This window comes from Pseudophryne corroboree, chromosome 4, assembly GCF_028390025.1.
Source record: "Pseudophryne corroboree isolate aPseCor3 chromosome 4, aPseCor3.hap2, whole genome shotgun sequence".
Lineage (NCBI taxonomy): Eukaryota > Metazoa > Chordata > Amphibia > Anura > Myobatrachidae > Pseudophryne > Pseudophryne corroboree.
In genome coordinates this window covers 292,577,847-292,649,935 of record NC_086447.1, presented here as the reverse complement: position 1 = coordinate 292,649,935, position 72,089 = coordinate 292,577,847, and positions in this window count along the sequence as shown.

The following is a 72,089-nucleotide window of genomic DNA, read 5'->3' as shown; positions in this document are numbered from 1 at the left end:
CTCCTCCATCCTCTGAAGCATATAGAGGGTTGAATTCCACCTCGTTACCACCTCTTACTTCAGATGATGGCAGGGCAGGTTCAGGACTGTTTGCTGGTGCACCAGTCTTCGGCACGCGGTGGCTGAATGCCGAAAGTGGCCCGCAATTCTTCGGGCCACCGACAGTATCTCTTACACGCCCCTGTCGGTTTTTAAATAATTCTGCACCACCAAATTCAATGTATGTGCAAAACATGGGACGTGCTGGAATTTGCCCAGATGTAATGCACGCACAATATTGCTGGCGTTGTCCGATGTCACAAATCCCCAGGAGAGTCCAATTGGGGTAAGCCATTCTGCGATGATGTTCCTCAGTTTCCGTAAGAGGTTGTCAGCTGTGTGCCTCTTATGGAAAGCGGTGATACAAAGCGTAGCCTGCCTAGGAACGAGTTGGCATTTGCGAGATGCTGCTACTGGTGCCGCCTCTGCTGTTCTTGCTGCGGGAGGCAATACATCTACCCAGTGGGCTGTCACAGTCATATAGTCCTGAGTCTGCCCTGCTCCACTTGTCCACATGTCCGTGGTTAAGTGGACATTGGGTACAACTGCATTTTTTAGGACACTGGTGAGTCTTTTTCTGAGGTCTGTGTACATTTTCGGTATCGCCTGCCTAGAGAAATGGAACCTAGATGGTATTTGGTACCGGGGACACAGTACCTCAATCAAGTCTGTAGTTGCCTGTGAATTAACGGTGGATACCGGAAACACGTTTCTCACCACCCAGGCTACCAAGGCCTGAGTTATCCGCTTTGCAGCAGGATGACTGCTGTGATATTTCATCTTCCCCTCAAAGGACTGTTGGACAGTCAATTGCTTACTGGAAGTAGTACAAGCGGTCTTCCGACTTCCCCTCTGGGATGACTATCGACTCCCAGCAGCAACAACAGCAGCGCCAGCAGCAGTAGGCGTTACACTCAAGGATGCATCAGAGGAATCCCAGGCAGGAGAGGACTCGTCAGACTTGACAGTGACATGGCCTGCAGGACTATTGGCTTTCCTGTGTAGGGAGGAAATTGACACTGAGGGAGTTGGTGGTGTGGTTTGCAGGAGCTTGGTTACAAGAGGAAGGGATTTAGTGGTCAGTGGACTGCTTCCGCTATCATCCAAAGTTTTTGAACTTGTCCCTGACTTTTGATGAATGCGGTCCAGGTGACGTATAAGGGAGGATGTTCCTAGGTGGTTAACGTCCTTACCCCTACTTATTACAGCTTGACAAAGGCAGCACATGGCTTGACACCAGTTGTCCGCATTTCTGTTGAAATAATTCCACACCGAAGAGGTGATTTTTTTTGTATTTTGACCAGGCATGTCAATGGCCATATTCGTCCCACGGACAACAGGTGTCTCCCCGGGTGCCTGACTTAAACAAACCACCTCACCATCAGAATCCTCCTAGTCAATTTCCTCCCCAGCGCCAGCAACACCCATATCCTCATCCTGGTGTACTTCAACAGTGACATCTTCAATTTGACTATCAGGAACTTGACTGTGGGTGCTCCTTCCAGCACTTGCAGGGGGCGTGCAAATGGTGGAAGGCGCAACCTCTTCCTGTCCAGTGTTGGGAAGGTCAGGCATCGCAACCGACACAATTGGACTCTCCTTGGGGATTTGTGATTTAGAAGAATGCACAGTTCTTTGCTGTGCTTTTGCCATCTTAACTCTTTTAAGTTTTCTAGCAGAAGGTAGAGTGCTTCCATCCTCCGGTGAAGCAGAAACACTAGCCTTGAACATAGGCCAGGTCCTCAGCCGTTCCTTGCCACTCCGTGTCGTAAATGGCACATTGGCAAGTTTACGCTTCTCCTCAGACGATTTTGATTTAGATTTTTGGGTCATTTTACTGAGCTTTATTTTTTTGGATTTTACATGCTCTCTACTATGACATTGGGCATCGGCCTTGGCAGACGACGTTGATGGCATTTCATCGTCTCTGCCATGACTAGTGGCAGCAGCTTCAGCACGAGGTGGAAGTGGATCTTGATCTTTCCCTATTTTACCCTCCACATTTTTGTTCTCCATTTTTTAATGTGTGGAATTATATGCCAGTATCAATAGCAATGGCCTACTACTATATATACTGCGCACAAGTGAAATGCACCACAGGTATGGATGGATAGTATACTTGACGACACAGAGGTAGGTAGAGCAGTGGCCTTCTGTACCGTACTGCTATATATTATATACTGGTGGTCAGCAAACTGTGCAAAACTGAAATGCACCACAGGTATGGATGGATAGTACTTGCACACCTTGACTTCATCTTATCACACAGGTAGCAAGCTGCTGTCCATAGCCTGTGACAACTCGGCCTTCGCCCCGGCTTCCTCCTCCACCGCTGGTAATTTCCATCTGCTTGCTGAGTTTGTCACACTCGGATTCCCGTCCCGGCTTATCCACCTGCTGCCGGTGATTTCCATCCTCTGGGTGAATTACAGAGAGACCTCGGCTCCGGTCACGGCTTTGCTAACTGCCTCCGTCAGCACGCTGCTGATTAACTGCTTCCATCCATTCAGGGATAAACACACTCTCTCCTTCTGCTGCATTATTCAGCGTTGGGCACTGCAGGAACATACGACCGAGGACGCTCGGTCGGGACCAGCCCACGGAGAGGTATTTATTCATACAGCAGTTCTGTTTGTTGCCACACTCAGACTTCCTATTACGGCCTCCGTTTATTAACATCTGTTGTTCAGCTGCTTACCTGATTGTGGATCCGTATATGGACATTCAATTTGATCTACCTCCTCATTAAAACCGGAGGACATTATACAATTTTAAGTTCAAGGTGTTTCTGTTTTATATTTTACTATATTGCACTATAATATTGTTTTTACGTGCTTAATCAATGCTATCCATATAATAAAACATTTATACATTCTTACATGTCAGCTCCTAATTAGCATATATATGCTCTTACACATTGCGCAGCCACTCTCTTTTTCTTATCCCATGGATGGATAGTATACTTGACGACACAGAGGTAGGTAGAGCAGTGACCTACTTTACCGTACTGCTATATATTATATACTGGTGGTCAGCAAAATTATGCACTGTACTCCTGCTATATACTACAATGCAGCACAGATATGGAGCGTTTTTCAGGCAGAGAACGTATAATACTGGTGGTGACTGGTCAGCATAACTCTGCACTGTACTCCTCCTATATAATACTGGTGGTCCCCAGTCTCCACAATAAAGCAGTGTGAGCACAGATATATGCAGCACACTGAGCACAGATATGGAGCATTTTTCAGGCAGAGAACATATAATACTGGTGGTCACTGGTCAGCAAAACTCTGCACTGTACTCCTCCTATATAATACTGGTGGTCCCCAGTCCCCACAATAAAGCAGTGTGAGCACAGATATATGCAGCACACTGAGCACAGATATGGAGCGTTTTTCAGGCAGAGAAAGTATAATACTGGTGGTTACTGGTCAGCAAAACTCTGCACTGTACTCCTCCTATATAATACTGGTGGTCCCCAATCCCCACAGTAAAGCAGTGTGAGCACAGATATATGCAGCACACTGAGCACAGATATGGAGCGTTTTTCAGGCAGAGAACGTATAATACTGGTGGTCACTGGTCAGCAAAACTCTGCACTGTACTCCTCCTGTATAATACTGGTGGTCCCCAGTCCCCACAATAAAGCAGTGTGAGCACAGATATATGCAGCACACTGAGCACAGATATGGAGCATTTTTCAGGCAGAGAACGTATAATACTGGTGGTCACTGGTCAGCAAAACTCTGCACTGTACTCCTCCTATATAATACTGGTGGTCCCCAGTCCCCACAATAAAGCAGTGTGAGCACAGATATATGCAGCACACTGAGCACAGATATGGAGCGTTTTTCAGGCAGAGAACGTATAATACTGGTGGTCACTGGTCAGCAAAACTCTGCACTGTACTCCTCCTATATAATACTGGTGGTTCCCAGTCCCCACAATAAAGCAGTGTGAGCACAGATATATGCAGCACACTGAGCACAGATATGGAGCGTTTTTCAGGCAGAGAACGTATAATACTGGTGGTCACTGGTCAACAAAACTCTGCACTGTACTCCTCCTATATAATACTGGTGGTCCCCAGTCCCCACAATAAAACAGTGTGAGCACAGATATATGCAGCACACTGAGCACAGATATGGAGCGTTTTTCAGGCAGAGAACGTATAATACTGGTGGTCACTGGTCAGCAAAACTCTGCACTGTACTCCTCCTATATAATACTGCTGGTCCCCAGTCCCCACAATAAAGCAGTGAGCACAGATATTTGTAGCCACCTGAATAAAACTGAGAGGACGTCAGCTACGTCCTCTCACTATCATTTACAATGCACGAGTGAAAAATGGCGGCGACGCGCGGCTCCTTATATAGAAAATGAATCTCGCGAGAATCCGACCGCGGGATGATGACGTTCGGGCGTGCTCTGGTTAACCGAGCAAGGCGGGAAGGTTCGATTCTGCCTCGGACCCGTGTAAAAAGGGTGAAGTTCGGGGGGATTCGGATTCCGAGGATCCGAACCCGCTCATCACTACCCTTAACCCTCCTTCCCGCTGCCTAACCCAAATGTTGACATTCTGACAATATCAACATTTCACCTGTCAACATTGTTTGCAATGGTTTTATGAAAGATAACATTGTTATTGTCAACATTTATACAGCATTATACACATCTTGTTCATCCACTATCCATACGCTTGCTACCAGTGAGCATTATCAGTATGCACATATACAATCCTATACTTTATGCAAAATATACATCTGCAAACTAGTAAATTTACACTTAGCCCTCGGTCGGTCCCATGGACATGCCTTCATTTAACTTTGCCTACAGAATGTGAAACCCCTCCCTGCCAACCTTCCTTATTCACTAAAACAAGGCTTGGCAGCCAGGCCTGCTGTTAATCTTTTTTTAGTTAGTTGAAACAAAGTTGCTGTACTGTACAATACAGTTAATCCTTGCTTCAAGTAAGCTTAGGCATTTCAATATTGTTTTCCCAACCAGTAGTGAGATGATAAGGTGTTAATGGTATTTGCAGATAGCCTTATTGGTAACTGGAATCTATGAATTTAAAATGCAATCTTAGAGAACATCTCCGTCAATGCAAACTGAAGTTTCACATAGGTCCGTATACTGAACATTAAATGGAATGTGTCCTACCCTCTTCTATAAACATTTTCCAGGAAAACGTCTTCTTTCTTTTTGCTATTTTAAACAAAGCTGTATATATATTACACATTTTCCATACACATTAAGATAATTATCTGCAACAATGCAGTCACACCTATTCATAATTAGCTCAAAGTGTTGAGTGTTTTGATTAAAAGCGAATGAACATATGTGCAATTATATCCTGGGTGCAATAGGCTCTGCCACTGCACTTGGCATGTGCCTTTATTAGCTACAAACACACATATGGTTGGCATGTGTCCAGTCTGATCCTCAAGACAAAACAGCTGAAGAATGTAGCACCCCCATTCTCACTTGCCTTACAAAACATGAAGAATCTTGGAACATATCTTAACAATATCCTGTTGTAGCGGAGGTTTTCCAAAACTGGTTCCCAGTCACTAAGTGGGTTTGCATGATCAATCATAAAACAGGACATCCCACAGTAGGCTTAAAGGGAAGCTTTCATACTCGTACATGCCCACCTACCATGAACCAACTAAGGAAGCAGCCTGAGAGGCCAAATGTTTATTTTGCTAACAAAAATGTATTATAAAAACAGTGTCTCAGTATTGCAAATCCTTTTTTAGCTTCCCTACAAAGAGGAGACTTCTATTGCTGGTAGCCAAAAGTTCAAAATGTCTTCAGTTACCTTAGAACAGTTAGTGGTGAGTCTTAATGAAGGCATTTAGAGTCAGGGGTGTACAAGGCATTCATAGCACTGCAGGTCAGGGAATAAATGCTCACAAAGGACCCTTTAAAAGGAGCTTACAGAATGCAAATGTTCATTATATACATATGAAGAACACACACACACTCACATTAATATAGCCTTATATAGAAGGATGTAAATGTTTGATTACAACCAGGCATTGCGTAGCCAACAAATGATTAGAGCGCTGAATGCCACAGGCTAAGACTGGTAACAGGCACTGACAACTAGCCAGAAGAGACTGTAACGTGTAGGTTTTTAGTGAAGGCATATTTCCATATATAAGTAAAGAGAAAACACTCTCTGCAGTGTAATTCATTGTGACATGACAACAATCTGTCACTGTCTGTGAAGCCTATATGTACAGCTGAGGCTAATAAGGCATTTACAGTCACCTTGCTGGCTGCTGGAGTGAGTCTTTCCAGGAAGGCAGGAAAAGAAAGCCCAGCATTGTTACACAGCCATCCCAGTGGGAGAGGAAACTTCCAATAATAACATTACAATACCTGTGAATCAGCATTATAGTGTCGGCCAAACCTGAGCTTTGAGATAAACGAGACAATGGTATAGAATGTGTTCCATGAGATATGAATAGATGCTCATTTTACTGTTTTATATTAAATGTGCACCTGAAATCTTTAATACATTGTAAAATATGTAGTGCGGGCCTCATCTGTGCTTATAAGTATCTCCATGTTTCATATTGTTAGACACATGTATACACCAGGGGTACATTATCTGCCATGCCATAAGACTGAGCTCCTGAGCAAGTTACAGTAATTATTGGAACCTGAGAAGATATTTCTCCATTGCTGTGATATCGTATTCAATAGAAGATGGAACAAGCATCTAAACAAAATATTTCCAGCCTTGTTGCATGATGTTAGTGTGGGACTTGCAGGGGTTTGCAGACCTGAGATGAGGGCTTGCAGCCTTAAATGTTTTGATCTACAGTAAATATGAACTATACCCAGAGGTGGCACAGTGGTAGGCAAGTGTAGCACCCAGTTCCTTGTCATTGTGGAGGAGCTGGCATTTTAGTGTCACCCCCTGGAAGGGTAACACCCGTGTGTGGTCCGCTCCCTCCTTTTGACATCACTGACTATATGCCATACTCTAAAATTGCTGAACATATACAGATGTACCCACCTTTATCTTGAGTGGCTGAGGCGTTTGTCCCGATCGAGCATATGCAGCATACTGGGGCATAGGGAGGCGCGCCTAGTCACAGAGAGGCTATCTAATCGCACGGAGACAGACGTGTGGCGTTACCTTTATGTGTAATACCTGCGTTCATCCACCAGATGTCGCTTTTTACAATCACCACTGCGCATGCGTGTGGGCTCCCGTAAAATACAATACTGAAATACTGTATACTGTATAATAAGGGCTACTTTACTAGTGCGTCTCGTTATGCTGAATCCTGCAGACAAAGCAACATAAAACCAGTAGTGTACACTGACGCAAATGGACGTGTTAGAAGTTCATTATTGCCTAATGATATTAGGAATATTGTAAAGTATGTTAGCATCCTAATCCCGTAGCCATTATGGCTTAATCACAACTAATGGATTTATTCATCTGTCTGCGGCGAAGTGGTGAAGTGTTCCGCTTCCTATACTCAGAGTCCCGTGTTCGATTCCTAAAGTACTGTACAGTACAAATGCATGTTAGTTTTTCCAGATACTTTTTTATTTTTTTAATTCACATATACCAGGGCAAAGCTGCAGGAGCAGATGTACTGTTAAGGTTCTATGCACCGTACGGTACACATACAATTCTGTAGCAGGGCAGACTCAATCAAAATGGCTACCGCCTGTGACTCCTTGCCCCATGGAGTCCTTGCTCCAGCCATGGAGCGAGTGACAACATAGATTTTGTGGACAACGGGGCAGTGCTGAAGGTGCGTCACAATCCCCTCGCCAACACACAGGGGCGTCAAAGGCTACGGAGCAATGCTGAAGGAGCGTCACAAACCCCTCGCTAAAATACATAGGGGCGATAGGGATAAGCGAGGTCTATGTACATTAAGGTACTCGATCGCATAGCACACTGTCAAAATGGCCGTCGCCCCTGAACCCCCACCACGTGGCAGGCAGCGCTCAGAGATGGAGTGAGAGATAGCAGAAGTCTTGAAGGCTACGGGGCAATGCTGAAGAAGCGTCACAAACCCCTCGCTAAAATACATAGGGGCGATAGGGATAAGCGAGGTCTATGCACATTAAGGTACTCGATCGCATAGCACACTGTCAAAATGGCTGTCGCCCCTGAACCCCCACCACGTGGCAGGCAGCGCTAGGAGATGGAATGAGAGATAGCAGAAGTCTTGAAGGCTACGGGGCAATGCTGAAGGAGCGTCACAATCCCCTCGCTAAAATAACAGTACACAGAGGCAATGAGGTCCTGTAGAATGATCAAATAATAAATGCTGTATAATGTACAGTATACAGACCCAAAACAAGGAGCTTAAGCAACAGTGTGGTTCATTAAAGTCAGGGATGTGGTACAGTACAGTAAGTCAGCGGCCAAGTCCCCTAGCCATTGCAATTGCGGTCGAATTGCCGCAAAAGTCGAAAAACGGGGCATTTTCAACAAAAAAACATGTCGAATTGGATTCGACAATGCAATACAGTACTTTTTGACAAAAAAACTGACGTTTTCCGGGTATGCGGTTTGTTTTTTTGCCAAGTACGTGGATTACAAAAAATGCTACACTGGATTTTGGGGAGTATAATTTTATTTTCAGGTACACCGTGGATTCTACTTGGAGAAGTGGACCGAACATCGTGTCAACATAGGTAAGTATGTGGGTGTCGGCATGTATGTAATAAAGTTTTACTATCACGGTGTGCTTGTCCTGTTTTTATTTGGGTATTTTTTTGCAGTAGAACTACAGGTACCATCGGGCCCGTTTTCCCCTTGCATGCTGGTACTTTTGGTCCTCCAAGTACCAGCTTGCCGGGAGGCTTGCTGGGACTTGTAGTTGTGCTGCAAAAAACAATATTCTTTTTTTTACACAAGGCTATCAGCCCCCCATCCGCAGCCCATGGATGGGGGGGGACAGCCTCAGGCTTCACCCCTGGCCCTTGGGTGGATGGAGGGGGGGACCCCTTGATTTAAGGGGTCCCCACTCTTCCAGGGTACCCCGGCCAGGGGTGACTAGTTGGGGATTTAATGCCACGGCCGCAGGGACCAGTATAAAAGTGTCCCCCGGCTGTGGCATTATCTCTCCAGCTAGTGGAGCCCGATGCTGGTGTTAAAAATACGGGGGACCCCTACGTCTTTTGTCCCCCGTATTTTTTGCACCAGGACCGGACGCGGAGCCCGGTGCGGGTTCTAAAAATACGGGGGATACCCTGTCAATTTCCCCCCGTATTTGTACAACCAGGACCGGCTCAAAGAGCCTGAGGCTGGTTATGCTTAGGAGGGGGGACCCCACACATTTTTTTTAGGGTTTTTTTAAACACTTTTGTGCCATCCAAAAAGTCGAATACAGGACGCACATATCCGTCAATTGGTCAGTTTTTCGACAGCGGGACTGTCGAATCCGTTTTTTATTGAATATGTCGAATTCCGGCCCCGGCGGCCGGAATTTGACTGTCGAATTTAAAAATGGTCGAATTCCAGCCGGAATTCGACCGCAATTGCATATACCATATTTAGACATGAGCTTGTGTACAGTATCTGTCATGAGGCGTTTTTTTCACTGACACTATTATTTTTTTCTATTGTAATATACAGAGGCGGCAAACTAGCCAAACGGGAATAATCAGCTTCAGCTGAATAAATTGAGATGCTACAGTACATGCCTATATTCTGTGTGTGACTGCAGCGCTATGAAATGAAATCTGAAAATTTAAATATGAAATGCATTACTGATGTGCGGCATTATGTGTATAAGGTGTACTACAATAAAATAATACAGAAGGTGGGAGCCTTCATCGCTAGCCCACGACGCCTCATGAGAGATTCACAATTTCACGTGTAAAAGTACAGCAAACAGAGCCCGGCCCCCTCCCCATTGATGTTGGTTTATGCCTTAGGGAATCGGACGCTCGCATTTGTAAAGCACTGTATTTTCCACCGCCTCCCGCTAGCCCATCGCCCTTCCCCCCTGGGAGCCTGCACAGGTCATGCAGTAGTCAGGGAGGGATTTCACGTCATGTGAAATACACAAACGCCGAAGATCTACAGTACTGTTTTGCTCAGTTAGTTGTGTCAGAATACACTCATTTCTACTCATTGCCGCTGTGTAGTTGCATTTAGCGTAAAGAATCGCTCCTGCAGATCTACTCTGATTTATATGTAACTTGTGTGCACCTTTCCATTGACTGTCTTACAATGAAAATAAAATAATACAGTATATTATTACAATAAAGAAAAATAAAAATAATGGCACATCAGGACTTGAACCCTGGACCCCCTGCGTGGGAAGTGGGAGCCTTCATCGCTAGCCCACGACGCCTCATGAGAGATTCACAATTTCATGTGTAAAAGTACAGCAAACAGCACCCAGCCCCCTCCCCATTGGTGTTGGTTTATGCCTTAGGGGACTCGGACACTCGCATTTGTAAAGCACGGTATTTTCCACCGCCTCCCGCTAGCCCACCATTCCCATTATGCCTTAGGGAACTCAGACGCTCATGTACTGTACATGTATTTTAAAAGCACGGTGTTTATACATTGTACTATACATTCTTCCTTTTCCCTAATTAGTTGCGTCTCCATACACATACAGTACTCTACAGTAGGTCACCATCTTTTTCCACCGCCTCCCGTTATGCCTACAGTATTAACATTACAGTCGTCACTGACCAATTGCCAGAGCTGTAGATCAATCCACCGCTATACTGTACGATCGAAAGTACTGGATTAGTGGAGCATTAGCCACCCAGTGGTGGAGATGTGTAATGCATGCTGAGTATCTAGAATCGCCTCAACTCGCCTGCCTGTGATTAAACTCAGCTATCGCCTTAGCGTGACTAAACGTCCGTCTAGGCGGAGAATCGGTCAAGATAAAGGTGGCTACATCTGTATAGATTTGAAAAAGTGAGGAAAAGAGCTACAACGTTCTTTTTATTTTGTTTATTTATGGTTATGCAGCTGATACCATATATAATATGGGATTTACAGAAAACAGGCTCATTTCTTTTTTGTGATTGTTTCAAAGTACTGTATAATGTTCAATCGGCTGCTGCCTATCAAGCCTGTAGAAGGCCTTTTGTGTGTAGCTTACAAGCCAGACTTTCTGCATAGGCTCCACTATTAAGGATGTACAGTACACTTGATTTTAAGTGCAGTTCATTGTAATATTAAGTAATATGTGAGTACACCAGGAGTTGTGGGTATTGGATGACCTGTTATGTGGGCACCAAACTTAAATATTTTCATCAAAATATGCACCATCCTCATACTTTCTTTTCGCTAGAAATAGAGCACAAATACTGTCAACAACTGCATTTGTAAAATGTATAAATATAATCACAATGTAATTTAAATATACAGTATGTGTAATGTATATTATGCATATTACATTGTGAATATCTATCTATCTATCTATCTATCTATCTATATCTATCTAATATATATAATTGGTGACATTGCAGATGGTATTGAAGGGAAGGTATGCCTTTTTGCAGATGATACAAAGATATGCAACAGGGTAGACACACCGGGAGGGGTAAAACAAATGATTGATGACCTAGGTAGGCTTGAGAAATGGTCAAGAACGTGGCAACTACAGTTTAATGCTAAAAAATGCAAAATCATGCACTTGGGTCTCAAAAACCCAAAGGCTAAATATAGTATCAAGGGTACTATAATGGAAACTACTGAGGAGGAAAGGGATTTAGGAGTCACGATTTCAAGTGACTTGAAGGCAGCAAAGCAATGCAACAAAGCAATGAGAAAGGCAAGTCAGATGCTTGGTTGTATAGGGAGAGGAATCAGTAGCAGGAAAAAAGAAGTGATAATGCCACTGTATAGGTCATTGGTTCGGCCCCATCTGGAATACTGTGTCCAGTTCTGGAGACCATATCTCCAGAAGGATATAAATACATTAGAGAGTTTACAAAGAAGGGCAACTAAAATGGTGCATGGCCTACATCACAAAACTTACCCGGAAAGGCTAAAAGATCTTAACATGTATAGTTTGGAGGAGAGAAGGGAAAGGGGGGACATGATAGAAACTTTCAAATATATCAAGGGTCTTAACAAAGTTCAGGAGGGAAATATTCTTCAAAGGAACAGAAGTATTAGAACTCGAGGACATACACTGAGACTGGAGGGAGGCAGGTTCAGGGGAAATTTAAGGAAAAATTACTTCACAGAAAGGGTAGTGGATAAGTGGAATAGCCTCCCATCAGAGGCGGTAGAGGCTAAGACTGTAGAGCAATTTAAACATGCTTGGGATAGGCATATGAATATCCTTACAAAGAATTAAGGTTCAAAAAGGGTTGAGATTGCCTAAAGGATAAAAAAAAGGGGCAGACTAGATGGGCCAAGTGGTTCTTATCTGCCGTCAAATTCTATGTTTCTATGTTTCTATGTTATCTATCTCAGGGACGTGCGGTGAGGTAAATGGCTCAGGAGGCATTGGTTAGTACCAGAGCCAGATTTACACACAATATATGAGCCAAGGGTTCATGTGGACATTATACACAGGTGCAGCAGTATAAACTCCAGGAAAGTTGGTGAGTTTTGATCAGAGATGTGCAGAAAAGATTGGCAGGGAAGGCACTGTGTCACCTGCCATAGACTTTTTACTCCAGAGTTTTGACTATAAAAATTATGCATCTTTCCCCTCTTATAACCTAATCTTTGGATACATTGACATACTCATCTGCATAGTCCTATATGGTGTAGTAATGAAAGAATCACCACCAAAAAATTAGATTGGAAGAAGTATCTAGTAGCACCTCAATGTGTTTTGCCTAACAGAGACTTCAGCCAGCAGAGGGATGAAGACCATATAATACAGATAAAGGGGGACATTTACTAAGCAGTGATAAAAGTGGAGAAGTGAGCCAGTGGAGAAGTTGCCCATGGCAACCAATCAGCATTGACGTAACATTTATCATTTGCATACTATAAAAATATACAGAGCAGCTGATTGGTTGCCCTGGGCAACTTCTCCACTGGCTCACTTTTCCACTTTTATCACTGCTTAGTAAAAGTCCCCTAAAGTCCCTTTTTTAGTTTGTTTATTGTACGCACAAGACAATATGCAACAGTGAATTCAAATAACAGCGGCAATCAGAGCAAAATCAGACAAAGACAATGCAATAATCAGTAACACTGACAGAAAGTAATAGCGCATGAGAACAAATCCCAACTTGTACAGCGCAGGTGGCCAGTGATGGAAAAACAATCTGCAAATACGAGACTCTATGACAGCCTACATAAAGCCCATATGGCAAAAAAGCGATAGCACCCAAGTAAGACCCTGAAAATAGTAAAAGAGGTATTAGAGCATATATATATATATATATATATGTGTGCATTTGTATTACCCTGTGATTCTGGTTTAATAAAATTGTCAACACTAATGGCCTTGTCCTCACTCCTCAGGGCTAGTTTAAGGGTCACATGCCAATTTTCAAGGCAGAGGAAGTGTGACTAGTGCTGTGTATGTGTGGCCAGCACAATGGGGGTGTACAAACCTACACTATCAGCTCTAAATTTGCATAATTTTGTGAGGAAAATAGAAATATAATACTAATACTTTTGATTTACGGCTGGTCATAATCTTGCTGTCATGGTGATGGGCCTATTTTTATGTGGAGGCCTGGAGTTGTAGCTCCATCCGCCCATTGTTAAGATGGCATGCTTGTCGTGAATTATTATTTAATAACTTTACTTAAAAATTACTTTTTGTTTATCAATATTTATTAATTATGAATAATATGATTAGTTAATATCTTTTTCTTAAGCAGAGATTGGTGGTTTTAGCTTGATATGCACCCTGAGTTCGGCTGCATATAACTCTTTAGGCTGTTTGTCATCTTAATGTAATCTAGACACAAGGCATTTGTTAAAAGGGCAAAATCAAACACAAAGCATAACGTCACTGAAAGTTCTCTATTGCACAGAACATATATTACTGTTGCTTACATAAGACATTTTGTACTTCATAACTGTATGAGCTCACTTTTTGTACCATGCAACCCTATCACACATTATTCATGGATAGATTCAGTTGTGTATGCCTTTGAAGGGAACATGTGGCTCTTTAGCTTTTGCTGTACTGCAACTCATAGTATGCCCTGCCATTAATTGCATAGGAGTTCCAGTCCTGCAACAGCTGGTAAACAGCAAACTTTCATTTTAGCTGAAACATAAACGTACCATAAATGCCAATTACAAACTAAACAGAATCTGCTTTAATCTAAAGCCAGGGTGCTACCTAATTTATCACATATCGGCCAATTTTAACACACTTAATACACTTTCTCTTGTTGGTCCCATTGGACTATTTTTGTCTAATGGAAAAATAGTTCTCTTGAATAGCAGGTTTTAATGAAATCAGAGTCAAGAGAAGAAATATTCAATCACTGGACATGTTGAATTAGTGGTTCCAAACCCTGTTCCTAATCTAGCTAACAAATGTCATAGTGCAATAATATGCAATAGTTTCATTATTAAGCAGCTGGTGTTTGTCTAGCACCCGTAACTACATAGTATGACTGAAAAGCTGAAATTCAAATACAAACAATGTAAATGAATATATAGGGTATACTGAACCACATACCGTTAAATACAGTATAAGGACATTAGCGTGACAAAGTCCACAAGCCAACTGCTCTTACAGTATATAGGTCAAAGAACTCTTGGGAGACTAGTGATGTGCACTTGAAATTTTTCGGGTTTTGTGTTTTGGTTTTGGGTTCGGTTCCGAGGCCGTGTTTTGGGTTCGACCGCGTTTTGGCAAAACCTCACCGAATTTTTTTTGTCGGATTCGGGTGTGTTTTGGATTCGGGTGTTTTTTTTTAAAAACACTAAAAAACAGCTTAAATCATAGAATTTGGGGGTCATTTTGATCCCAAAGTATTATTAACCTCAAAAACCATAATTTACACTCATTTTCAGTCTATTCTGAATACCTCACACCTCACAATATTATTTTTAGTCCTAAAATTTGCACCTAGGTCGCTGGATGACTAAGCTAAGCGACCCTAGTGGCCGACACAAACACCGGGCCCATCTAGGAGTGGCACTGCAGTGTCACGCAGGATGTCCCTTCCAAAAAACCCTCCCCAAACAGCACATGACGCAAAGAAAAAAAGAGGCGCAATGAGGTAGCTGTGTGAGTAAGATAAGCGACCCTAGTGGCCGACACAAACACCGGGCCCATCTAGGAGTGGCACTGCAGTGTCACGCAGGATGTCCCTTCCAAAAAACCCTCCCCAAACAGCACATGACGCAAAGAAAAAAAGAGGCGCAATGAGGTAGCTGTGTGAGTAAGATAAGCGACCCTAGTGGCCGACACAAACACCGGGCCCATCTAGGAGTGGCACTGCAGTGTCACGCAGGATGTCCCTTCCAAAAAACCCTCCCCAAACAGCACATGACGCAAAGAAAAAAAGAGGCGCAATGAGGTAGCTGTGTGAGTAAGATAAGCGACCCTAGTGGCCGACACAAACACCGGGCCCATCTAGGAGTGGCACTGCAGTGTCACGCAGGATGTCCCTTCCAAAAAACCCTCCCCAAACAGCACATGACGCAAAGAAAAAAAGAGGCGCAATGAGGTAGCTGTGTGAGTAAGATAAGCGACCCTAGTGGCCGACACAAACACCGGGCCCATCTAGGAGTGGCACTGCAGTGTCACGCAGGATGTCCCTTCCAAAAAACCCTCCCCAAACAGCACATGACGCAAAGAAAAAAAGAGGCGCAATGAGGTAGCTGTGTGAGTAAGATAAGCGACCCTAGTGGCCGATACAAACACTGGGCCCATCTAGGAGTGGCACTGCAGTGTCACGCAGGATGGCCCTTCCAAAAAAACCTCCCCAAACAGCACATGACGCATAGAAAAAAAGAGGCGCAATGAGGTAGCTGTGTGAGTACGATAAGCGACCCTAGTGGCCGACACAAACACCGGGCCCATCTAGGAGTGGCACTGCAGTGTCACGCAGGATGGCCCTTCCAAAAAACATTCCACAAACAGCACATGACGCAAAGAAAAATTAAAGAAAAAAGAGGTGCAAGATGGAATTGTCCTTGGGCCCTCCCACCCACCCTTATGTTGTATAAACAGGACATGCACACTTTAACCAACCCATCATTTCAGTGACAGGGTCTGCCACACGACTGTGACTGAAATGACGGGTTGGTTTGGACCCCCACCAAAAAAGAAGCAATTAATCTCTCCTTGCACAAACTGGCTCTACAGAGGCAAGATGTCCACCTCATCATCATCCTCCGATATATCACCGTGTACATCCCCCTCCTCACAGATTATCAATTCGTCCCCACTGGAATCCACCATCTCAGCTCCCTGTGTACTTTGTGGAGGCAATTGCTGCTGGTCAATGTCTCCACGGAGGAATTGATTATAATTCATTTTAATGAACATCATCTTCTCCACATTTTCTGGATGTAACCTCGTACGCCGATTGCTGACAAGGTGAGCGGCGGCACTAAACACTCTTTCGGAGTACACACTTGTGGGAGGGCAACTTAGGTAGAATAAAGCCAGTTTGTGCAAGGGCCTCCAAATTGCCTCTTTTTCCTGCCAGTATAAGTACGGACTGTGTGACGTGCCTACTTGGATGCGGTCACTCATATAATCCTCCACCATTCTTTCAATGTTGAGAGAATCATATGCAGTGACAGTAGACGACATGTCCGTAATCGTTGTCAGGTCCTTCTGTCCGGACCAGATGTCAGCATCAGCAGTCGCTCCAGACTGCCCTGCATCACCGCCAGTGGGTGGGCTTGGAATTCTGAGCCTTTTCCTCGCACCCCCAGTTGCGGGAGAATGTGAAGGAGGAGATGTTGACAGGTCGCGTTCCGCTTGACTTGACAATTTTCTCACCAGCAGGTCTTTCAACCCCAGCAGACTTGTGTCTGCCGGAAAGAGAGATCCAAGGTAGGCTTTAAATCTAGGATCGAGCACGGTGGCCAAAATGTAGTGCTCTGATTTCAACAGATTGACCACCCGTGAATCCTTGTTAAGCGAATTAAGGGCTCCATCCACAAGTCCCACATGCCTAGCGGAATCGCTCCGTGTTAGCTCCTCCTTCAATGTCTCCAGCTTCTTCTGCAAAAGCCTGATGAGGGGAATGACCTGACTCAGGCTGGCAGTGTCTGAACTGACTTCACGTGTGGCAAGTTCAAAGGGCATCAGAACCTTGCACAACGTTGAAATCATTCTCCACTGCGCTTGAGACAGGTGCATTCCACCTCCTATATCGTGCTCAATTGTATAGGCTTGAATGGCCTTTTGCTGCTCCTCCAACCTCTGAAGCATATAGAGGGTTGAATTCCACCTCGTTACCACTTCTTGCTTCAGATGATGGCAGGACAGGTTCAGTAGTTTTTGGTGGTGCTCCAGTCTTCTGTACGTGGTGCCTGTACGCCGAAAGTGTCCCGCAATTCTTCTGGCCACCGACAGCATCTCTTGCACGCCCCTGTCGTTTTTTAAATAATTCTGCACCACCAAATTCAAGGTATGTGCAAAACATGGGACGTGCTGGAATTTGCCCATATTTAATGCACACACAATATTGCTGGCGTTGTCCGATGCCACAAATCCACAGGAGAGTCCAATTGGGGTAAGCCATTCCGCGATGATCTTCCTCAGTTGCCGTAAGAGGTTTTCAGCTGTGTGCGTATTCTGGAAAGCGGTGATACAAAGCGTAGCCTGCCTAGGAAAGAGTTGGCGTTTGCGAGATGCTGCTACTGGTGCCGCCGCTGCTGTTCTTGCGGCGGGAGTCCATACATCTACCCAGTGGGATGTCACAGTCTTATAGTCCTGACCCTGCCCTGCTCCACTTGTCCACATGTCCGTGGTTAAGTGGACATTGGGTACAGCTGCATTTTTTAGGACACTGGTGACTCTTTTTCTGAGGTCTGTGTACATTTTCGGTATCGCCTGCCTAGAGAAATGGAACCTAGATGGTATTTGGTACCGGGGACACAGTACCTCCAACAAGTCTCTAGTTGGCTCTGCAGTAATGATGGATACCGGAACCACGTTTCTCACCACCCAGGATGCCAAGGCCTCAGTTATCCGCTTTGCAGTAGGATGACTGCTGTGATATTTCATCTTCCTCGCAAAGGACTGTTGGACAGTCAATTGCTTGGTGGAAGTAGTAAAAGTGGTCTTACGACTTCCCCTCTGGGATGACCATCGACTCCCAGCAGCAACAACAGCAGCGCCAGCAGCAGTAGGCGTTACACGCAAGGATGCATCGGAGGAATCCCAGGCAGGAGAGGAATCGTCAGAATTGCCAGTGACATGGCCTGCAGGACTATTGGCATTCCTGGGGAAGGAGGAAATTGACACTGAGGGAGTTGGTGGGGTGGTTTGCGTGAGCTTGGTTACAAGAGGAAGGTATTTACTGGTCAGTGGACTGCTTCCGCTGTCACCCAAAGTTTTTGAACTTGTCACTGACTTATTATGAATGCGCTGCAGGTGACGTATAAGGGAGGATGTTCCGAGGTGGTTAACGTCCTTACCCCTACTTATTACAGCTTGACAAAGGCAACACACGGCTTGACACCTGTTGTCCGCATTTCTGTTGAAATACTTCCACACCGAAGAGCTGATTTTTTTGGTATTTTCACCAGGCATGTCAGTGGCCATATTCCTCCCACGGACAACAGGTGTCTCCCCGGGTGCCTGACTTAAACAAACCACCTCACCATCAGAATCCTCCTGGTCAATTTCCTCCCCAGCGCCAGCAACACCCATATCCTCCTCATCCTGGTGTACTTCAACACTGACATCTTCAATCTGACTATCAGGAACTGGACTGCGGGTGCTCCTTCCAGCACTTGCAGGGGGCGTGCAAATGGTGGAAGGCGCATGCTCTTCACGTCCAGTGTTGGGAAGGTCAGGCATCGCAACCGACACAATTGGAGTCGGACTCTGCTTGTGGATTTGGGATTTCTAAGAACGCACAGTTCTTTGCGGTGCTACTGCTTTTGCCAGCTTGAGTCTTTTCATTTTTCTAGCGAGAGGCTGAGTGCTTCCATCCTCATGTGAAGCTGAACCACTAGCCATGAACATAGGCCAGGGCCTCAGCCGTTCCTTGCCACTCCGTGTGGTAAATGGCATATTGGCAAGTTTACGCTTCTCCTCCGACAATTTTATTTTAGGTTTTGGAGTCCTTTTTTTACTGATATTTGGTGTTTTGGATTTGACATGCTCTGTACTATGACATTGGGCATCGGCCTTGGCAGACGACGTTGCTGGCATTTCATCGTCTCGGCCATGACTAGTGGCAGCAGCTTCAGCACGAGGTGGAAGTGGATCTTGATCTTTCTCTAATTTTGGAACCTCAACATTTTTGTTCTCCATATTTTAATAGGCACAACTAAAAGGCACCTCAGGTAAACAATGGAGATGGATGGATACTAGTATACTTATGGATGGACTGCCGAGTGCCGACACAGAGGTAGCTACAGCCGTGGACTACCGTACTGTGTCTGCTGCTAATATAGACTGGATGATAATGATATGAAATCAATATATATATGTATGTATATATAATATCACTAGTACTGCAGCCGGACAGGTAGATAATATATTTATTAGGTAATGATGACTGATGACGGACCTGCTGGACACTGTCAGCTCAGCAGCACCGCAGACTGCTACAGTAAGCTACTATACTATAGTAGTATGTACAAAGAAGAAAGAAAAAAAAAAACCACGGGTAGGTGGTATACAATTATGGATGGACTGCCGAGTGCCGACACAGAGGTAGCTACAGCCGTGGACTACCGTACTGTGTCTGCTGCTAATATAGACTGGATGATAATGATATGAAATCAATATATATATGTATGTATATATAATATCACTAGTACTGCAGCCGGACAGGTAGATAATATATTTATTAGGTAATGATGACTGATGACGGACCTGCTGGACACTGTCAGCTCAGCAGCACCGCAGACTGCTACAGTAAGCTACTATACTATAGTAGTATGTACAAAGAAGAAAGAAAAAAAAAAACCACAGGTAGGTGGTATACAATTATGGATGGACTGCCGAGTGCCGACACAGAGGTAGCTACAGCCGTGGACTAACGTACTGTGTCTGCTGCTAATATAGAGTCTAGACTGGATGATAAATTATTGATAATGAGATGAAATCAATATAATATCACTAGTACTGCAGCCGGACAGGTACTATATATATTTATTATGTAATGACTGATGACGGACCTGCTGGACACTGTCAGGTCAGCAGCACCGCAGACTGCTACAGTAAGCTACTATAGTAGTATGTATAAAGAAGAATGAAAAAAAAAAAAACCACGGGTAGGTGGTATACAATATTATATATATATATATTATATACAATTATATATATATATATATATATATATATATTAAACTGGTGGTGATTGATTATTAAACTGGTGGTCAGGTCACTCACGTTGCAACTTGCAACTAGTACTCCGAGTCCTAAGCAGACAATCACAAAATATATTATTATACTGGTGGTCAGTGTGGTCACAACAATGGCAGTGTGGCACTGACTCTGGCAGCAAAAGTGTGCACTGTACGTTATATGTACTCCTGAGTCCTGCTCTCAGACTCTAACTGCTCCCCACTGTCAGTGTCTCCCCCACAAGTCAGATAATACAATACACTTACAGTCACACTATCTAATCTATATCACTTCAGCAAGTAGTATAGTAGTACTCCTCCTAATAATGCTCCCCAAAATTACTACTACTGTGTCTCTCTCGTCTCTACTGTGTCTCTCTCTTCTCTAAACGGAGAGGACGCCAGCCACGTCCTCTCCCTATGACTCTCAATGCACGTGTGAAAATGGCGGCGACGCGCGGCTCCTTATATAGAATCCGAGTCTCGCGATAGAATCCGAGCCTCGCGAGAATCCGACAGCGGGATGATGACGTTCGGGCGCGCTCGGGTTAACTGAGCAAGGCGGGAAGATCCGAGTCGCTCGGACCCGTGAAAAAAAACATGAAGTTCGGGCGGGTTCGGATTCAGAGGAACCGAACCCGCTCATCTCTATGGGAGACTTCTATTATTTTTATATTTACCAGTAGGCGTGCACTTGTGTAATGCCATGCTGTTCTTCCCAGTGACTAAAAGTCTAATATACAGAATAAACTGCAGTATAAAGAGAATGTCCACTACATTTCTAAACAACACATTCATATATACTGTAATGAACCAAGGTGCACAGTTCTGTTATGATGGTAATAGTGCCACCTAGTGACAAACTCTATATAAACTTTTTTTTCTTAATTGAAGAACCACTTAAATTATTGTGCAGAAGTTTGCATAAAGAGGCTATGATAGCATGAGAGGGGAAAATTGTCTTTCTGGCATTGTAATTTAATGGGTAAGTAAAACAAGCACAGATTTCTAACCATTAAAAATCCCACTTGTCTGCTATTAACATTGCTCAGTTTCTTCCAAGCTACTCACAATTGTCCATGTTTTAGAAAATATCTTGTGCACTGTCGGAAAAAGGGTGATGACTGTTGCTGTAATCATCTCATACGAGAATAGCAGATATTCTAATAATAATAATAATAATAATAATAATAATAATAATTTTATTTATTTAACACCAACAAGACTCAAGGCTTTTTACAGATATAAAAAACAATGCACATAATACAGAAGATTTAAATAATACATTAATAGTAAAGCCACACAGACATAAAAAGAAAACCTTGGCATCACAGTAAGCATAATGCTGAATTGGTGTAGGCATTTTGGGTAATATATTTCATGGGTTGTGTAATCCACCCTCACAAGGTACCAGGTGAGGTAGTCATCTTGGACGCACTGCATAGGATTACCCTGGGTGGAATAGTCTACCCCTAGATGAGTTGACACAAAATGGGGATATCGTAGCTTCCTAACGCTCAGAGTAGGGTCCCAACAAAACCACCAGGTCCATACAACCTAAAAGAAACACACAATATATAAGCATCTTTTCATATAAATGCTTTGATAACATAATCCCTGCTGCCTCTGATTGTTGTAAGACATTTTTGTTCTGGTAGCAGTCAAAAGGGGTGGAATTTAACTTGTTAGGAGTGTTGTATTTTGTATATATGGGTATGCCTGGGGGTGGGCTTGGGTCATAATTGAATAGTTTGGGTCATAGTTGGATTGTGTATGTGACAGGGCAGATTGGAAGCCACAATGTGTGTGTGTGTTTTTTAATTCAATAACTAATTGTTATTTGAGGTACTTGTTGCTCCTTTCACTACATGATCTTTGAATTGTGTTGAGAATTTAGTTTTCTTAGACATGACAATAGCCTGGAAAAGTAATGAAGAACGTCTATCTTTATATTGCACCTCATGGATGTTCTTCTACATCTGTTTATTGGTCCTTTTCTGCCTCTACCACCAACTCCACATGGGCAGGATTCGATGCATCCCGCCACTGATCGCATGCACACAGGCGTTTATTAACGCCATATGCATGTGAATTTAAGCAAATGACAGCTATCCCAATAAGAGCTGTCCTTTGTTGTGTGGGGACTTCTGTGTTTATGACCCAGGAGTTTCCCTGTGCATGCGCAACAACGGAGGGCATGAGGAGGGATCCAATTGGATCTATTTTGGGGATTGTTGTGGAGAGAAGCTCGTAGGCTTCTATTAGACAACACCATCTATAGATGGCATTGACTATCAGGTTCAAGCTGCAGAAACAGCATCAGGTCCAAGCTTCAGAAACAGCATTTTTGGAGCTTTGATTGCATTTTTGGCATTGATGAATTTTGCCCCCTGTATTCTCTTCTGTTGGTGTTCCCCACAGTTCTGTCCTTGGTTCCCTTCTCTTCTCATACTATACATTCTCCCTTGATAATCTAATCTGCTCCTGCAGTCTACAATACTAGTTATTTGCTCATAATGCTCAAATCTATTTCTGTTCCTCTGACCTCTCCCCTTCCAATCTTGCTCTCATCATGTCTGTCTTCTATCTGTTCCTGGATGTCTGATCTTATTGTCTTCCCAAGTATGGTCCCTTTTCCCACTCATCTCACTCTTACTGTTTCTAACACTAACCTTTCTCCTATCCCCCAAGTTTGATTTCTAGGTGTTGGCCCCCACTTTCTTGCTATTTCAAAATCTTGCCTCTTTATCCTCTGTGCTATTTCCAGAATCAGACCTTTTCTGATCCTAGAGGCTACCAAATCTCTTTATCTGTCTGACTTTATGCCTATTGGAAGAGCTTATGTTGTGTATTTGTGCACTGCTCATATGCAATAACTAAGTATACGATAGTACAGGTAAGTTATATGCACCAACTCTTCAAGGCTTCACCCGGTTTACCCATTCACACTGCACTGTGACCCGTGTTGAAGCTGTGTTCAACCTTGGTCGCTACAAGAGTTGAAATACTGGGTTATTTCAACTGGACCTTTTCAGTCTGCGCTGCAACCTGGGTTATTGCTGTCTGTCTGAAAGAGGTATCAACAGGAAAATCTTGAGTCTGTTTTTGAAGGATTCTAGAGTGGAGAACTCTTGAACTGTGCAAAGAAACAAGTTCCATAGAGTCAGAGCTGCATGGCTAAAAGCGCAATCCCTGTTTGAATTCCAGGAGATTCTAGGTACTGCTTAAATTCCTTCATCTATAGATCACAGTAATCGAGCAGGGGCAGTAGGGAATCAGAAGCTGCTTCAGGTACCTTGCATCCTGGCCATGTAGGGCTATGAAAGTCAGTAAGCCATTCTTGAAAAACATTTTGCCGTCTTACATGCAGTCATTGGAGGGAGTAGAGAATGGATGTTATGTGGCGGAAACAGGTCTGGTTTGTCTGTGAATAGTGTAAATCTTTTGCTGCAAGGTAGAGGGCATTAAAATAGTCTAATCCAGAAGATACAAATGCATGAATGGCTTTTGGCTATGTTCCTCCGCTGAAAGAATGAGGATTTGATTGTGGCTAATATCTGATGTTTAGGTGTCAAGCCACCATCCAGGAAAATACCAAAATTTGGCATATTATCAGTGTCTTGTAATTTTGAACCCCCAAATGTAAGTCCAGATGGTTGGCTATGATGCTGCCTTGTCCTTTGATGCTGAGGTCCTATCATAAGGAACTCTGTTTTATCAGGATTCTGTTGCAGCCTATTGGCACTCATCCACTCCAGGAGCTCAGCTAGACAGCCAGTTTGGGTTGTTATTGAGTAGTCAGTATCAGCAACAAAGGGCAGGAACAGTGTTGTATCCTCTGCATGGCAGTGGTAGACCAGGCCATGATGCCTGATTATTTCACCCAGTGGTAGTATGTATATTACAAAAAGCATGGCGGACATCAGTGGCATAACCAGAACTTTGTTTGCCCCATAGCAACATATTGAAGGGGTCCCTGTTCCAATATTCTAGACACCTCACCTTAGCAGTTGTTAATATTATGCCCCATAGTGGCTCACTAGTTTATTTTATGAACCATAGTAGTTCCCTAGTTTAGATGATGTCACATTGTAGGTTTGCCAGTACACATTATCCCACACAGTATCCCCAATTCCTATTATAACATCCAGACCATTGGTCAACAGTATCTAGATAGACAGTCAATAGGTTGATACCATATGGTCTACATGCACTAGATCAACAGGTACAAAAGGCCAACAGGTAAAAGATAGACAGTGCTTAAGGTTTAGATGTTCAAAAGGTCAACAGGTTCAAATGGTTCATATGACAATGGTCGACACACATATGGTCAACATATTTCTGGGTTTTTTTTTCATGTTTTTTTAGCTTTTGCTTCCTTGACTATCCATGTCACAAATCCCAACATTTAGTAACCCTGTGGCGAGCAAAGCGAGACACTGTGCCTGAAGTGTGGCAAGCGGAGCGAGCCTGAAAGGGTACGCATTTCAACACATGGTGGTCACAGATGAGAAAAGAATCAAAATGTACCCCCTTTTGTCCTGTCAACCCTTTGTACCTGTCGACCTTTTCCATTGTCTACCTGTTACATGTTGACCTTTTGTTACTGTCGACCTTTTAACTATGTTGACCAGGTACATGTCAATCAACTGGTGTCGACCTAATGGATGTTGTCCCTTTTACAATAGATCTATTGACCCATAACCAGCTCATAATATACCACATTACAGCACCCCCGTTCATACTGTACCACATTAGAGTGCCCTCCAGTTCAAATTATGCACATTACAGTGCCCCACTTCTTATTATATAACATTATAGTACCTCCACATCACAATGAGAAGATCAGATTATGGCACATTACAGTGGCCTCCAGTTCAAGTTATGCCACATTACAGTGTCCCCTTACCATTATAACATCCACTACCCACTCCTCTCACTGAAAATGTAATGTCACACAATTCAGGCAGGGCAATGGATCAGACCCAATTGCTTAGCAGGCCAATATGGGAAGTTGGTATGTAACTTTATAATCTGGGTCCAGGGCAGGCCCCCCTAAACCTGTGCGGCCCATAGCAATGGCACCCCTTACACCCACAATAGTTACGGCCATGGGGATAGTATAGAATCTTATGGAACACCTCATGGCAGTGACACTGGTGACAGTGAGTATTGGGGGTCATTCCAACCTGTTCGCACGCTGCTTTTTTTGGCAGCCGTGCGAATGGGTCCGGAATGTGCATGCGCAGCAGCAGCAATGCGCAGGCACGTTGCTGCCCAGTGACAGGGAATGCCGGGCAGCGACTGAATTAAAGAAGAAAACGATCGCTGCAGTGATCGCACCGGGATTTACAGGAGGAAGCCATTCCGGGGAGTCAACTGACCGTTTTCGGGGAGTGGAGATCGAACACAGGCGTGTTGAGGTGTTTGGTGGGTGGACGTATGACGTCAATTCCGGGGCCTGAGACGCTGAAGTCATCGCAGTGGTTCATTAAGTCCAGACCTACTTAGAAACTGCACAAAATGTTTTAGCTTTGCTCGGCTGCACAAGTGATCGCAGCCTTGCTATGCAAAAAAACACTCCCCCATAGGCGGCATCTAGTTGATCATACGGGCTGCAAAAAGTTGCAGCGTGCAATCAACTCGGATTGACCCCCATAGTCCAGATGTAACTCACAGCTAAGGACTGTGCTATCCAGCCCAGAGAACTTTTTCAGGCACTCAATCAGAATCCCATGGTCCACAGTATCAAATGCTGCAGAGAGAGGCAGAAGGATAAAGACTGAACAGTCACCTCTGTCTCTTGCTATTGGGAGATTATTAAGCATACATACCAGGGCTGTTTCGATGCTACAGTATTTTTCTCCTGAATCCTTACTAGAAATGTATCATAAATATCATGAAGACTGGTGCAAATGCCCATTGATGATGTATAGCATCCTAAGCATAAATAAATGGTGGGCACATCAACAGACACATACAGCTTTGCATATGGGTGAATATATGCTTTTATTTTGTACTTGTACTTGTACTCTACTGTTCAGGAGAACATATGCCCTCCAGTTCTGCTTCAAGCGACCTAAATTTGTGGTTGTATAATTTATATGTGAATGTATACTCCATTAGATTTACTGGGAAAATATATCCGCTGTTCCCTCCTTCATAATTTTTACTTGGAAATTAGGTTGAAAAAACATAAAAACGTAAAAAGAACATAATAACATAAATGAATATAAAATTATTTCTAAGATGCCGACCGGAGAGTACTGGCCTAGCATCTTATTAGTTTGCTGTCTTGATATATCCTTGAAAACTGAATCAGTCCATTGGATAATTAGAATCATTGGAATTATATTGATTTTTGCATTTTCTTTCATTTCAGCAGATTGTGACACATTGACAGCCATAAAATTACAAGCAAATGCAATAGGCCATCTAATTTAATACAATCATAAAAGGACAATGATTTCATACAGTGACATATGCATTCTAATCATACTGTATAAATCACTATCTTATAGTATACTGTACAAGCCTTGCATTTTGTATTTGTGCAGAAAATCTACATAACACAATGGGGGTAATTCAGACCTGATCTCCAGGCTGCGTTTTCTCACAGCATGCGATCAGGTCTGAAATGCGCATGGGGATCGATGCATAGCGACAGGAAGGTGCAAAAAAAGCAATCGCACGGGCGATCGCAAGGTGACTGACAGGAAGAGGGTGTTTGTGGGTGGCAACTGACTGTTTTCAGGGAGTGTCTGGAAAAACGCAGGCGTGTCCAAGCATTGGAAGGGAGTGTGCCTGAGGTCAATTTCCGGTTCCGGACAGGCTGATGTGATCGCAGTGGCTAAGTAAGTCCTGGGCTGTGCAGAGACTGCACAAAATCAGTTTGTGCAGCTCTGCTACACATGCGTTCGCACACTTGCACAGCTAAAATACACTCCCCATGTAGGCGGCGACTATCTGATTGCAGGACAGCAAAAATCGCTGCCCAGCAATTAGGTCTGAATTACCCCCAATACTGCATAAGAAATTACATAATATAAAACTATTATAGACAAACTCATTGAAAACTAGAGATGAGCGCCTGAAATTTTTCGGGTTTTGTGTTTTGGTTTTGGGTTCGGTTCCGCGGCCGTGTTTTGGGTTCGAACGCGTTTTGGCAAAACCTCACCGAATTATTTTTGTCGGATTCGGGTGTGTTTTGGATTCGGGTGTTTTTTTCAAAAAACCCTAAAAAACAGCTTAAATCATAGAATTTGGGGGTAATTTTGATCCCAAAGTATTATTAACCTCAAAAAACATAATTTACACTCATTTTCAGCCTATTCTGAACACATCACACCTCACAATATTATTTTTAGTCCTAAAATTTGCACCGAGGTCGCTGTGTGAGTAAGATAAGCGACCCTAGTGGCCGACACAAACACCGGGCCCATCTAGGAGTGGCACTGCAGTGTCACGCAGGATGTCCCTTCCAAAAAACCCTCCCCAAACAGCACATGACGCAAAGAAAAAAAGAGGCGCAATGAGGTAGCTGTGTGAGTAAGATTAGCGACCCTAGTGGCCGACACAAACACCGGGCCCATCTAGGAGTGGCACTGCAGTGTCACGCAGGATGGCCCTTCCAAAAAACCCTCCCCAAACAGCACATGACGCAAAGAAAAAAAGAGGCGCAATGAGGTAGCTGTGTGAGTAAGATTAGCGACCCTAGTGGCCGACACAAACACCGGGCCCATCTAGGAGTGGCACTGCAGTGTCACGCAGGATGGCCCTTCCAAAAAACCCTCCCCAAACAGCACATGACGCAAAGAAAAAAAGAGGCGCAATGAGGTAGCTGACTGTGTGAGTAAGATTAGCGACCCTAGTGGCCGACACAAACACCGGGCACATCTAGGAGTGGCACTGCAGTGTCACGCAGGATGTCCCTTCCAAAAAACCCTCCCCAAACAGCACATGACGCAAAGAAAAAAAGAGGCGCAATGAGGTAGCTGTGTGAGTAAGATTAGCGACCCTAGTGGCCGACACAAACACCGGGCCCATCTAGGAGTGGCACTGCAGTGTCACGCAGGATGTCCCTTCCAAAAAACCCTCCCCAATCAGCACATGATGCAAAGAAAAAGAAAAGAAAAAAGAGGTGCAAGATGGAATTATCCTTGGGCCCTCCCACCCACCCTTATGTTGTATAAACAAAACAGGACATGCACACTTTAACCAACCCATCATTTCAGTGACAGGGTCTGCCACACGACTGTGACTGATATGACGGGTTGGTTTGGACACCCCCAAAAAAGAAGCAATTAATCTCTCCTTGCACAAACTGGCTCTACAGAGGCAAGATGTCCACCTCATCTTCACCCTCCGATATATCACCGTGTACATCCCCCTCCTCACAGATTATCAATTCGTCCCCACTGGAATCCACCATCTCAGCTCCCTGTGTACTTTGTGGAGGCAATTGCTGCTGGTCAATGTCTCCGCGGAGGAATTGATTATAATTCATTTTAATGAACATCATCTTCTCCACATTTTCTGGATGTAACCTCGTACGCCGATTGCTGACAAGGTGAGCGGCGGCACTAAACACTCTTTCGGAGTACACACTTGTGGGAGGGCAACTTAGGTAGAATAAAGCCAGTTTGTGCAAGGGCCTCCAAATTGCCTCTTTTTCCTGCCAGTATAAGTACGGACTGTGTGACGTGCCTACTTGGATGCGGTCACTCATATAATCCTCCACCATTCTATCAATGTTGAGAGAATCATATGCAGTGACAGTAGACGACATGTCCGTAATCGTTGTCAGGTCCTTCAGTCCGGACCAGATGTCAGCATCAGCAGTCGCTCCAGACTGCCCTGCATCACCGCCAGCGGGTGGGCTCGGAATTCTGAGCCTTTTCCTCGCACCCCCAGTTGCGGGAGAATGTGAAGGAGGAGATGTTGACAGGTCGCGTTCCGCTTGACTTGACAATTTTGTCACCAGCAGGTCTTTCAACCCCAGCAGACCTGTGTCTGCCGGAAAGAGAGATCCAAGGTAGGCTTTAAATCTAGGATCGAGCACGGTGGCCAAAATGTAGTGCTCTGATTTCAACAGATTGACCACCCGTGAATCCTTGTTAAGCGAATTAAGGGCTGCATCCACAAGTCCCACATGCCTAGCGGAATCGCTCCGTGTTAGCTCCTTCTTCAATGCCTCCAGCTTCTTCTGCAAAAGCCTGATGAGGGGAATGACCTGACTCAGGCTGGCAGTGTCTGAACTGACTTCACGTGTGGCAAGTTCAAAGGGCATCAGAACCTTGCACAACGTTGAAATCATTCTCCACTGCACTTGAGACAGGTGCATTCCATCTCCTATATCGTGCTCAATTGTATAGGCTTGAATGGCCTTTTGCTGCTCCTCCAACCTCTGAAGCATATAGAGGGTTGAATTCCACCTCGTTACCACTTCTTGCTTCAGATGATGGCAGGGCAGGTTCAGTAGTTTTTGGTGGTGCTCCAGTCTTCTGTACGTGGTGCCTGTACGCCGAAAGTGTCCCGCAATTTTTCTGGCCACCGACAGCATCTCTTGCACGCCCCTGTCGTTTTTTAAAAAATTCTGCACCACCAAATTCAAGGTATGTGCAAAACATGGGACGTGCTGGAATTTGCCCATATTTAATGCACACACAATATTGCTGGCGTTGTCCGATGCCACAAATCCACAGGAGAGTCCAATTGGGGTAAGCCATTCCGCGATGATCTTCCTCAGTTGCCGTAAGAGGTTTTCAGCTGTGTGCGTATTCTGGAAAGCGGTGATACAAAGCGTAGCCTGCCTAGGAAAGAGTTGGCGTTTGCGAGATGCTGCTACTGGTGCCGCCGCTGCTGTTCTTGCGGCGGGAGTCCATACATCTACCCAGTGGGCTGTCACAGTCATATAGTCCTGACCCTGCCCTGCTCCACTTGTCCACATGTCCGTGGTTAAGTGGACATTGGGTACAACTGCATTTTTTAGGACACTGGTGAGTCTTTTTCTGACGTCCGTGTACATTCTCGGTATCGCCTGCCTAGAGAAGTGGAACCTAGATGGTATTTGGTAACGGGGGCACACTGCCTCAATAAATTGTCTAGTTCCCTGTGAACTAACGGCGGATACCGGACGCACGTCTAACACCAACATAGTTGTCAAGGACTCAGTTATCCGCTTTGCAGTAGGATGACTGCTGTGATATTTCATCTTCCTCGCAAAGGACTGTTGAACAGTCAATTGCTTACTGGAAGTAGTACAAGTGGGCTTACGACTTCCCCTCTGGGATGACCATCGACTCCCAGCGGCAACAACAGCAGCGCCAGCAGCAGTAGGCGTTACACGCAAGGATGCATCGGAGGAATCCCAGGCAGGAAAGGACTCGTCAGACTTGCCAGTGACATGGCCTGCAGGACTATTGGCATTCCTGGGGAAGGAGGAAATTGACACTGAGGGAGTTGGTGGGGTGGTTTGCGTGAGCTTGGTTACAAGAGGAAGGGATTTACTGGTCAGTGGACTGCTTCCGCTGTCACCCAAAGTTTTTGAACTTGTCACTGACTTATTATGAATGCGCTGCAGGTGACGTATAAGGGAGGATGTTCCGAGGTGGTTAACGTCCTTACCCCTACTTATTACAGCTTGACAAAGGGAACACACGGCTTGACACCTGTTGTCCGCATTTCTGGTGAAATACCTCCACACCGAAGAGCTGATTTTTTTGGTATTTTCACCTGGCATGTCAACGGCCATATTCCTCCCACGGACAACAGGTGTCTCCCCGGGTGCCTGACTTAAACAAACCACCTCACCATCAGAATCCTCCTGGTCAATTTCCTCCCCAGCGCCAGCAACACCCATATCCTCCTCATCCTGGTGTACTTCAACACTGACATCTTCAATCTGACTATCAGGAACTGGACTGCGGGTGCTCCTTCCAGCACTTGCAGGGGGCATGCAAATAGTGGAAGGCGCATGCTCTTCACGTCCAGTGTTGGGAAGGTCAGGCATCGCAAACGACACAATTGGACTCTCCTTGTGGATTTGGGATTTCAAAGAACGCACAGTTCTTTGCGGTGCTTTTGCCAGCTTGAGTCTTTTCAGTTTTCTAGCGAGAGGCTGAGTGCTTCCATCCTCATGTGAAGCTGAACCACTAGCCATGAACATAGGCCAGGGCCTCAGCCGTTCCTTGCCACTCCGTGTGGTAAATGGCATATTGGCAAGTTTACGCTTCTCCTCCGACAATTTTATTTTAGGTTTTGGAGTCCTTTTTTTTCTGATATTTGGTGTTTTGGATTTGACATGCTCTGTACTATGACATTGGGCATCGGCCTTGGCAGACGACGTTGCTGGCATTTCATCGTCTCGGCCATGACTAGTGGCAGCAGCTTCAGCACGAGGTGGAAGTGGATCTTGATCTTTCCCTAATTTTGGAACCTCAACTTTTTTGTTCTCCATATTTTATAGGCAGAACTAAAAGGCACCTCAGGTAAACAATGGAGATGGATGGATTGGATAGTTTACTAGTATACAATTATGGACGGACTGCCACGGTTAGGTGGTATAAAAAAACCACGGTTAGGTGGTATATATTATAATAATAATACAATTATGGATGGACGGACTGCCTGCCGACTGCCGACACAGAGGTAGCCACAGCCGTGAACTACCGCACTGTACACTGGTTGATAAAGAGATAGTAGTATACTCGTAACAATTAGGATGACACTATGACGGTATAAAGAATGAAAAAAAAACCACGGTTAGGTGGTAGGTATATAATAATAAATAATACAATTCTGGTCGGACGGACTGCCTGCCGTGTGCCGACACAGAGGTAGCCACAGCCGTGAACTACCGCACTGTACTGTGTCTGCTGCTAATATAGACTGGTTGATATTTAAAGAGATATTAGTAGTATACAACAATACTATACTGGTGGTCAGGCACTGGTCACCACTCCTGCAGCAAAAGTGTGCACTGTTAATTAATATAATTGTACTCCTGGCTCCTGCTAACAACCTGCAGTGCTCCCCAGTCTCCCCCACAATTAATTATAAGCTTTTAATTTATACATTGATGACTGTGCAGCACACTGGGCTGAGCTGAGTGCACACAGACTGAGTCACACTGTGTGACTGACTGTGCTGTGTATCGTTTTTTTTTTCAGGCAGAGAACGGATATAGCAGAGAGAACTGAACGGATATATTATATTAAATAAAAGTTAACTAGCAACTGCACTGGTCACTGACTGTGGTAAACTAACTCTGTCTGCGACTCTGCACAATCTCTCTCTATCTAATCTATCTATCTCTATTCTAATGGAGAGGACGCCAGACACGTCCTCTCCCTATCAATCTCAATGCACGAGTGAAAATGGCGGCGACGCGCGGCTCCTTATATAGAATCCGAGTCTCGCGATAGAATCCGAGCCTCGCGAGAATCCGACAGCGTCATGATGACGTTCGGGCGCGCTCGGGTTAACCGAGCAAGGCGGGAAGATCCGAGTCGCTCGGACCCGTGGAAAAAAAAGTGAAGTTCGTGCGGGTTCGGATTCAAAGAAACCGAACCCGCTCATCTCTATTGAAAACTGCACATTTTTAAGTTAACACGTGGGGAGAATGTTTTGTATAATTGTATTTAAATATTTTACTTTTATATTACATATTAAAATCAAGTCAATGTAAAAATTTCATTTGTAGCAATAGTATTGAGATAGTCATCCATGTATTTCCTGCAGTTCTTGTATTAGGAATCACTGTGGCTCTGGCAGAGTCAGGTCTTTTGCCATGTATGGTACTTCACTACTGTCTATAAAATATTTAAAAAATTCTACAGAAATGCCAATGTTCTAGAGCCATGTAAAAAATGAAACGAGGGTATAGGATTACTATGCAAATCACCATGGGCCCCATTATAGTCATTTACCATAACACATTTGTTATTGGTGTGAATGACGAAGCACAGACGATATATGGATATTTTATAAACTTGGCCTACCCAGTTGTTCAGAAATGTTCTGTCACTCTTCTTGGTTTGACATGAAATATTAAACACTGTTTAACAAGTCTATGGTATTGAATACAGATGTGTTCTATTATGTTTCAAATGTACAAGTAGTTGTGTTTACATTTCTATACGTATTTACATATATTATTATTTATTTCACACGTTCTGATGTGCTATTCGCAATAACATTAAATAGTCTCCCACTTTGTGTGTGTGTATTATATATTTAGCACCAGCATATTCTATTATGCTTTACAGTGGGGAACAAGCACAGTAATAAAATGTGACTGGGTAATAACAAACACACTGGGACAAATGCGGCCCCATCAAAAGATTTGCAGCAGGCTGTGCATGCACTGCAGGCTACATAAGCATCTTACAATCAATTACCACACATTGCGTTATTTTTTTTCTCTGTGGCCGCCAAATGAGTGATTTGTTGGTGTGTTGGGGTGAGTTGTGGGCGTGAAGCCAGAGTTACTTGCTTTTCATGGGGTAGTTATAAGAGTAGATAATAATAATAATCATGACAAGCAGATGGAAGAATGAGGTGGTGCGATCATATAGATGGATGCATACATAAAGTCGTATTAGCATTCCGTTCACTTCAGGGAGTTGTGGTTGCATTATATGTGACCAGTGGGAGAACATGTGAGTGATGGGCCCAGGTACAAAAATATAATTTGGGCCCCCCTCCTACACCTCAACCCAAGTTCACAATATACCACATGGCAGTGGGTGACAGGTAGGGGCAGAGGGTGACAGCGGAAGGCAAAAGGAGGCAGAGGGTGACAGGGAGTGGCAGTGGGTGACAGGGAGAGGGTGACAGGGAGAAGCAGTGGAGCCCACCCTGCTCTCTCCTGGGCCATTCATTCGACATTGCTCAAGATGGTCTGTGGGGGGGAAGCCAGGGGATAACTCATGGCTGGTCTGGGCAGGAGTGGACCCCTTAGTCCTCAGGGGCCCTGGTGCAATGCACCTGCTGCACCACTGGTAGTTCCGCCTCTGTGTGTGACTCAATATCAGGCCCACTATGAGGTAAGAGCTCTGCTCACAAGCTTACCCTCAATAGAGTAACAGGAATTTAATATAGGGGTCAATCCAATTAACTACGCCCTGTATGCTAGGGGTGTAAATTTCCGTTGCTATGGTGTGTTAACACTGGCAATGGCATCAGAACTCGCCCATCTCTGGCCCTATCTCGTCCCAGCTTCATATATTTTTCTATGCAGACCTAAGGGGCTGTGAACAAACATCAGTGAATTTGTCAGTAGCAGAAAAATTGAGTAAATCGTGGATAATTGGATTGAGTCCATAATGTTAAGTGCTACATATTGCTTATTGGTCCAGCTATAGTTTAAACACACACACACACACACACACAAATAATTCAAGTGTTAACATTCCTGTGCATAACATTGTACTACATTCAGATGCCAGGAGTGCCATCGTATGGTTTGTTTGGAAATAATAAAATGTTCTGCAGTTTACAACATTGCTCTCTCATAATCACAGCACATTGTAATTGAAATACTGTCATTTGTTTTGGTGCCAATATGTTTGTAAACATCTCGCTGCACTTGTCTGTGCTATAATTAATTTCATTATCATACAAAAAGAAAATCAAAGATACAATATAAATGCATGCAACAATAAAAAGTATTCTCAGTAATTATGATTGCAGTGATCAGATATCTGTCATTTCCTTCTCTACAATATACAGATGTGTCCTCATACATAATTACTGCATTCACCCCAAACAGCCCCTCTCGCCGCTCCAGGTCCCATGAGATTCTGTAAGGGTCAGGTGTCCTTTTTGCCAAAAATGCATCCGAAATTGCAACTAGGATGCACCAGGAGACTGGGCTGATTTATCTGATATATATGACACTTGTGCGACTGAGTCTCTAAATCTGTATAGAGTGCTACAATGTAGCAGATGCAGTTTTTTCCCAATACAAGTTCTGTTTGCTCCGTATGGAGACTCAGTCGCACACAATATATAAGTGTCATATATCAAAGTCACATCACATTGCGACTAAAACACATTATCAGCAAAAAAAGATGCCCGATGCTAGCGGAGGTGCAGGGGACCTGGCGGCTCACTTGCACCAGGCATCCACCACTGTGTTGCGTGTTAAGGCTGATGTATGAATTGAGGACACATCTGTAAATATTATTTGCTGTACAGTTAACATAATATTATCTAAAACTACTACAGGAGACATATATGGCATTTGTATTTTTAAGAAAAGTGTTATTATTGTTACTTTGAAAATAAATTAGATTTTGGAATTTTTCTCAATAGTAAATAACCTCAAGGTCATGTTCTCCTTTATACATTTGTGTAGGGAACAAAATTGCTGTAACATTAATTCTGACAAAGCTAATGAATGTGGCATACAAGCTCACGTCATCTAGCTGTTTCTGGGTTTTTTTATTCTAGGATGTTAATACATAAATCAAATAAATCAATTAGCTGATAAATAAATAATTTTAATTGTTTACAGGTCAAATCCATCAAAGGAAAGACCACTGTAGTTGTTTTTTTTTTTCTTTCAGATTTGCTGTAAACCAGATATTTGGCACAATGTATTTAAATACATTCATTAATTTCTACTTAGTTTTCATAATGTAAACATATTTGTAGAATAATAAATATTGTCCATATTAAAATAATAATGTTTGCACTATACAGATGAAGACAAAGGAGCAGTGAATTTTATTCTTTAGATACTGTCATTGCAAGTACTATGCATTAAATATTGTACTGTAAGTGATCATTACTGAACTGGAGTAAGGCCAGTAACAGAACAGCTCTAATTACACTAATAAAGTGCCTTACTTTATAATTATTACTTTTGTACCATATTCTCACAGCAACATAAGTTTGTATATTTAGGTTATGAACATAAATGGCTAATTACTTCTATATATATATATATATATATATATATATATGTCTAGAAAAATGAGGTAATGGGGGACGCCAATAGTGCATTTAAAAGAGTAGCACTTTATTAGTACATCATGCTACACAGATTCAATTGGGTGCGTACCAGAGGTACAATCACCGCTATTAAAATCGTGTGAAAAAACAGTGATACAAGACTGCGTGCAGTGGTGAATCCGTCTTGTATCATTGTTTTTTCACACAATTTTTATAGCGATGATTGTACTGCTATCTCTGGTACGCACTCAATTGAATTTGTGGTGCATGATGTGTTAATAAATTGCTACTCTTTTAATGTGCTATTGGCACCCCCAATTACTTCATTTTTCGAGACAAACATTTCCCTGCATGAAGACGGGTGGACGACAGCTGATATAAATGACAGCAAGCAGACAGACTGCTTGAGACTTTGTTTGAGAAGCTTCAGTCTACCACTATAATTGGTAGTCCAGACTTGAACTTGTAGTTCGACAGAAGATCTTCATTTAAACCCGGTTTGTGCTCACACTTTAAACTTTTTTCTTATATATATAGTCACACAATCGGCGGCACTCAGGGATTAAAAGAAACACAAGACCACCAAACGCTAGCTTTAGTTACCTGGTGGTCTTGTGTTTCTTTTAATCCCTGAGTGCCGCTGATCAGGGCTGTAACTAGCTGTGTGCGGAGGGGGCACCGCACATAGCGCTGCAGGGTAGGGGGCGCTGTTGGCAGCACTTGTCAGTTATGTGTTTTAATAACTTTCACCTGCAGCTTCCCCCCCTATTTGAAGCCCAGCATCTCCTGACCACCCCAGTGTCCTACCCTGATCCCTTCTGTCACTAATACCTATACAACATTCATGACATTTCTTTGTTATTCAGTCACACTTTCCTTTATTACATTTCAAGATGCTGACATACCCAGGATTCAAACCCATTGCCTGTGGCATTGCAGTCAGACAATCTATTCATTGGGCTATCTGCCCTTGGATAGAAATGTAGATAATTCTAAGCTAGAGCATTCTAACTATTTGAAGCTTAGCTTGTACTTTGTGAAAAAATGATCAGCATTGCGGCTGAGCAGATCTATGTAATGTGTGGCTGCAAGGGATTGGATGTGTGGCTGCACACTAAATATATCTTCTCAATTGCAGTGATGTTTTATTTTTATTTTTTTTACAAAGTACCAGTAGCTACATACAGTGTTCATAGTTTCTATGCATGATCAAATAGCTCAATGAGTAGGGTGTTTGATTAGAATTCAACAGGTTATAGGTTTGAATCCTGGGTATGTCAGTATATTGAAATGTGTTATGTAATAAAGGGTATTGTAACTGAATAACACCGAGCTCTCAATGTAAGTGCATGAATGTGGTATAAAGAGGATTTGTGTCCAAATCCAAAGTCTTGCAGTGGTCTATAAATGTGTATATATGTATATGTACGTATATATATATATATATATACTGTATATATATGTATGTATATATATATATATATATATATACATATATAATGTGGGCCTTATGTCCCTATTGATAAAATGGGGGGGAGCGCTAATTCTCTCTCTGGTACAGGGCACCAAAAAGTCTAGTTACGGCTCTGCCGCCAATTGTGTGACTTTGAGTAGAAGATTTTGGGAACCATCATCTTCGTGACGGAGGGCAATGGGGTCAGAAGTTTGCAGTATGCAGTGAGTGCCAGAAAATCCATCTCTCTCTCTCTCTCTCTCTCTCTCTATATATATATATATATATATATTGTACAGTATCAGAGGGCGCTATGGATTCACTCCTTTGAGAGAACTGCATAAGTTAATTGCTAGTCTATTAAATAATAATTGTATCACCCAAAAATAATTATTTACCCATTCAGGCTACCAATAACATTTTAAATTTGAACATAAATGTATTCACAGTTAAAACATCACAATTTTAAAACTGTACAGTATATCCACATTCAGCAACACAGAGAGATATTGAAGGTGAATTCCAGTACTTGGCAATGTTAGTTCTTAAGAGGTATTATTCCGTAGATTGAGGCTTTTTGTTCCTGTGTGACTGTGGACATTAATGCCCAATCCTACATGTTTCGTACCAAGGACTTCATCAGGGGTTAAATCCATAGAGGAATGGACATTCACTATACCACTGTGAGAGAAAATATTCAAAATAGGGTTTTTACAACACTTTCACAAGATGGTGGATGTCCAATACATGGCACAATCAAGTATAGATAATGTGATCGAAATTAGAATCAATGATATAATGAGTTAATTGACAACTGTTGTTGGTGAAAACCTTAATCCACAACTATTTTTAGTAAAACAGTTTTCTTTCATAGATGTTCCTTCCTTTACATCAGAACTTTTCTAAACTAAAGGAGGGAGCATCTGTGAAAGAAAACTATCTGTTGTACTAACAATAGTTGTGGATTAAGGCTTTCACCAACAACAGCTGGTATCTGCCTACACCCCTTAAGCATGGGCCCCTACCACTGCATTATCTTGGTGTTCTCTACCTACCCCAGTCTAACACTGAGCCAATAAATAATGCGCATCTTCAACTATGTCAAAAATTCTAAATTGTAATTATTTTACACATAATTGGTTTCAAATAAATCACTAATTAAATAACGCTTACAGCAATGTTATTAAAAAGCTATAATTGCGATACAGTTACCAATCCAAATCCATGCTTGAAGTCAGATGAACTAACAGTCAAAAAAATAATGTTCCTAAGAGAATATAATATTATTAATGCAGCTCAATTTACATGAAATTGTACATTTTACTAAAGCATTTCACCAATCATGTCCATTGTGTTCCTTTGTTTACATATAGGGTCACATGATGGATTCTACCATTAGGTAACACTGTAAGTAACACTATATTATGTAGAAGTATAAACATCATGAAGTTCAATCTCTATTGACCTAAGTAACTATCTTGACACAACTATGGAAGTACAGTGATCATCAATAGATATAGTCATAACAATTACTAAGGTAGTGTACTAATAAAATGGATAGAAACACAATCATAGAATAAAAACAAATAATAGCAGTGCAAACAGTTATGAATAAAATCAATTTTTTTGTTAATCATGGAATCAGTTAACAGTAGTTAAGGGAAAACTGATGGTAGCAAGGCTCCTGGAATTTTACGGCAGTTATCCTTACTTGGTAACTAGTAAAACTTTATTCCCCTTGGACTAATATGGCTGATTCCAAGTCACATGGGTACATTAATTACTCCCCTATAATCTTCTTTTCTTCATCATACAAGTTAAATTCTGATAAGCCTGCCTCAGAGAGATGGGAGACGGCACCTGATTGACTGCCCACCTATTACCTTACTGGCTTATGTTTTTTTCTCTTCTCTATGTATTACAGTATATTGGATGATAGAAGGATTATAGGTGAGTAATCAGCCACTACACTACATACTGTAAATAAATAGAGCTAAAAAAAGGTTTTTTTTTCAAATGTTTTTGTGTTTGTAGTATAACAGGCAAGGATCAAAGCCCCCACTCCCACAGCATTTTCCTTGCAACTTGCATGCTTTTGTGAACCTCATATTCCTAAACTGCATGGTTTATATACCTGCTATTACAAATAATCAGGATGGTAGTTTCATACTGTACAGTTTAAAGAACACAAAGTGTAATTTTGCCTGTAATAAAATGTTTTCAAAAACCGCACATAAAATATAAAAAATTATTAATAAAAATGTGCTAAATTTGATAGATTTCCCACTTGATGTTTTATAGCTAGTTTAGACAATCAGCTGTCACCTTGTAGTTCCACAGAGGCTTGAGACTCACAGCCTACCTCTACTCTACGATTATTTACATACAGTAGAAACAATAAAAGATTTGGGGGCCTATTCATTATCACTTAATGACCCGTTACACATACGGAAATGCCAGTTTCTGCATGTTAGACCATTCATCATTAGGGGTCAGATAGTGCCGCCTAATATTCAGCAAACTTCTTCAGATGGCGCTTGATCTCAGAGTCCCACTACTTCCTATAAGAAGGAATTCCAAGGATGCAAAGCACTCGGATCTCTCCGCTGCCTCCTCACTGACCAGCAGCTCTAAGCATGCGGCAAATGGGGTGGAAAGTAACAATGCTATTAAAATAGCAGTGTTACTGTTCTCGGGGACAGTGGCCTTTTTGGACCAGCTGTCCCCACACCGGAGGAATGCACAATTGCTTCAGTGATAATTATCTTCTGCCGCAAATGGCAGCGAGTTTGATACTTAATCATCGAGGGCCCCAATGATAAATAAGATCCTTGATGTTAGCACCAAAGGTTTTACATGCACAGCTTAATTAATTAAAGTTTTATGTAACATATTCTTCTCGAAACAGCTGAATATTAAAATGATAAGACTTTTGAATTATGTTTTAGAGTAATAATTTTTTAATGACTGTCCGGAAAAAATAGAAATGTGGTTTGTTGAGAAAACAATATAATATATAGTGACATTTAAGAAAAAACTACTTTCATACCAAATGTACATGGGAAATGCATCCTATTCTCTTACACACATTATTTATTTACAGATGACAATCTGTTCCAGATAAATAGCTCCATGAATTACAAAGGGCTCTTTCATGCTCTATCTGGGAAAGGCTCTTGTCTACAATAATGGACAATGTTAGATATCTTAGCTAGAATAGAAATACACAGTAGTAGCCCGTGTCTGCCATGTAGCCCTGCAAAGGTTATGACAAGAGGCCTGTTCTCGCTAATGACTTTTTTTTCTTGTGTCATGTTTATCATGTGACATTGATAAGCAATGTTACAAATTGAGTCCTTGATCCATGATAAACTGCTCTGCCTTCTACAATAACTCAATGAGACGGAAATAAAAACCCCAAAAAGTTCAAATCTATGAAAGAAAGCAGGAAGTATGCCAGGAAATAGCAATTTCTTTGGAATGTATCAATTATTTAATATTTTATATAGTGCAACAATGAGAAATCACTGGATAGGCTTATTTATTACAGGGGAGGGGTCCTGGGGTGCACACCGGTAATGAGAGGTGCGACCCTGCGGAGACCTTTCAGTAGAACTGCATACAAAGAAAAAGGTTGCAGGTGCACAATTCAAACATTACCAATTTATTAATAATAATAATTGCAATAAAATTTTGCATTTTAAGCGAGGTTCTTCGCATAGTTATGGCCATAAGTAACGGCTTGCCCACCGCGTCCAGGTGACCTCATTAGTCGGGCAAGTCCCTAACATTTTGGGGGGTACAAATCTAGGGTGCGGGACCCCCCAAAATGAAGCAGCTGAGTGACCCCAGGGCAACACAAAAGTGAAAAAATATATAGTGAAAAAGTGAAAATAGGTTAGTGAGAGAGGCTGCTGAAAACAGCAGGGGTAAATTAGTGAGAGGTAATGAAGGGGGAGATAAAGTAGTGAGAGGTAAAGTAGTGAAAAGTGAAGGTAGGAAATGAATTACATTGAAACAAAACACACGATAGGGATGAAAGTAAATATGAAAATAAGTGTTAATATGTGTTGCTCCTGAGGCAAAACAGCCACAACAGTCCAGGGGGACCCACACCCCGGAAATGCACCCCCATCTGATAATCCAATATACATTTGTGCAGGACTCACCTTGCTCTGCATGCAGTCTAAGAAATGTCAGGAACCTAATTAAAACCAATATATAGGACAGGTGGGCGTGGGTGCTACCACCAGGCAGAAGGGGTCTCTGGCCTTCTATTGTGTATGTGAATACACAGCATTAGGTATACAGGGAAGGGGTCCTGGGGTGCACACCGGTAATGAGAGGTGCGACCCTGCGGAGACCTTTCAGTAGAACTGCATACAAAGAAAAAGGTTGCAGGTGCACAATTCAAACATTACCAATTTATTAATAATAATAATTAGTGATGTGCACCTGAAATTTTTCGGGTTTTGTGTTTTGGTTTTGTGTTTGGTTCTGTGGCCGTGTTTTGGGTTCGGACGCGTTTTGGCAAAACCTCACTGAATTTTTTTTGTCGGATTCGGGTGTGTTTTGGATTCGGGTGTTTTTTTCAAAAGACCCTAAAAAACAGCTTAAATCATAGAATTTGGGGGTCATTTTGATCCCATAGTATTAATAACCTCAATAACCATAATTTCCACTAATTTTCAGTCTATTCTAAACACCTCACACCTCACAATATTATTTTTAGTCCTAAAATTTGCACCGAGGTCGCTGGATGGCTAAGCTAAGCGACCCTAGTGGCCGACACAAACACCTGGCCCATCTAGGAGTGGCACTGCAGTGTCACGCAGGATTTACTCCCCAAACAGCACATGACGCAAAGAAAAAAAGAGGCGCAATGAGGTAGCTGTGTGACTAAGCTAAGCGACCCTAGTGGCCGACACAAACACCTGGCCCATCTAGGAGTGGCACTGCAGTGTCACGCAGGATGGCCCTTCAAAAAAATACTCCACAAACGGCACATGACGCAAAGAAAAATGAAAGAAAAAAGAGGTGCAAGATGGTATTGTCCTTGGGCCCTCCCACCCACCCTTATGTTGTAAAAACAGGACATGCACACTTTAACGAACCCATCATTTCAGCGACAGGGTCTGCCACACGACTGTGACTGAAATGACTGGTTGGTTTGGGCCCCCACCAAAAAAGAAGCAATCAATCTCTCCTTGCACAAACTGGTTCTACGGAGGCAAGATGTCCACCTCATCATCATTGTCCGATTCATCACCCCTTTCACTGTGTACATCCCCCTCCTCACAGATTATTAATTCGTCCCCACTGGAATCCACCATCTCAGGTCCTCGTGTACTTTCTGGAGGCAATTGCTGCTGGTGAATGTCTCCATGGAGGAATTGATTATAATTCATTTTAATGAACATCATCTTCTCCACATTTTCTGGAAGTAACCTCATACGCCGATTGCTGACAAGGTGAGCGGCGGCACTAAACACTCTTTCGGAGTACACACTGGAGGGAGGGCAACTTAGGTAGAATAAAGCCAGTTTGTGCAAGGGCCTCCAAATTGCCTCTTTTTCCTGCCAGTATACGTACGGACTGTCTGACGTGCCTACTTGGATGCGGTCACTCATATAATCCTCCACCATTCTTTCAATGGTGAGAGAATCATATGCAGTGACAGTAGACGACTTGTCAGTAATCGTTGGCAGGTCCTTCAGTCCGGACCAGATGTCAGCATCAGCAGTCGCTCCAGACTGCCCTGCATCACCGCCAGCGGGTGGGCTCGGAATTCGTAGCCTTTTCCTCGCACCCCCAGTTGCGGGAGAATGTGAAGGAGGAGATGTTGACGGGTCGCGTTCCGCTTGACTTGACAATTTTGTCACCAGCAGGTCTTTGAACCTCTGCAGACTTGTGTCTGCCGTAAAGAGAGATCCAAGGTAGGTTTTAAATCTAGGATCGAGCACGGTGGCCAAAATGTAGTGCTCTGATTTCAACAGATTGACCACACGTGAATCCTGGTTAAGCGAATGAAGGGCTCCATCCACAAGTCCCACATGCCTAGCGGAATCGCTCTGTTTTAGATCCTCCTTCAATGCCTCTAGCTTCTTCTGCAAAAGCCTGATGAGGGGAATGACCTGACTCAGGCTGGCAGTGTCTGAACTGACTTCACGTGTGGCAAGTTCAAAAGGTTGCAGAACCTTGCACAACGTTGAAATCATTCTCCACTGCGCTTGAGACAGGTGCATTCCACCTCCTTTGCCTATATCATGGCCAGATGTATAGGCTTGAATGGCCTTTTGCTGCTCCTCCATCCTCTGAAGCATATAGAGGGTTGAATTCCACCTCGTTACCACCTCTTGCTTCAGATGATGGCAGGGCAGGTTCAGGTGTTTTTTGTGGTGCTCCAGTCTTCTGTACGCGGTGCCTGTACGCCGAAAGTGGCCCGCAATTCTTCTGGCCACCGACAGCATCTCTTGCACCCCCCTGTCGTTTTTTAAATAATTCTGTACCACCAAATTCAAGGTATGTGCAAAACATGGGACGTGCTGGAATTTGCCCAGATGTAATGCACTCACAATATTGCTGGCATTGTCCGATGTCACAAATCCCCAGGAGAGTCCAATTGGGGTAAGCCATTCTGCGATGATCTTCCTCAGTTGCCGTAAGAGGTTTTCAGCTGTGTGCCTATTCTGGAAAGCGGTGATACAAAGCGTAGCCTGCCTAGGAACGAGTTGGCATTTGCGAGATGCTGCTACTGGTGCCGCCGCTGCTGTTCTTGCAGCGGGAGGCAATACATCTACCCAGTGGGCTGTCACAGTCATGTAGTCCTAAGTCTGCCCTGCTCCACTTATCCACATGTCCGTGGTTAAGTGGACATTGGGTACAACTGCATTTTTTAGGACACTGGTGAGTCTTTTTCTGACGTCCGTGTACATTCTCGGTATCGCCTGCCTAGAGAAGTGGAACCTAGATGGTATTTGGTAACGGGGGCACACTACCTCAAGAAATTGTCTAGTTCCCTGTGAACTAACGGCGGATACCGGACGCACGTCTAACACCAACATAGTTGTCAAGGCCTCAGTTATCCGCTTTGCAACAGGATGACTGCTGTGATATTTCATCTTCCTCGCAAAGGACTGTTGGACAGTCAATTGCTTACTGGAAGTAGTACAAGTGGTCTTCCGACTTCCCCTCTGGGATGACGATCGACTCCCAGCAGCAACAACAGCAGCGCCAGCAGCAATAGGCGTTACACTCAAGGATGCATCGGAGGAATCCCAGGCAGGAGAGGACTCGTCAGACTTGCCAGTGACATGGCCTGCAGGACTATTGGCTTTCCTGGGTAAGGAGGAAATTGACACTGAGGGAGTTGGTGGTGTGGTTTGCGTGAGCTTGGTTACAAGAGGAAGGGATTTACTGGTCAGTGGACTGCTTCCGCTGTCGCCCAAAGTTTTTGAACTTGTCACTGACTTATAATGAATGCGCTGCAGGTGACGTATAAGGGAGGATGTTCCGAGGTGGTTAACGTCCTTACCCCTACTTATTACAGCTTGACAAAGGCAACACACGGCTTGACACCTGTTGTCCGCATTTCTGTTGAACTACTTCCACACTGAAGAGCTGATTTTTTTGGTATTTTCACCAGGCATGTCAATGGCCATATTCCTCCCACGGACAACAGGTGTCTCCCCGGGTGCCTGACTTAAACAAACCACCTCACCATCAGAATCCTCCTTGTCAATTTCCTCCCCAGCGCCAGCAACATCCATATCCTCATCCTGGTGTACTTCAACACTGACATCTTCAATTTCACTATCAGGAAATGGACTGCGGGTGCTCCTTTCAACACTTGCAGGGGGCGTGCAAATGGTGGAAGGCGTAAGCTCTTCCCGTCCAGTGTTGGGAAGGTCAGGCATCGCAACCGACACAATTGGACTCTCCTTTGGGATTTGGGATTTCGAAGAACGCACAGTTCTTTGCTGTGCTTTTGCCGCAAGTCTTTCTTTTTTCTAGCGAGAGGATGAGTGCTTCCATCCTCATGTGAAGCTGAACCACTGGCCATGAACATAGGCCAGGGCCTCAGCAGTTCCTTGCCACTCCGTGTCGTAAATGGCATATTGGCAAGTTTACGCTTCTCCTCAGACGCTTTTAATTTTGATTTTTGGGTCATTTTTTTACTGATCTTTTGTGTTTTGGATTTTACATGCTCTGTACTATGACATTGGGCATCGGCCTTGGCAGACGACGTTGATGGCATTTCATCGTCTCGGCCATGACTAGTGGCAGCAGCTTCAGCACGAGGTGGAAGTGGATCTTGATCTTTCCCTATTTTTTTAACCTCCACATTTTTGTTCTCCATATTTTGCGCACAACTAAAAGCCACCACAGGTATACAATGTAGATGGATGGATAGTATAGTATTACTTATACTTATGGACGACGAGTGACGACACAGAGGTAGGTACAGCCGTGGCCTACCGTACTGCTGCTTAGTGCTTATATATAAATATAATATACTGTATAACGGACCTGGTGGACAGTGTCAGCAGACTGCTAAACTAGTATGAAGAAAGAAAAAAAACCCACCACAGGTATACAATGTAGATGGATGGATAGTATAGTATTACTTATACTTATGGACGACGAGTGCACTGACGACACAGAGGTAGGTACAGCCGTGGCCTACCGTACTGCTGCTTAGTGCTTATATATAAATATAATATACTGTATAACGGACCTGGTGGACAGTGTCAGCAGACTGCTAAACTAGTATGAAGAAAGAAAAAAAAAACCACCACAGGTATACAATGTAGATGGATGGATAGTATAGTATTACTTATACTTATGGACGACGAGTGCACTGACGACACAGAGGTAGGTACAGCCGTGGCCTACCGTACTGCTGCTTAGTGCTTATATATAAATATAATATACTGTATAACGGACCTGGTGGACAGTGTCAGCAGCAGACTGCTAAACTAGTATGAAGAAAGAAAAAAAAAAAAACACCACAGGTATACAATGTAGATGGATGGATAGTATAGTATTACTTATACTTATGGACGACGAGTGACGACACAGAGGTAGGTACAGCCGTGGCCTACCATACTGCTGCTTAGTGCTTATATATAAATATAATATACTGTATAACGGACCTGGTGGACAGTGTCAGCAGACTGCTAAACTAGTATGAAGAAAGAAAAAAAAAAACACCACAGGTAGACAATGCAGATGGATGGATAGTATAGTATTACTTATACTTATGGACGACGAGTACACTGACGACACAGAGGTAGGTACAGCCGTGGCCTACCGTACTGCTGCTTAGTGCTTATATATAAATATAATATACTGTGTGTATAACGGACCTGGTGGACAGTGTCAGCAGACTGCTAAACTAGTATGAAGAAAGAAAAAAAAAAACACCACAGGTATACAATGTAGATGGATGGATAGTATAGTATTACTTATACTTATGGACGAGTGACGACACAGAGGTAGGTACAGCCGTGGCCTACCGTACTGCTGCTTAGTGCTTATATATAAATATAATATACTGTATAACGGACCTGGTGGACAGTGTCAGCAGCAGACTGCTAAACTAGTATGAAGAAAGAAAAAAAAAACACCACAGGTATACAATGTAGATGGATGGATAGTATAGTATTACTTATACTTATGGACGACGAGTGACGACACAGAGGTAGGTACAGCCGTGGCCTACTGTACTGCTGCTTAGTGCTTATATATAAATATAATATACTGTATAACGGACCTGGTGGACAGTGTCAGCAGCAGACTGCTAAACTAGTATGAAGAAAGAAAAAAAAAACACCACAGGTATACAATGTAGATGGATGGATAGTATAGTATTACTTATACTTATGGACGACGAGTGACGACACAGAGGTAGGTACAGCCGTGGCCTACCGTACTGCTGCTTAGTGCTTATATATAAATATAATATACTGTATAACGGACCTGGTGGACAGTGTCAGCAGCAGACTGCTAAACTAGTATGAAGAAAGAAAAAAAAAACACCACAGGTATACAATGTAGATGGATGGATAGTATAGTATTACTTATACTTATGGACGACGAGTGCACTGACGACACAGAGGTAGGTACAGCCATGGCCTACCGTACTGCTGCTTAGTGCTTATATATAAATATAATATACTGTATAACGGACCTGGTGGACAGTGTCAGCAGACTGCTAAACTAGTATGAAGAAAGAAAAAAAACCCACCACAGGTATACAATGCAGATGGATGGATAGTATAGTATTACTTATACTTATGGACGAGTGACGACACAGAGGTAGGTACAGCCGTGGCCTACCGTACTGCTGCTTAGTGCTTATATATAAATATAATATACTGTGTGTATAACGGACCTGGTGGACAGTGTCAGCAGACTGCTAAACTAGTATGAAGAAAGAAAAAAAAAACACCACAGGTATACAATGTAGATGGATGGATAGTATAGTATTACTTATACTTATGGACGAGTGACGACACAGAGGTAGGTACAGCCGTGGCCTACCGTACTGCTGCTTAGTGCTTATATATAAATATAATATACTGTATAACGGACCTGGTGGACAGTGTCAGCAGCAGACTGCTAAACTAGTATGAAGAAAGAAAAAAAAGAACACCACAGGTATACAATGTAGATGGATGGATAGTATTACTTATACTTATGGACGACGAGTGACGAGTCGACACAGAGGTAGGTACAGCCGTGGCCTACCGTACTGCTGCTTAGTGCTTAATTATATATATAATATACTGTATAACGGACCTGGTGGACACTGCAGTGTCAGCAGACTGCTAAACAAACTAGCATGAAGAAAGAAAAAAAAAAACACCACAGTGTTTTTCAGGCAGACAAACGTATACTGGACTGGTGGTCACTGTCAGCAAAACTGTGCACTGTACTCCTGCTATAACTGCTCCCCAGTCCCCACAATTAGGCAGTGTGAGCAGTGCACTCAGCACAGATATATCATGCAGCAGTGCAGCACACTGAGTGAGCACAGAGATGGTGGAGCGTTTTTTTCAGGTAGAGAAACAACGGATTAAACTCAAAACTCTGCACTGTACTCCCTAACAGCTGCTCCCCGTCCCCAATCCTCCCCACAATTATAACTAAGTTCTAATATAATACAACGGACTCGGAGAGGACGCCAGCCACGTCCTCTCCCTATCAATCTCAATGCACGTGTGAAAATGGCGGCGACGCGCGGCTCCTTATATAGAATACGAATCTCGCGAGAATCCGACAGCGGGATGATGACGTTCGGGCGCGCTCGGGTTAACCGAGCAAGGCGGGAGGATCCGTGTAAAAAAAAGGTGAAGTTCGGGCGGGTCGGATTCCGAGGATCCGAACCCGCTCATCACTAATAATAATTGCAATAAAATTTTGCATTTTAAGCGAGGTTCTTCGCATAGTTATGGCCATAAGTAACGGCTTGCCCACCGCGTCCAGGTAACCTCATTAGTCGGGCAAGTCCCTAACATTTTGGGGGGTACAAATCTAGGGTGCGGGACCCCCCAAAATGAAGCAGCTGAGTGACCCCAGGGCAACACAAAAGTGAAAAAATATATAGTGAAAAAGTGAAAATAGGTTAGTGAGAGAGGCTGCTGAAAACAGCAGGGGTAAATTAGTGAGAGGTAATGAAGGGGGAGATAAAGTAGTGAGAGGTAAAGTAGTGAAAAGTGAAGGTAGGAAATGAATTACATTGAAACAAAACACACGATAGGGATGAAAGTAAATATGAAAATAAGTGTTAATATGTGTTGCTCCTGAGGCAAAACAGCCACAACAGTCCAGGGGGACCCACACCCCGGAAATGCACCCCCATCTGATAATCCAATATACATTTGTGCAGGACTCACCTTGCTCTGCATGCAGTCTAAGAAATGTCAGGAACAGTGCACCTGCAACCTTTTTCTTTGTAGGCTTATTTATTCTCCAATTTCCTGTTATTATTATTTTACATACAACCATTGTGTGAAACATCAGTGATAATGGGTTTATTGTTATTGTAACACAAATGACAATTTGTTTTTGTAAAGTAACAGGCATACTGTATGTTAACAAAGCTAAATACTGGTATAGTTGGGTAATTGTCAATAAATCCCCAACTATGTAAATGGCTCTTAAATGCAGACACAATGATTACATGTGTAAACTTAATAGTTTTCATTAGAAACCTCACAACACAAATTGGATAGAATGTATTTATCACTGTCTGTAATCTATTTAATTGGAAATGCCTAGATAGTGTTAATTATATTTGATGTTGTGGTGGGACACTCCTCTTCTTTAGAACATTACTATGAGTGGAGAGATTCTTTTTTGTTGTGAAAATATTCATTCACTTTGTGATTTTATCTTTTTGCTAGTTTTGTGCATTTTCCTATTTTCCTTGGTGGTAAAACTAGCACACATGTTGCCAAATTGTGTGGCAAACATGATGGCCTCATAACATTTTTAGCAGTGTGGGTGATGTCAGACAAAGTACATGATTCTTTGCTATAAAAATACAACTTTGCAATATTTGACAATTTAGGGCCATTTTTATTAGAGCTTTCTTCCCTGTTAATGTTTTCCTAGTAAATCTTTCAACAAATGAACCCAGAAGGGCATGAGAAGGCACATGTTTTCTGTCTGAGATATGTATTTCACACCTAGGTCAAGCAAACTACAGAAGCAGCTATACAGGTCACACAAAGTGAGGCAAAGTTACACACAGCAAATAAACTCATATGATAAAAACACCTCTGCCATCTGAAAACTTAATGCACCGGAAAAGCATGTAAGGCTGATATGTGGGACTATTAAAAATACATCATCACCATTAAGGTTATGAAGGTAAAAGAAATATTTTAAAAAGGAAAGTAAACCCCATATTGGACAATAATATTTATTAAAGCCTATGTATTATGGAGCTTAATAATAAACCTGAAATAAATGAAGTGTTTAACCTAGCCATATCTGCTTAGCACTCTTTCTGTCTTTGCACCTGGATGAAAACCGACAACATCTTTAAATATCTGCTGGGAAGGTTATTAATAGAGATGTGCACCGGAAATTTTTCGGGTTTTGTGTTTTGGTTTTGGGTTCGGTTCCGCGGCCGTGTTTTGGGTTCGAACGCGTTTTGGCAAAACCTCACCTAATTTTTTTTGTCGGATTCGGGAGTGTTTTGGATTCGGGTGTTTTTTTCAAAAAACCCTAAAAAACAGCTTAAATCATAGAATTTGGGGGTCATTTTGATCCCAAAGTATTATTAACCTCAATAACCATAATTTCCACTCATTTTCAGTCTATTCTGAACACCTCACACCTCACAATATTATTTTTAGTCCTAAAATTTGCACCGAGGTCGCTGGATGACTAAGCTCAGCGACCCAAGTGGCCGACACAAACACCTGGCCCATCTAGGAGTGGCACTGCCGTGTCACGCAGGATGGCCCTTCCAAAAAACACTCCCCAAACAGCACATGACGCAAAGAAAAAAAGAGGCGCAATGAGGTAGCTGTGTGACTAAGCTCAGCGACCCAAGTGGCCGACACAAACACCTGGCCCATCTAGGAGTGGCACTGCAGTGTCAGGCAGGATGGCCCTTCCAAAAAATACTCCCCAAACAGCACATGACGCAAAGAAGAAAAAAAAGAGGCGCAATGAGGTAGCTGTGTGAGTAAGCTAAGCGACCCTAGTGGCCGACACAAACACCTGGCCCATCTAGGAGTGGCACTGCAGTGTCACGCAGGATGGCCCTTCCAAAACACACTCCCCAAACAGCACATGACGCAAAGAAAAAAAGAGGCGCAATGAGGTTGCTGTGTGACTAAGCTCAGCGACCCAAGTGGCCGACACAAACACCTGGCCCATCTAGGAGTGGCACTGCAGTGTCAGGCAGGATGGCCCTTCCAAAAAATACTCCCCAAACAGCACATGACGCAAAGAAGAAAAAAAAGAGGCGCAATGAGGTAGCTGTGTGAGTAAGCTAAGCGACCCAAGTGGCCGACACAAACACCTGGCCCATCTAGGAGTGGCACTGCAGTGTCACGCAGGATGGCCCTTCCAAAAAACACTCCCCAAACAGCACATGACGCAAAGAAAAAAAGAGGCGCAATGAGGTAGCTGTGTGACTAAGCTCAGCGACCCAAGTGGCCGACACAAACACCTGGCCCATCTAGGAGTGGCACTGCAGTGTTAGGCAGGCTTGCCCTTCCAAAAAACACTCCCCAAACAGCACATGACGCAAAGAAAAATGAAAGAAAAAAGAGGTGCAAGATGGAATTGTCCTTGGGCCCTCCCACCCACCCTTATGTTGTATAAACAGGACATGCACACTTTAACCAACCCATCATTTCAGTGACAGGGTCTGCCACACGACTGTGACTGAAATGACGGGTTGGTTTGGACCCCCACCAAAAAAGAAGCAATTAATCTCTCCTTGCACAAACTGGCTCTACAGAGGCAAGATGTCCACCTCATCATCATCCTCCGATTCATCACCGTGTACATCCCCCTCCTCACAGATTATCAATTCGTCCCCACTGGAATCCACCATCACAGCTCCCTGTGTACTTTGTGGAGGCAATTGCTGCTGGTGAATGTCTCCATGGAGGAATTGATTATAATTCATTTTAATGAACATCATCTTCTCCACATTTTCTGGAAGTAACCTCGTACGCCGATTGCTGACAAGGTGAGCGGCGGCACTAAACACTCTTTCGGAGTACACACTTGTGGGAGGGCAACTTAGGTAGAATAAAGCCAGTTTGTGCAAGGGCCTCCAAATTGCCTCTTTTTCCTGCCAGTATACGTACGGACTGTCTGACGTGCCTACTTGGATGCGGTCACTCATATAATCCTCCACCATTCTTTCAATGGGGAGAGAATCATATGCAGTGACAGTAGACGACATGTCCGTAATCGTTGGCAGGTCCTTCAGTCCGGACCAGATGTCAGCATCAGCAGTCACTCCAAACTGCCCTGCATCACCGCCAGCGGGTGGGCTCGGAATTCTGAGCCTTTTCCTCGCACCCCCAGTTGCGGGAGAATGTGAAGGAGGAGATGTTGACAGGTCGCGTTCCGCTTGACTTGACAATTTTCTCACCAGCAGTTCTTTGAACCCCTGCAGACTTGTGTCTGCCGGAAAGAGAGATACAACGTAGGTTTTAAATCTAGGATCGAGCACGGTGGCCAAAATGTAGTGCTCTGATTTCAACAGATTGACCACCCGTGAATCCTTGTTAAGCGAATTAAGGGCTCCATCCACAAGTCCCACATGCCTAGCGGAATCGCTCTGTGTTAGCTCCTCCTTCAATGTCTCCAGCTTCTTCTGCAAAAGCCTGATGAGGGGAATGACCTGACTCAGGCTGGCAGTGTCTGAACTGACTTCACGTGTGGCAAGTTCAAAAGGTTGCAGAACCTTGCACAACGTTGAAATCATTTTCCACTGCGCTTGAGACAGGTGCATTCCACCTCCTATATCGTGCTCAGTTGTATAGGCTTGAATGGCCTTTTGCTGCTCCTCCAACCTCTGAAGCATATAGAGGGTTGAATTCCACTTCGTTACCACTTCTTGCTTTAGATGATGGCAGGGCAGGTTCAGGCGTTTTTGGTGTTGCTCCAGTCTTCTGTACGTGGTGCCTGTATGCCGAAAGTGTCCCGCAATTCTTCTGGCCACCGACAGCATCTCTTGCACGCCCCTCTCGTTTTTTAAATAATTCTGCACCACCAAATTCAAGGTATGTGCAAAACATGGGACGTGATGGAATTTGCCCATATTTAATGCACACACAATATTGCTGGCGTTGTCCGATGCCACAAATCCACAGGAGAGTCCAATTGGGGTAAGCCATTCTGCGATGATCTTCCTCAGTTGGCGTAAGAGATTTTTAGCTGTATGCGTATTCTGGAAAGCGGTGATACAAAGCGTAGCCTGCTTAGGAAAGAGTTGGCGTTTGTGAGATGCTGCTACTGGTGCCGCCGCTGCTGTTCTTGCGGCGGGAGTCCATACATCTACCCAGTGGGCTGTCACAGTCATATAGTCCTGAGTCTGCCCTGCTCCACTTGTCCACATGTCCGTGGTTAAGTGGACATTGGGTACAACTGCATTTTTTAGGACACTGGTGAGTCTTTTTCTGAGGTCTGTGTACATTTTCGGTATCGCCTGCCTAGAGAAATGGAACCTAGATGGTATTTGGTACCGGGGACACAGTACCTCCAACAAGTCTCTAGTTGGCTCTGCAGTAATGATGGATACCGGAACCACATTTCTCATCGCCCAGGATGCCAAGGCCTCAGTTATCCGCTTTGCAGCAGGATGACTGCTGTGATATTTCATCTTCCTCGCAAAGGACTGTTGGTTAGTCAATTGCTTGGTGGAAGTAGTAAAAGTGGTCTTACGACTTCCCCTCTGGGATGACCATCGACTCCCAGCAGCAACAACAGCAGCGCAAGCAGCAGTAGGCGTTACACGCAAGGATGCATCGGAGGAATCCCAGGCAGGAGAGGACTCATCAGAATTGCCAGTGACATGGCCTGCAGGACTATTGGCATTCCTGGGGAAGGAGGAAATTGACACTAAGGGAGTTGGTGGGGTGGTTTGCGTGAGCTTGGTTACAAGAGGAAGGGATTTACTGGTCAGTGGACTGCTTCCGCTGTCGCCCAAAGTTTTTGAACTTGTCACTGACTTATGATGAATGCGCTGCAGGTGACGTATAAGGGAGGATGTTCTGAGGTGGTTAACGTCCTTACCCCTACTTATTACAGCTTGACAAAGGCAACACACGGCTTGACAAATGTTGTCCGCATTTCTGTTGAAATACTTCCACACTGAAGAGCTGATTTTTTTGGTATTTTCACCAGGCATGTCAATGGCCATATTCCTCCCACGGACAACAGGTGTCTCCCCGGGTGCCTGACTTAAACAAACCACCTCACCATCAGAATCCTCCTGGTCAATTTCCTCCCCAGCGCCAGCAACACCCATATCCTCCTCATCCTGGTGTACTTCAACACTGACATCTTCAATCTGACTATCAGGAACTGGACTGCGGGTGCTCCTTCCAGCACTTGCAGGGGGAGTGCAAATGGTGGAAGGCGCATGCTCTTCACGTCCAGTGTTGGGAAGGTCAGGCATCGCAACCGACACAATTGGACTCTCCTTGTGGATTTGTGATTTCGAAGAACGCACAGTTCTTTGCTGTGCTTTTGCCAGCTTAAGTCTTTTCATTTTTATAGCGAGAGGCTGAGTGCTTCCATCCTCATGTGAAGCTGAACCACTAGCCATGAACATAGGCCAGGGCCTCAGCCGTTCCTTGCCACTCCGTGTGGTAAATGGCATATTGGCAAGTTTACGCTTCTCCTCCGACGATTTTATTTTAGATTTTTGAGTCCTTTTTTTACTGATATTTGGTGTTTTGGATTTTACATGCTCTGTACTATGACATTGGGCATCGGCCTTGGCAGACGACGTTGATGGCATTTCATCGTCTCGGCCATGACTAGTGGCAGCAGCTTCAGCACGAGTTGGAAGTGGATCTTGATCTTTCCCTATTTTTGGAACCTCAACATTTTTGTTCTCCATATTTTAATAGGCACAACTAAAAGGCACCTCAGGTAAACAATGGAGATGGATGGATACTAGTATACTTATGGATGACGAGCGACTGCCGACACAGAGGTAGCTACAGCCGTGGACTACCGTACTGCGTCTGCTAGTATAGACTGGATGATAATGATATAAAAAATATATATATATATCACTACTGCAGGACAGGTATATATTGTATAATGACGGACCTGCTGGACACTGTCAGCACTGCCGACTCCTAAACTACTAGTATGAAGAAGATAGAAAAAAAAAAACCACCACAGGTAGGTATACAATTATGGATGAGCGACTGCCGACACAGAGGTAGCTACAGCCGTGGACTACCGTACTGCGTCTGCTAGTATAGACTGGATGATAATGATATAAAAAATATATATATATCACTACTGCAGGACAGGTATATATTGTATAATGACGGACCTGCTGGACACTGTCAGCACTGCAGACTCCTAAACTACTAGTATGAAGAAGATAGAAAAAAAAAAAACCACCACAGGTAGGTATACAATTATGGACGAGCGACTGCCGACACAGAGGTAGCTACAGCCGTGGACTACCGTACTGCGTCTGCTAGTATAGACTGGATGATAATGATATAAAAAAAATATATATATCACTACTGCAGGACAGGTATATATTGTATAATGACGGACCTGCTGGACACTGTCAGCACTGCAGACTCCTAAACTACTAGTATGAAGAAGATAGAAAAAAAAAAACCCACCACAGATAGGTATACAATTATGGACGAGCGACTGCCGACACAGAGGTAGCTACAGCCGTGGACTACCGTACTGCGTCTGCTAGTATAGACTGGATGATAATGATATAATATATCACTACTGCAGGACAGGTATATATTGTATAATGACGGACCTGCTGGACACTGTCAGCACTGCAGACTCCTAAACTACTAGTATGAAGAAGATAGAAAAAAAAAAACCACCACAGGTAGGTATACAATTATGGACGAGCGACTGCCGACACAGAGGTAGCTACAGCCGTGGACTACCGTACTGCGTCTGCTAGTATAGACTGGATGATAATGATATAAAATATATATATATATCACTACTGCAGGACAGGTATATATTGTATAATGACAGACCTGCTGGACACTGTCAGCACTGCAGACTCCTAAACTACTAGTATGAAGAAGATAGAAAAAAAAACCCACCACAGGTAGGTATACAATTATGGACGAGCGACTGCCGACACAGAGGTAGCTACAGCCGTGGACTACCGTACTGCGTCTGCTAGTATAGACTGGATGATAATGATATAAAAAATATATATATATCACTACTGCAGGACAGGTATATATTGTATAATGATGGACCTGCTGGACACTGTCAGCACTGCAGACTCCTAAACTACTAGTATGAAGATGATAGAAATATAATGAATGACGGACCTGCTGGACACTGTCAGCAGAATGCGTTTATAGAATAAAAAAAAAACACCACACGAGTGTTTAACTTTTTCAGGCAGACAATATACTGGTGGTCACTGCTGGTCAGTCACACTGGCACTCTGGCAGCAAAAGTGTGCACTGTTAAATATGTACTACTGCTATAACTGCTCCCCAGTCTCCCCCACAATTAAGCTGTGTGAGCAGTGAGCACTACTCAGCACAGTCAGATATACATAGATGATATTATCATGCAGCACACTGAGGCTGAGCACAGATATGGTATGTGACTGTGTATCGTTTTTTTTCAGGCAGAGAACGGATTATATTAAATAATAAATAAAACTGGTGGTCACCACCACTAGTATAACTATCAGCAAAACTCTGCACTCTCTGAGTACTCCTAATGCTCCAGTAAATCAAGTGTCTCACTCTCTATCTAAACGGAGAGGACGCCAGCCACGTCCTCTCCCTATCAATCTCAATGCACGTGTGAAAATGGCGGCGACGCGCGGCTCCTTATATAGAATCCGAGTCTCGCGATAGAATACGAGCCTCGCGAGAATCCGACAGCGGGATGATGACGTTCGGGCGCGCTCGGGTTAGCCGAGCAAGGCGGGAAGATCCGAGTCTGCCTCGGACCCGTGTAAAAAGCGTGAAGTTCGGGGGGGTTCGGATTCCGAGGAACCGAACCCGCTCATCTCTAGTTATTAAGTATTTATCTTGCAACAGTGTGCGACAGTGCTGTAGTTGCTGTAACTTTCTATAAGTAAGAATGCCTGATAGTGCTATTTCAGCAAGCACAACTGACATGCTATTCTTTGGCATTTCACCTTTTTATTTGTCTTATAACATTACTTGGCTTGTGCATAGGACAATAGTTTCCAAACTTTTTTGAATCATGGCGCCCTAGAGTATCAGAATTTTTTTCACGGAACCCCTAGGCCAAAAATTTCTTATTGAGAAATGTAGAAAGAAATATTAATTTAGGTAAATTGTATTTATATGTCATCCTTAGGCTCAATTGTGTGGTGAGTAGTGATGTGCACCGGAAATTTTTCGGGTTTTGTGTTTTGGTTTTGGATTCGGTTCCGCGGCCGTGTTTTGGATTCGGACGCGTTTTGGCAAAACCTCCCTGAAAATTTTTTGTTGGATTCAGGTGTTTTTTTACACAAACCCCTCAAAAACAGCTTAAATCATAGAATTTGGGGGTAATTTTGATCCCATAGTATTATTTACCTAAATAACCATAATTTCCACTCATTTCCAGTCTATTCTGAACACCTCACACCTCACAATATTATTTTTAGTCCTAAAATTTGCACCGAGGTCGCTGGATGTCTAAGCTAAGCGACCCAAGAGGGCGGCACAAACACCTGGCCCATCTAGGAGTGGCACTGCAGTGTCAGACAGGATGGCAGATTTAAAAAATAGTCCCCAAACAGCACATGATGCAAAGAAAAAAAGAGATGCACAAAGGTCGCTGGATGGCTAAGCTAAGCGACCCAAGTGGTCGACACAAACACCTGGCCCATCAAAGAGTTGCACTGCAGTGTCAGACAGGATGGCAGATTTAAAAAATAGTCCCCAAACAGCACATGATGCAAAGAAAAAAGAGGTGCAATGAGGTAGCTGTGTAACTAAGCTAAGCGACCCAAGTGGACGACACAAATACCTGGCCCATCTAGGAGTTGCACTGCAGTGTCAGACAGGATGGCAGATTTAAAAAATAGTCCCCAAACAGCACATGATGCAAAGAAAAAAAGACTTAGCAATGAGGTAGCTGTGTGACTAAGCTAAGCGACCCTAGTGGCCGACACAAACACCTGGCCCATCTAGGAGTTGCACTGCAGTGTCAGACAGGATGGCAGATTTAAAAAATAGTCCCCAAACAGCACATGATGCAAAGAAAAAAAGAGGTGCACCAAGGTCGCTGGATGGCTAAGCTAAGCGACCCAAGTGGCCGACACAAACACCTGGCCCATCTAGGAGTAGCACTGCAGTGTCAGACAGGATTGCAAATTTAAAAAATAGTCCCCAAACAGCACATGATGCAAAGAAAAAAAGAGGTGCTCCAAGGTCGCTGGATGGCTAAGCTAAGCGACCCAAGTGGCCGACACAAACACCTGGCCCATCTAGGAGTGGCACTGCAGTTTTCTAGCGAGAGGATGAGTGCTTCCATCCTCATGTGAATCTGAACCACTAGACATGAACATAGGCCCTCAGCCGTTCCTTGCCACTCCGTGTCGTAAATGGCATATTGGCAAGTTTACGCTTCTCATCAGATGTTTTTAAATTTTGATTTTTGGGTCATTTTACTGAACTTTTGTAGTATACTTGACGACACAGAGGTAGAGCAGTTGACTACTGTACCGTACTGCTATATATATACTGGTGGTCAGCAAAATTCTGCACTGTCCTCCTACTATATACTGCGCACAACTAAAATGCAGAACAGGTATGGATGCATAGTATACTTGACGACACAGAGGTAGAGCAGTGGACTACTGTACCGTACTGCTATATATATACTGGTGGTCACAGCAAAATTTTGCACTGTCCTCATACTATATACTACAATGCAGCACAGATATGGAGCGTTTTTCAGGCAGAGAACGTAGATATTTTCAGCACACTGAGCACAGATATTTGCAAGCACACTGAGCACAGATATTTGCAGCACACTGAGCACAGATATTTGCAGCACACTGAACACAGAAACTGAGAGAATGCAGCCACGTCCTCTCGCTATCATCTCCAAAGCACAAGTAAAAATGGCGGCGACGTGCGGCTCCTTATATAGAATACGAATCTCGCGAGAATCCAACAGCGGGATGATGACGTTCGGGCGTGCTCGGGTTAACCGAGCAAGGCGGGAAGATTCGAGGCTGCCTCGGAACCGTGTAAAATGGGTGAAGTTCGGGGGGGTTCGGATCCCGAGGAACCGAACCCGCTCATCACTAGTGGTGAGGGACAAGAATTGCTTCTGTTTGTCCCCATATTGTATGACTGACAGCCACCAGCATTAGTTTTTCCTATTATATTGACCATAAATAATTTGAATCGGTACTTTACCACCAATCCAAGTCACCCCTGCAAGTGTCCCGAGGCACCCCAGGGAGCCACGGCACACAGTTTGGGAACCACTGGCATAGGATGAAACTAGTGTTAAATAGATCAATATAATGTTTGCATTAAGGCAGGAGTTTTTGCTCCAATCCTCAAGTACTCCTAATACTGTACTGGGGTGGTATTCATGTGACCGCTGGTCTGCTGACCAACAGTCACATGACCTCCTCCACCATCCCGCCGGCTCAGTATCCCGATGGTCGGCATGCCGACCAACAGGGACTATTTCCACTCGTGGGTTTCCACGACACCCATAGAGTGGGAATAGAACCCGTGGCGACCGCAGGTCGCCACCGAGCCCGCAGCATGGTGAGCACAGCGAGACCGCAAGGAGCTTGCTGCACTCGCCCCTCCTCACCGGGATCCCGGCGTCGGTATGCTGCCGGGATCCCACCGTCGGTAAGCTGACCGGCGGTCAAGAGACCGCCGGTCAGCCATACTACACCCCTGTGCTGTAGGTCATGTTTTCAGGATTTTTTAAATCATGCACAGATGAGTTTATTTTCATTGGTCAACAGTCATCCCCAGACATCCCACTTGTTTCCCCGGACAGAAAACATGACCTGTTGGAGATACTTAACTATTGGTGACCAATTCAATTAGCTGCGGAAGCCACTGGATCTGGTCCCAGTGGCTTCTGCAAGTTCAGAAGACAAATTCTGCTCGCACCCCATGTACTGTAGGTGCAAACTGAATGTGCATACTGTAATGCACAGAAGAATGCGTTTTTGGCAGCTTATGACTAATTGAATCTGTCCCTTGGAGTTTATTAATCTATGAGTCATAGCATGTACAGTACAGTATGTGTCTGTCCCGAAAAATGTGTGTTTGTTTATTTATATAAGATAGTATGTATGTATGTATGTATGTATGTTTTTATCTATTATACAGACTCTTGATTTACATACAGTAACATGATTAGAGTGAATAAGATCCTATAACTATTTTACCACCTTTGCACTGTGAATAGAAACAATTACGGGAATCATAAGCAAACTGAGTGTCCTAGGTTTAATTTAAAAAAAGCCTTATGTATCATGCAAGTTATATTTAATTAATTTGTATTTATTTCACAATTCATTTATATACTATAGCACTGCCATATTATGCAGCATTGTTATATATCCTTGTTTATTCTAGAGATGTGCACCGGACATTTTTCGGGTTTTGTGTTTTGGTTTTGGATTCGGTTCTGCGGCCGAGTTTTGGATTCGGACGCGTTTTGGCAAAACATCCCTGAAAATTTTTTGTCGGATTCGGGTGGTTTTTTTCAATAACCCCTCAAAAACAGCTTAAATCATAGAATTTGGGGGTAATTTTGATCCCATAGTATTATTAACCTCAATAACCACAATTTCCACTCATTTCCAGTCTATTCTGAACACCTCACAATACTATTTTTAGTCCTAAAATTTGCACCGAGGTCGCTGGATGACTAAGCAAAGCGACCCAAGAGGGCGGCACAAACACCTGGCCCATCTAGGAGTGGCACTGCAGTGTCAGACAGGATGGCACTTAAAAAAATTGGCCCCAAACAGCACATGATGCAAAGAAAAGAGAAAAAGAGGTGCACTGTGGTCGCTGGATGGCTAAGCTAAGCGACACAAACACCTCAATATCACAGGAATTATTCGTTCTAATCAATGGTATTATTGGTCCAAATCACTGGAAGAAAATGACAAAATCACTGGAATTATTTGTTCTAATCAATGGTATTATTGGTCCAAATCACTGGAAGAAAATGACAAAATCACAGGAATTATTCGTTTTCTAATCAATGGTATTATTGGTCCAAATCACTGGAAGAAAATGACAAAATCACTGGAATTATTCGTTCTAATCAATGGTATTATTGGTCCAAATCACTGGAAGAAAATTACAAAATCACTGGAATTATTTATTCTAATCAATGGTATTATTGGTCCAAATCACTGGAAGAAAATGGAATGGAAGGATACTTGCAGTGACACAGAGCTGCAAAATACAGCAATGGCCTGCTGTACAACTATATACTGTTAGTCACCAAAATGCTGCACTGTAATACTAGAAGCTATAGAAAAGTATATATATTATTGTATATATCAGTACAGACAGAGTCGTGTAACTGTGACTCATGTGTCCTGACAAGCAGTATAGAAGCTATAGAAAATAAGAAAAGTATATATATTATTGTATATATCAGTAAAGAGCAGTGTAACTGTGACTCATGTGTCCTGACAAGCAGTATAGAAGCTATAGAAAAGTATATATAATATTACTGTATATCAGTACAGAGCGGTGTAACTGTGACCCATGTGTCCTGACAAGCAGTATAGAAGCTATAGAAAATAAGAAAAGTATATATAGTATTGTATATATCAGTATAGACAGAGTGGTGTAACTGTAACCCATGTGTCCTGACAAGCAGTATAGAAGCTATAGAAAATAAGACAAGTATATATATATATATATTATTGTATATATCAGTACAGAGCGGTGTAACTGTGACCCATGTGTCCTGACAAGCAGTATAGAAGCTATAGAAAAGTATATATAATATTACTGTATATCAGTACAGAGCGGTGTAACTGTGACCCATGTATCCTGACAAGCAGTATAGAAGCTATAGAAAATAAGAAAAGTATATATATTATTGTATATATCAGTACAGACAGAGTGGTGTAACTGTAACCCATGTGTCCTGACAAGCAGTATAGAAGCTATAGAAAAGTATATATAATATTACTGTATATCAGTACAGAGTGGTGTAACTGTGACACATGTGTCCTGACAAGCAGTATAGAAGCTATAGAAAAGTATATATATTATTGTATATATCAGTACAGAGTGGAGTAACTGTGACCCATGTGTACTGACAAGCAGTATAGAAGCTAAAGAAAAGTATATATAATATTATTGTATATCAGAACAGAGCGGTGTAACTGTGACCCATGTGTCCTGGCAAGCAGTGTAAAAGCTATAGAAAATAAGAAAAGTATATATATTATTGTATAAATCAGTACAGACAGAGCGGTGTAACTGTGACACATGTATCCTGACAAGCAGTATAGAAGCTATAGAAAATAAGAAAAGTATATATATTATTGTATATATCAGTACAGACAGAGTGGTGTAACTGTGACTCATTTGTCCTGACAAGCAGTATAGAAGCTATAGAAAATAAGAAAAGTATATATATTATTGAATATATCAGTACAGACAGAGAAGTGTAACTGTGACTCATGTGTCCTGACAAGCAGTATAGAAGCTATAGAAAAGTATATATAATATTACTGTATAACAGTACAGAGCGGTGTAACTGTGACACATGTGTCCTGACAAGCAGTATAGAAGCTATAGAAAATAAGAAAAGTATATATAGTATTGTATATATCAGTATAGACAGAGTGGTGTAACTGTAACCCATGTGTCCTGACAAGCAGTATAGAAGCTATAGAAAATAAGAAAAGTATATATATATATATATTATTGTATATATGAGTACAGAGCAGTGTAACTGTGACCCATGTGTCCTGACAAGCAGTATAGAAGCTATAGAAAAGTATATATAATATTACTGTATATCAGTACAGAGCGGTGTAACTGTGACCCATGTGTCCTGACAAGCAGTATAGAAGCTATAGAAAATAAGAAAAGTATATATATTATTGTATATATCAGTACAGACAGAGTGGTGTAACTGTAACCCATGTGTCCTGACAAGCAGTATAGAAGCTATAGAAAAGTATATATAATATTACTGTATATCAGTACAGAGTGGTGTAACTGTGACACATGTGTCCTGACATGCAGTATAGAAGCTATAGAAAAGTATATATATTATTGTATATATCAGTACAGAGTGGAGTAACTGTGACCCATGTGTACTGACAAGCAGTATAGAAGCTATAGAAAAGTATATATAATATTATTGTATATCAGTACAGAGCGGTGTAACTGTGACCCATGTGTCCTGACAAGCAGTATAGAAGCTATAGAAAATAAGAAAAGTATATATATTATTGTATATATCAGTACAGACAGAGCGGTGTAACTGTGACACATGTATCCTGACAAGCAGTATAGAAGCTATAGAAAATAAGAAAAGTATATATATATTATTGTATATATCAGTACAGACAGAGCGGTGTAACTGTGACTCATGTGTCCTGACAAGCAGTATAGAAGCTATAGAAAATAAAAAAAGTATATATATAGCATTGTATATATCAGTAAAGAGCAGTGTAACTGTGACTCATGTGTCCTGACAAGCAGTATAGAAGCTATAGAAAAGTATATATAATATTACTGTATAACAGTACAGAGCGGTGTAACTGTGACCCATGTGTCATGACAAGCAGTATAGAAGCTATAGAAAATAAGAAAAGTATATATATTATTGTATATATCAGTACAGACAGAGCGGTGTAACTGTGACACATGTGTCCTGACAAGCAGTATAGAAGCTATAGAAGAGTATATATAATATTACTGTTTATCAGTACAGAGAGGTGTAACTGTGACACATGTGTCCTGACAAGCAGTATAGAAGCTATAGAAAAGTATATATATTATTGTATATATCAGTACAGAGTGGTGTAACTGTGACCCATGTGTCCTGACAAGCAGTATAGAAGCTATAGAAAAGTATATTTAATATTATTGTATATCAGTACAGAGCAGTGTAACTGTGACCCATGTGTCCTGACAAGCAGTATAGAAGATATAGAAAATAAGAAAAGTATATATATTATTGTATATATCAGTACAGACAGAGCGGTGTAACTGTGACACATGTGTCCTGACAAGCAGTATAGAAGCTATAGAAAATAAGAAAAGTATATATATATTATTGTATATATCAGTACAGACAGAGCGGTGTAACTGTGACACATGTGTCCTGACAAGCAGTATAGAAGCTATAGAAAATAAGAAAAGTATATATATTATTTTATATATCAGTACAGAGCGGTGTAACTGTGACCCATGTGTCCTGACAAGCAGTATAGAAGCTATAGAAAATAAGAAAAGTATATATATTATTGTATATATCAGTAGAGACAGAGTGGTGTAACTGTAACCCATGTGTCCTGACAAGCAGTATAGAAGCTATAGAAAAGTATATATAATATTACTTTATATCAGTACAGAGTGGTGTAACTGTGACACATGTGTCCTGACAAGCAGTATAGAAGCTATAGAAAAGTATATATATTATTGTATATATCAGTACAGAGTGGTGTAACTGTGACCCATGTGTCCTGACAAGCAGTATAGATGCTATAGAAAAGTATATATAATATTAATGTATATCAGTACAGAGCGTTGTAACTGTGACCCATGTGTCCTGACAAGCAGTATAGAAGCTATAGAAAATAAGTAAAGTATATATATTATTGTATATATCAGTACAGACAGAGCGGTGTAACTGTGACACATGTGTCCTGACAAGCAGTATAGAAGCTATAGAAAATAAGAAAAGTATATATATTATTGTATATATCAGTACAGACAGAGCGGTGTAACTGTGACACATGTGTCCTGACAAGCAGTATAGAAGCTATAGAAAATAAGAAAAGTATATATATTATTGTATATATCAGTACAGAGCGGTGTAACTGTAACCGATGTGTCCTGACAAGCAGTATAGAAGCTATAGAAAAGTATATATAATATTACTGTATATCAGTACAGAGTGGTGTAACTGTGACACATGTGTCCTGACAAGCAGTAAAGAAGCTATAGAAAGGTATATATATTACTGTATATATCAGTACAGAGTGGTGTAACTGTGACCCATGTGTCCTGACAAGCAGTATAGAAGCTATAGAAAAGTATATATAATATTATTGTATATCAGTACAGAGCGGTGTAACTGTGACCCATGTGTCCTGACAAGCAGTATAGAAGCTATAGAAAATAAGAAAAGTATATATATTATTGTATATATCAGAACAGACAGAGCGGTGTAACTGTGACACCTGTGTCCTGACAAGCAGGATAGAAGCTATAGAAAATAAGAAAAGTATATATATTATTGTATATATCAGTACAGAGCGGTGTAACTGTGACTCATTTGTCCTGACAAGCAGTATAGAAGCTATAGAAAATAAGAAAGGTATACATATTATTGTATATATCAGTAGAGACAGAGTGGTGTAGCTGTAACCCATGTGTCCTGACAAGCAGTATAGAAGCTATAGAAAAGTATATATAATATTACTTTATATCAGTACAGAGTGGTGTAACTGTGACACATGTGTCCTGACAAGCAGTATAGAAGATATAGAAAAGTATATATATTATTGTATATATCAGTACAGAGTGGTGTAACTGTGACCCATGTGTCCTGACAAGCAGTATAGAAGCTATAGAAAAGTATATATAATATTATTATATATCAGTACAGAGCGGTGTAACTGTGACCCATGTGTCCTGACAAGCAGTATAGAAGCTAGAGAAAATAAGTAAAGTATATATATTATTGTATATATCAGTACAGACAGAGCGGTGTAACTGTGACACATGTTTCCTGACAAGCAGTATAGAAGCTATAGAAAATAAGAAAAGTATATATATTATTGTATATATCAGTACAGACAGAGCGGTGTAACTGTGACACATGTGTCCTGACAAGCAGTATAGAAGCTATAGAAAATAAGAAAAGTATATATATTATTGTATATATCAGTACAGACAGAGCGGTGTAACTGTGACCCATGTGTCCTGACAAGCAGTATAGAAGCTGTAGAAAAGTATATATAATATTACTGTATATCAGTACAGAGCAGTGTAACTGTGACACGTGTCCTGACAGACAGTATAGAAGCTACAGAAAAGTATATATATTATTGTATATATCAGTACAGAGCAGTGTAACTGTGACCCATGTGTCCTAACAAGCAGTATAGATGCTATAGAAAAGTATATATAATATTACTGTATATCAGTACAGAGCGGTGTAACTGTGACCCATGTGTCCTGACAAGCAGTATAGAAGCTATAGAAAATAAGAAAAGTAAATATATTATTGTATATATCAGTAAAGACAGAGCGGTGTAACTGTGACATATGTGTCCTGACAAGCAGTACAGAAGCTATAGAAAAGTATATTTAATATTACTGTATATCAGTACAGAGCGGTGTAACTGTGACACATGTCCTGACAGGCAGTATAGAAGCTATAGAAAAGTATATATATTATTGTATATATCAGTACAGAGCGGTGTAACTGTGACCCATGTGTCCTGACAAGCAGTATAGAAGCTATAGAAAAGTATATATAATATTACTTTATGTCAGTACAGAGTGGTGTAACTGTGACACATGTGTCCTGACAAGCAGTATAGAAGCTATAGAAAAGTATATATATTATTGTATATATCAGTACAGAGTGGTGTAACTGTGACCCATGTGTCCTGACAAGCAGTATAGAAGCTATAGAAAAGTATATATAATATTATTGTATATCAGTACAGAGTGGTGTAACTGTGACCCATGTGTCCTGACAAGCAGTATAGAAGCTAGAGAAAATAAGTAAAGTATATATATTATTGTATATATCAGTACAGACAGAGCGGTGTAACTGTGACACATGTTTCCTGACAAGCAGTATAGAAGCTATAGAAAATAAGAAAAGTATATATATTATTGTATATATCAGTACAGACAGAGCGGTGTAACTGTGACACATGTGTCCTGACAAGCAGTATAGAAGCTATAGAAAATAAGAAAAGTATATATATTATTGTATATATCACTACAGAGTGGTGTAACTGTGACCCATGTGTCCTGATAAGCAGTATAGAAGCTATAGAAAAGTAAATATAATATTACTGTATATCAGTACAGAGCGGTGTAACTGTGACACATGTGTCCTGACAAGCAGTATAGAAGCTATAGAAAAGTATATATAATATTATTGTATATCAGTACAGAGCGGTGTAACTGTGACCCATGTGTCCTGACAAGCAGTATAGAAGCTAGAGAAAATAAGTAAAGTATACATATTATTGTATATATCAGTAGAGACAGAGTGGTGTAGCTGTAACCCATGTGTCCTGACAAGCAGTATAGAAGCTATAGAAAAGTATATATAATATTACTTTATATCAGTACAGAGTGGTGTAACTGTGACACATGTGTCCTGACAAGCAGTATAGAAGCTATAGAAAAGTATATATATTATTGTATATATCAGTACAGAGTGGTGTAACTGTGAACCATGTGTCCTGACAAGCAGTATAGAAGCTATAGAAAAGTATATATAATATTACTGTATATCAGTACAGAGCGGTGTAACTGTGACACATGTGTCCTGACAAGCAGTATAGAAGCTATAGAAAAGTATATATAATATTATTGTATATCAGTACAGAGCGGTGTAACTGTGACCCATGTGTCCTGACAAGCAGTATAGAAGCTAGAGAAAATAAGTAAAGTATACATATTATTGTATATATCAGTAGAGACAGAGTGGTGTAGCTGTAACCCATGTGTCCTGACAAGCAGTATAGAAGCTATAGAAAAGTATATATAATATTACTTTATATCAGTACAGAGTGGTGTAACTGTGACACATGTGTCCTGACAAGCAGTATAGAAGCTATAGAAAAGTATATATATTATTGTATATATCAGTACAGAGTGGTGTAACTGTGACCCATGTGTTCTGACAAGCAGTATAGAAGCTATAGAAAAGTATATATAATATTATTGTATATCAGTACAGAGCGGTGTAACTGTGACCCATGTGTCCTGACAAGCAGTATAGAAGCTAGAGAAAATAAGTAAAGTATATATATTATTGTATATATCAGTACAGACAGAGCGGTGTAACTGTGACACATGTTTCCTGACAAGCAGTATAGAAGCTATAGAAAATAAGAAAAGTATATATATTATTGTATATATCAGTACAGACAGAGCGGTGTAACTGTGACACATGTGTCCTGACAAGCAGTATAGAAGCTATAGAAAATAAGAAAAGTATATATATTATTGTATATATCACTACAGAGTGGTGTAACTGTGACCCATGTGTCCTGACAAGCAGTATAGAAGCTATAGAAAAGTAAATATAATATTATTGTATATCAGTACAGAGCAGTGTAACTGTGACACATGTGTCCTGACAAGCAGTATAGAAGCTATAGAAAATAAGAAAACTATATATATTATTGTATATATCAGTACAGACAGAGCGGTGTAACTGTGACCCATGTGTCCTGACAAGCAGTATAGAAGCTGTAGAAAAGAATATATAATATTACTGTATATCAGTACAGAGCAGTGTAACTGTGACACGTGTCCTGATAGACAGTATAGAAGCTATAGAAAAGTATATATATTATTGTATATATCAGTACAGAGCAGTGTAACTGTGACCCATGTGTCCTAACAAGCAGTATAGATGCTATAGAAAAGTATATATAATATTACTGTATATCAGTACAGAGCGGTGTAACTGTGACCCATGTGTCCTGACAAGCAGTATAGAAGCTATAGAAAATAAGAAAAGTAAATATATTATTGTATATATCAGTACAGACAGAGCGGTGTAACTGTGACCCATGTGTCCTGACAAGCAGTATAGAAGCTATAGAAAATAAGAAAAGTAAATATATTATTGTATATATCAGTACAGACAGAGCGGTGTAACTGTGACACATGTGTCCTGACAAGCAGTACAGAAGCTATAGAAAAGTATATATAAAATTACTGTATATCAGTACAGAGCGGTGTAACTGTGACACATGTCCTGACAGGCAGTATAGAAGCTATAGAAAAGTATATATATTATTATATATATCAGTACAGAGCGGTGTAACTGTGACCCATGTGTCCTGACAAGCAGTATAGAAGCTATAGAAAAATATATATAATATTACTGTATATCAGTACAGAGCGGTGTAACTGTGACCCATGTGTCCTGACAAGCAGTATAGAAGCTATAGAAAATAAGAAAAGTATATATATTATTGTATATATCAGTACAGACAGAGCGGTGTAACTGTGACACATGTGTCCTGACAAGCAGTATAGAAGCTATAGAAAAGTATATATAATATTACTGTTTATCAGTACAGAGTGGTGTAACTGTGACACATGTGTCCTGACAAGCAGTATAGAAGCTATAGAAAAGTATATATATTATTGTATATATCAGTACAGAGTGGTGTAACTGTGACCCATGTGTCCTGACAAGCAGTATAGAAGCTATAGAAAAGAATATTTAATATTATTGTAGATCAGTACAGAGCAGTGTAACTGTGACCCATGTGTCCTGACAAGCAGTATAGAAGATATAGAAAATAAGAAAAGTATATATATTATTGTATATATCAGTACAGACAGAGCGGTGTAACTGTGACACATGTGTCCTGACAAGCAGTATAGAAGCTATAGAAAATAAGAAAAGTATATATATATTATTGTATATATCAGTACAGAGCGGTGTAACTGTGACCCATGTGTCCTGACAAGCAGTATAGAAGCTATAGAAAAATATATATAATATTACTGTATATCAGTACAGAGCGGTGTAACTGTGACCCATGTGTCCTGACAAGCAGTATAGAAGCTATAGAAAATAAGAAAAGTATATATATTATTGTATATATCAGTACAGACAGAGCGGTGTAACTGTGACACATGTGTCCTGACAAGCAGTATAGAAGCTATAGAAAAGTATATATAATATTACTGTTTATCAGTACAGAGCGGTGTAACTGTGACACATGTGTCCTGACAAGCAGTATAGAAGCTATAGAAAAGTATATATATTATTGTATATATCAGTACAGAGTGGTGTAACTGTGACCCATGTGTCCTGACAAGCAGTATAGAAGCTATAGAAAAGTATATTTAATATTATTGTATATCAGTACAGAGCAGTGTAACTGTGACCCATGTGTCCTGACAAGCAGTATAGAAGATATAGAAAATAAGTAAAGTATATATATTATTGTATATATCAGTACAGACAGAGCGGTGTAACTGTGACACATGTTTCCTGACAAGCAGTATAGAAGCTATAGAAAATAAGAAAAGTATATATATTATTGTATATATCAGTACAGACAGAGCGGTGTAACTGTGACACATGTGTCCTGACAAGCAGTATGGAAGCTATAGAAAATAAGAAAAGTATATATATTATTGTATATATCACTACAGAGTGGTGTAACTGTGACCCATGTGTCCTGATGAGCAGTATAGAAGCTATAGAAAAGTAAATATAATATTACTGTATATCAGTACAGAGCGGTGTAACTGTGACACATGTGTCCTGACAAGCAGTATAGAAGCTATAGAAAATAAGAAAAGTATATATATTATTGTATATATCATTACAGAGCGGTGTAACTGTGACCCATGTGTCCTGACAAGCAGTATAGAAGCTATAGAAAATAAGAAAAGTATATATATTATTGTATATATCAGTACAGACAGAGCGGTGTAACTGTGACACATGTGTCCTGACAAGCAGTATAGAAGCTATAGAAAATAAGAAAAGTATATATATTATTGTATATATCAGTACAGACAGAGCGGTGTAACTGTGACACATGTGTCCTGACAAGCAGTATAGAAGCTATAGAAAAGTATATATAATATTACTTTATATCAGTACAGAGTGGTGTAACTGTGACACATGTGTCCTGACAAGCAGTATAGAAGCTATAGAAAAGTATATATATTATTGTATATATCAGTACAGAGCTGTGTAACTGTGACCCATGTGTCCTGACAAGCAGTATAGAAGCTATAGAAAAGTATATATAATATTAATGTATATCAGTACAGAGCGGTGTAACTGTGACCCATGTGTCCTGACAAGCAGTATAGAAGCTATAGAAAATAAGTAAAGTATATATATTATTGTATATATCAGTACAGACAGAGCAGTGTAACTGTGACACATGTGTCCTGACAAGCAGTATAGAAGCTATAGAAAATAAGAAAAGTATATATATTATTGTATATATCAGTACAGACAGAGCGGTGTAACTGTGACACATGTGTCCTG